The sequence below is a fragment of the Girardinichthys multiradiatus genome, chromosome 6 (assembly GCF_021462225.1).
Source record: "Girardinichthys multiradiatus isolate DD_20200921_A chromosome 6, DD_fGirMul_XY1, whole genome shotgun sequence".
In the NCBI taxonomy this organism is placed as follows: domain Eukaryota; kingdom Metazoa; phylum Chordata; class Actinopteri; order Cyprinodontiformes; family Goodeidae; genus Girardinichthys; species Girardinichthys multiradiatus.
In genome coordinates, this window is record NC_061799.1 from 8,180,940 (window position 1) to 8,253,028 (window position 72,089).

At 39.2% G+C, this 72,089-nt stretch overlaps 1 protein-coding gene across 3 annotated transcripts; it reads left to right on the forward strand.

Annotated features, from left to right (window-relative positions):
• Positions 1-12,167: 12,167 nt before the first annotated feature.
• Positions 12,168-58,351, forward strand: LOC124870665 (BMP/retinoic acid-inducible neural-specific protein 3-like). 3 transcript variants are annotated; one of them, XM_047369487.1, is made up of 8 exons: positions 12,168-12,575; positions 12,768-13,073; positions 26,719-26,921; positions 32,021-32,229; positions 40,493-40,598; positions 46,483-46,719; positions 53,675-53,897; positions 56,583-58,351. In XM_047369487.1, the coding sequence occupies exons 2-8, from the start codon at positions 12,838-12,840 to the stop codon at positions 57,706-57,708; spliced, it is 2,340 nt and encodes a 779-aa protein (XP_047225443.1). In that variant the 5' UTR covers positions 12,168-12,575; positions 12,768-12,837; the 3' UTR covers positions 57,709-58,351. The 3 variants fall into 3 exon arrangements, with proteins under 3 accessions (XP_047225443.1, XP_047225444.1, XP_047225442.1); XM_047369488.1 differs by having other exon boundaries at positions 12,168-12,515; XM_047369486.1 differs by having other exon boundaries at positions 12,168-13,073.
• The last annotated feature ends 13,738 nt before the right edge of the window (positions 58,352-72,089 follow it).

A 72,089-nucleotide genomic window follows, 5' to 3' on the forward strand; every position in this document is an offset into this window, starting at 1 on the left:
TAGATTATTTAGTAGCAGACATAACTTTTTATTTCCTGCATCTTGCTATTGGTTGGTTACCTTTTCTTTATGCAGATGTGTCCTGCTGTGACAGGCTTTCAGTATTCTAGGTCAGCCCTCCAATGCTCAAGCATGACTCAAGAATGAAAGGCCATGTATGGGGAGGAAGCAAAAATAGCTGCTGGGCCACAGAAGCCAAGGCTTTGACAAAGCCTTGGACATGTATGTTTCCTGACCTGAATAACCAAAAGAGCTGAGGCGTGCTCCTCCAGGTAGACCTACGAGATGTCACACATTTGCACCAGTTTTAATCACGATGTTACAGAGTGTTTTAACGCTTCAGGAGATCTGATGAAAGCTTTTAATAAATTCATATTAATAAAAACATCTTTGCTGATATAACGTTGAGATGAGCGCTAACGTGCCCCTGCTCACTCACCTCTTTCCTGCAAAACTGTGAGTGACGGGGGCTATTTGCTGTTCCATTTCCAAACATTCTTCCTGTGAAGCTGCTTCAATTACTTACAGTACAAAGCCCAACACCCCCCAGTCGCCGTCTTCACTCCAGAGTTAAATGGAATTAGTAAAGCCGAGCCCTCATAGTCATCAGCTCCATTTTGTTTGCACTTTCACATTCACCACCTGCCAAGCTACACTTCCATTCCATTTTGGAGAGACTTTGAAAGAACAATGAGCACACAGCGTGCCTATGATCTGCCTTACATGGTGCCCATCAAGTACAATTCATTCCTTCACAATAAGAGGTTTACAAGAAGTAATTACTTAGTTCATCTCTTTTTTGACAACTGGGAGACTCCAGCATGTTATCTATTAAAACAGAAAGAAGTGTGCAGAACTCTTTGGAACGTGCCAAGCACTTGACAAAAATTAATCATTTTTTAAGCTCTTTTGGCAGAGATGGTGCCAAAGAACACACATACAGAGGCACAGTCCTTCCATATCCGAAATCCTCCATGACATTTAAGGTACATTAGAACCCCATTTCTCCGTACTTCCTGTGGGAGGAATTTACAATGTTATTTCTTACTTGTGATTACACTGGCACTTTAAGCATCCTCTGCCTTGAACCCCATGCACGCTTTCACATTTTGTCAGTTTAGAACTGCTAAACTTAATCTATTCCTATTTCCAAAATGGAAAATGGAAGGAAGGAACTGATGGTTCTGAAAAATTTTACAAGCAAAAATTTGAAGAGTGGGGCGTGCATTTTTTTTCAGTGCAACCACTCACCTTCAGAAGTCACTTAACCTGTTGTGCTCAATGGGTTTTAGAAGCAATTTCCACCTGAAATTACATAACTGAAATAAATTATGTATAGGTCCACAGTTACAAAGTCTAAATGCAAACCTTTAGAAATTGTATAAAACTAAGAAATAAAACAGCATTTTTCCAGTGGAACCACTACTGCAACTATTACTATGTCTGATTTATTTGTGGTTAAACAAAAAGCCTCGGCAAAAAAAAAAAAATCAAAATCAAAATCAAAATGAATAATGCACAATACCATGAAAATCCTTTTGAAATCCTAGGAGAAGTCTTAGATTATATTCATCAACATATTGACTATAATTGCAGCAAATTTGGACTGAGTCAGTTAAAGCACATTTGTTTCACAAACGTTTTAGTGGGGAATGTGCCAGGCAGAGCTGTCCAGAAGTGTTTGTCACCTCTAGTCAAGTAAATATAAAATAAAGTGCTGATTTTCATCATAGGACTCCTCATCATAATTAATATATATGTATATATATATAGTTCCATTTTTATCTTCTGTGCCATCAGAAATCACAGATTTTCTAGAAATAACACACTATGAGCTAATGGAGCAGAGTGCAAGCTAGCTGCAGAGGCCTGTAAAATTATGCAGCCCGAGCGCATCAGATACGTGCACAAATTACATAATTGAAGAAGGTGCTAGAAAAATGAGCTATGCCTTGTTAAAAAGGCGAGATTTTCTAGTTTCTATTGATACAGGCTGTTATATCATCTTGCTAATACATATTGATGTATTAGAATGGCTCAGTTAACCTCTTAAGCCCAATGGGGTTTTGTGAAGTTTGAGCTCAAAATAACATGCGCAAATTCTTACCTCTGCCTTCCTCTCTCCCTGTTGGATGGAGTAAGGGGGAGTCAGGTTTAGCCTAAACCGGCTCAGTTGTGGTTGAGGTCCAAACACGCCCTCCATTTCTGCTACCTGTATGAACCCTTCTCTTTTCCAATGGTTATAATCAGTCTGACAGAGAGAGGTGCCCCCAATCCTTGTGGTTTTTAGTATAACAATGGCCACCAGTGGGCTTTAGATGGACAAACTTTATCAGTGTATTATTTTACTTAGTACCCCTACACATAGCCCATTCTAAAATGGCCAAAGTCTAACACTCAGTAGTTTAATCTAACCTCCCCAACAACCCTATACCATTCCAAACCCTTTGTGAAGTGCCTTGAGACAACATGTGTTGTGAATTGGCACCATATAAATAAACTGAATTGAAATCTAACTGAATTTTTCTTGAGAATTGATATACTCTATCTAAACAGTCATTACGTTAATAATTATGTTTTTCAAATGGGAGTGATAATTATGGCCTTCCTTTGCTTTTGGTTGAGTAAAACCTGGGTGGAAAACCTGGGACAAAATTTATTTTTTGGAATCTGTGAGCTCTCAGCTTAGAGCAGACATGGTGGTTGGGTGTAGAAGCCGCGTGGTGAACAACTCAGACCAAGTTATGCGGTTTCGTCATTTTGTGAAGATTGTTTTCTGATTCAACTGTCATTAGTTTTATTTGTTTTGGGCGTTTGTAGAACTGGTTTATATCAACTTTTAGCCAAGATTCTACTATTTCTGTGGATACCACATACAGTATGTTTATGTTTAATTAATGACACTGCACTAAAGAAAGTACAAGAAAACAAGAGTTAGATTCTGCCCCCAGTCCAGGGGGTTGGGCTTAAAAGTCTAGAACCAAATCTTATTGAAAATATCTGGTGTAGCTTACAAATTCACATTCAGAGACACTCACCATCCAATATGACTGAGCTTAAGTTATTTTTGAAAGGAGAATGGGAAACATTTTCGGGCTCAACATGTGCAAACCTGGTAGAGACATGCCCTAAAGGACCTGCACCTGTAGTTGGAAAAATAACATTCTATAAAGTTTGACTCATAGAGACTTAATGCAGACCACATATTTGAATCTTCTCAAAGCCACGTATAATGCTCTATTTTGTGTTAGTCTATCTCAAAGAACTCCTATAAAATGCGTTGAAGTTGTCAAGGGTAACATGTAAAAAAGTTCACTGGGTATAAAACTTTTACAAAACACTTTAACCAGTCTAAACAGACTTGTTTTTAGACATACAACCACCACAGCCATGTCAGCCGTCCTTTAAATTATCTTCCTTAACTCTTTCTGCGCTACTCCTGCCCTTTCAGGAAGCTGTAAAGTTTGGGCTGTAAATGATCAAAAATTGCCTACATTCATCTTAAAGCTCAGCATGAGGCTGACAGAGGGAGGGGGGGATCAGTCAAACAAGAGATAACAGGGAATTCATGTAGAGGGAAAATCCAAAGAGAAAAATGAAGATTGCTGGTTGAGGCTGAGGGGAAGTTGAGTAGTGGAGCAGGGGAAAGCGGTGGGGCAGGAACTTTTCAATTACAGCACACCCAGACAACAAAGACCTAGATTTCAAGATGATATAACAGCCTGTAGCCCCAAGGGAAAAACTCATTTAGCCTGTTCTCCTATTCCTTTTCCACACAAATTACTGGTTGGAATATTTAATGCATTTCTTTTGTTACTCTAGCAAACGCTGGCTCCTATCATGATACATGTCCCAAATGTCAAGATCAGCTACCTGGGGAAGCAAATCCTCCTCCTGGCAGATAACAAGAAAACTGCCTCCTGCTTTCAATTTCAAAGAGCTTGAGTTTACCGAGACAATCCTGACGACTATCAACAGAACTAATGGAATCAAATGCCGTTTAGGCTTTGAAGATGTGGCTAGCTCATTACTGGATTGACAAATTATCGTAATTTGAACTTTAAAATAAAAGGAAAATAAAAAACATTGACATCCTGTGGGGACTAAATGACAATAACGTAAATGAGAATCAATAGAAACAGGTTATTGATCTCACTCCTTGCTTGATAAAAGAGTCTCTGGGCAGCCTATTTAACACAGCAAGGTCTTTGTCAGTCAGGGGCTCTGTGTGACTGACAAACAGATTGAAAAAAATAAACCAAGGTGTTTATGCAACAAACATTAGGTTTTGATGGAGGAGACAAGAACAACTTTTAGTTCTATTATTATTTAGTTGTTTTTTTAACAGACCCCATAAATTATGTCCCTGTCAACACATGACTTTAGTGCTGATGAGTTCGATTTAACTAGCCACACCCGGCCTGATTACTTACTGACCTGTAGAATCAAGACATCACTTAAAAGGAACCTGTCTGACAACACGAAGTACGCTAAAACATATCAAAAAGCAACAAATCATGTCCCAATTTAAAACAATTAAAGAACAGATGAGAAACAATACCACAGACATTCATCAGTCTGTCAACGGTAACAAAGCCAATGAAATCTATAGTGTCTGTACTTTGAAATAGACCTTTTCTGTCATCAGACACACAAAGTTGTGAAAAAATACCTGACATGTTCCGATGACAGAACTGAAAACTATAGTAACAAAGCAATTTCTAAGGTTTTGGGACTGCAGTGAGCTGTTTTCCACAAATGGAGAAAGCAGTTAAGAACCTTCTCAGTACTCCAAGAGCGCATTGATGACAACATCTAAAGCACTGGAGGCCTTACATGCCTCAGTTAAGGTCAGTGTGCACAATTCAACAATAAGAAAGATAGACTGGACAAAAATGTTATTCATGGAAAAGTTCCGAGACCAAAACCACTGCTGACCAAAAACCCATAAACAACACATAAAGATCTGTCACAAATTTGCCCCAAAAATCATCTAAATGATGCCCAAAACTGCACCCCAGCCTTATTACAGTCAAACTTGTACAATCAAGAAAGCATTTAAATATTACCTGCCTGACGTAGGTAGGCTAAAATATCTCAAAGTCATTAACAACTAACAATCTGGAAAGGGTTACAAAGCCATTAGACATCCTAGACTCAATCTCAGATTAGGTGGTCTTGAATAAAACACAATTTGTACTGACTATGTAAAATATAAAGTTTAGTTGAGGTGTGAGGCTATTTTTACAGCAGGGGTCTTTTGTTTGAGATCACTGCAGTTAGAGGAGTTAGTTGTTAGCCCTCTACTTAATGGAAACATACAAAATGTGCACACTGATATTGTGATATTGATTCATTTGCAATATGTTGGGCTGCAGTTCTAGTAAAATTTTTTTGAAGATCTATTTTATTTAAAAATCTATATTCTCTTTTTGCATAATTTTGTGATAGCTTAACTACTTTTCACTGGTTAAACACCAAATTGCATGAATAAGTCTACTACTGGTACCTATTCCTCCTCTTCTCGTCCAGCTCCAGCTTTGCGTGGTGTTTCACTAATGCACCGTCATCCAGCGGCTTCAAATGAGCACAGGTTCACATTTTATTAAAGGCTGAAAAGCTTCAAGATCTAAGAAGAGACCATTTAAAATGTTTCCTTTTTCAATTTCCTCACCTCGGGGAGATTACAGACATCCTCATCCCAAGGCTCTATGTGGTTTTCCCCCCAAGAGGGAACTAACAAGTGGAAAGATAAAAAGGGAAGGAAGTTACTCATAGATGGTGCGTTCAGCAGATTGGATTGCTAAAGTGATTGAAGTTGGGATTTAGGTTAGGCTTACAAGCAATCAGCATATCATGTACTACATGAGGAGTCCACTCACTGGCCATCTCTTCCTCCTTTTTAGGGGAAGTCTATCTCTCTGTGGTTGACATGAAGGGCATGGCAAGGTAGGGGGTTTAGACAGTGAGAGCCAGCCAATATCCACAAATTGAGAAAACACCACCACAACACAAGTACTGTAAGTACTGTAGTCCTAACTTGCTTCAGCTAAGCTCAGTGTCCCTCCTGTTACATTTAGCTTAAAACTAACACATCATTTCAGAAATATAACAGAAAAAAAGACAGTAAAACATGGTGGTGGTAGTGTGCTGGTTTGTGGTTGCTAGGATTCTTCAGGACATGGATGTCTTCTTGTAACAGATGGAACCATGAATTATTTACTCTACCAGAAAGGCCTGAAGGAAATGTCCAACCATCAGTTTGTAAAATTAAGCTCAAGTGCACTTAGATTTGTTATGATTATGGATTGTTTGTCTGCACCATCTCTGTCTGCATGCTGATTATCTCTGTGCTGCAAATATTAGGAGGATTTCTTTCACCTGTTCCTTCCCAGCCAGCTCCCTAATTACACCTCACCTGCTCCACCTGTGCACCTGGCTTTATAAGCAGCACGCTGACAGACAAACAGCGCCAGATTATCGAAAGCCTTTGTATGTGTAATTGTCCAGCATTCCTTCCTTGTCTGTGTCAGAGTCTGCAGTTCTGCCTCTCCTGCTTACCTTCTTCCACCACCAGGTGCTGCTGAGGTCTGCGTTTCTGGGTGTGACAGGTGTTCCTCATCCTGATGATTATCGGGAGGAGTATAAGGGGACGGATCGCCAGCACTTCTTTGCCTGAGTGTTTTGCTTACAGCGGTACCATCACCTGGCCAAATCTTGTGTTTTTGAATCTTGTGCTCTTAGACTAGAGAGAATCTAACTTACCGTTTGTCTCGCTCCTTCCAGGCTCCAAGTTCAGTCCTCGTCTCAGTCTGATAATTGATCGCTCCCTGCTTCAGAAGAACCCGGATCAAGCTCCAGCTGGCAGTCCGTTTCTCCGGTACTCCTTCCTTGCATGCACGCACCCTGTCCACCCTCCAACGACCCGCCTGCTTGGACCACAGAAGCTCCTGGTGGATCCCCAGAAGAGGCCTCCCTGGATCTCCAGACTCATTAGCCATCTCCCTGGCGGATCTAGCCTCCCCAGCACACCGTAAGCCCTCAGAAACAGAGACTGTTAGCTGTCACTCACCTGGTTGTTACCTGTTATCTTCGCAGTCCTCTGGTACCCGTCTGAAGGCTCGTCCTGTTTATTATTGTTCCTGATTTCTAGCAATAAACTTCCTAACTGTCTTCACTGTTCTGAGTGTTCTTCCGCATGTGGGTTAAGTCGGCCATTAAAAGATGACAGTCTGCCTGCCTGATCCCGATCTCGTTTTTGCCCCCCGGATTTCTCTTCTCCGCCTTCCCCACGTCGAATATCTCACTGGATTCTAAATTCTGGACATCGACCTTGCTTCTGCTTCCTGATTACCACTCTCTGCCTAACCATTGGATCCTTCTGCCTGAATCTGACTTCCGTTCATGATCTCACTTCTGTGCTCTGACCAATGATTCAAGCCTCTCCCTCAGATCCTGTCCCCCGATTCTGCCTTCCCGGTTCTGACCCAGTTTCTGTCCCCTGACCACCGCATTCTGGACATTCACTGGGTTTGCGAACCTGAAAGCCCGTGTGACGTAGTTCTGCTGTCACCTGATGATCACACTGAGCCGATATTCACTTTCCTGAGTCTCCCACGGATTTTGAAAAGAGGTTCCTGAGCCTGCTGCTGGTGGTTTCCTGTCCAACGTCATCCAGAGATTTCAATAAATCTTTTGAACCTTATTTGTTGTGTCCGGCTGAAATTTCGGGTCCTCTGTCTACCTATTATGCAGAACAATTATTTAAAGTGGCCAAGTCAAAGTCCAGATTTACATTATGAAGGCTGTGGGAAAAACTATAAACAGGCTGTTTATGCCTGAAAACCTTCCCCGTGGCTATTGGCTGTTTTTACTTTACTAAAACAATTCTGTAAAAAAAAGTGGGGCAAAGTTCCTCCACTGTTGTATATAAGAGTCATTGCCAGTTACCATAAATGCTTGATGGCAGTCGTTACCACCAAGGGAGGCGAGTTGTTTAGATGAACAATTACTTTTTCACTATACGATAAGGTTGGTTTGGATATGTTTTTTTTTTTTTTTTTTCCTTATAAATGACTGTTTAAAAACAGAAGTTTGTATTCCCTCATGTTATCTTTGTCTGATATGTACATTTCTTAACATCTGAAATGTTTAAGTGTGACAAAAACTAAAAACGGCACAAATCTTTAAGGGGGGAAATACTTTTTTCACAGCACTGTACATTCATGTTTTCCCATGAAACATATTTAAGGGGTTATAACTACTTTCTAAAGTCACTTAGCTTTCTGTGGGTGAAAGATTACCTCAAGTAGATGTGATGTTGCCGCAAGGAGGGCTGGTGCACAGAAAATCCAAATCATCTATCGCTGCACCTGCGCTATCTGAGAGATATGCCATAAATAATGAGAATTCTCTCGAATATGTTTTCAGGGTTGGAAATGCATTATTTACCAGTTAGAGGTCACAGATTTCTTTTGCATAATTTTGAGTTTAATAGCCCTTTTAGTTGGAAGAAAATGGCATTTTCGTGCAAATGATCACACTTTGGGGAGCGCAAGCTGAGTGCACTCCTGAACCTGAAACACATAAACCAAGAAATCTGTTCCCTGATAATGGCCTGCAGTTTTTCATACCGGTGAATACAGAACTGTACATTTCACAAAGAGAAGCTCAACCAGTTTAGTCATGCAAGCTGCACGCTATGAAGCTGTGGCACATAGAGGAAAAAAAACCCTAGAATCTATTAAAAATAGTGTGTTCTACCTGTACTCTGTAGGTAGAATTTCCCATGATCTGAAACATCCAGAAAATGTTCTGAAATCGGACTACTGGAAGTGCTTCACAAACCCCAGCCTCAGATTCAATATGGCTGTGTTAACTATAAAACACAGCAATAGATGCAGAAAAAGCTTTTAGGTTATTTCTCTTCTTTGGTACCAGTTTTCTAACAGTTTTCATCTCATTAAGTGAGTCCCTTTCTCTTTCCTCCTCTCTCTCCACACTGGGTTCGTCAAACCTTGGCCAGGCTAATTACTTCAAGTAACATTTTTTAGGAATTCAAATGGGTGCTGATCCTCTTCATCATCTTGTACTTTTACAGTTTTGGTCACTTCCTAAACACCTCTTTTAGCTACAAAACCAAGTCTCTTGACATTATTTATTGTCTTTGGAGATGTTTGTTCCCGCTAACAATTCTGGATCATTTTCTTTAATGTACTCATAGTTTACTGTAACAGATGTGTTTCTGAGACTCTAATAAATATCAGCAGAAAATATATAATGTTTATTTTGTTATACGTGTGATTTAAAATCTTTTGGAAATACTTTGAGCATTTTTGGTATTATTTATCTCAATAATTCATCAAAATACCTAACTAACAAAAGCAATAAACTGATATGCAGAGTGCTGTCCCTCTTTAGAGTGAGACTCAAACTTTTCCTCAATTTCTTACTCTGCCCAAATAAATCTCACTCCAAATAATGAAAGCGCTAACACTCAATGCAAACACACAGTCAAAATGGTACTTGAACAATTCTCTCTAAGATCTTAACTCCTCTCCAGATGCATGCAGTCATTGGTGGTACCGCATCAGTGGTACACAGTGATCCAGTTGGCTACTATGCTCTGGATGATGCAGCTTTAGGTCCTCTCTACCTCTGATCATTAAGGTGCAGTGTTGTGTTTTACATGTTCTGTTGAAAATTAGCTTCACTGATTTCCCTACCTTTATATTAGGGGATGCGTTGCCCCACCAACTGCATCCCTTGCCCACCCTGGAAAGTCAAGTTAAGTCAGGTTTGCTCTCGAGGACTGGAGTTGGACACTCCTGGACTAGATCGACGTTTCTGGTAAACAGCAGAATGCAGGTTAATTAACATCCCACCTGTTTAACCAGCTTTTGGGTGTGGAACTATACCCAGGTGCAGATGAGAGCATTGGATGAGCATAATAGCTTATTAACAAATAATGAGACCTCACAGGGTGGCACCAGGAAAACAGAACGAGGAACACAGGAGTAATAAAAAGCATTAAGACAGGGAGTGAAACAGGAGAATCCAGAGGGGAGCAATTGCAACAGGTGAGCTTAAATTCTGAGGAATGAATCAAGAAATGACAGAATGCAGGTGTGAGTAATCTGAAGGATAAGAGGAACCGCTGAGACCAATGAAGTGAAAGGGAGCTGAGGGAGAAGAGAAAGCAGCAGATGGGGAGGAATACAAAATCAACATACAATGAACTAGGAAACTTATTTACAATAAATGAACTCAAATGACAGCAACAAGAGAACATAAACAACAGAGGTAAAACAGAAAAGAAATAAGGAAACTTGAGGATTATGACACAGTTTTTCTAAGGGCAGATTGGCACAAAGCAATTTTCTGCCCAGTATGTTTACTTCTTCCAAATTTAGTGCGTGTTTATTCCATATTTTGCTTTAGTCTTTCTCCATTGTGTACAGCTGTTGGAATATTCTTTAAAAAAATAGAAATAGTGTCTTAGCTGACTTTAAATGTATCTCACTTTGCCACTGAAGTAAAATGTAATATCCTTTTTGAATACATGAAACAGCTCATTCTCATTGTGAGCATAGTTACATGCACACCTATGCATCAAAATCAAAATAAATAAATGTCTTTGACAACATTATTATAAATGTAAGGATGAATATATAAGTGTTTGTGGTCGGTGTCCATCTATCTACAGGTTGGGAGGAAATGGCAAAAGGTGAACTGATCCAAAACCATGTCATGTCATTTTCTACCGCTTATTCCATAGTGGGTCGCGGGGGAGCTGGTGCCTATCTCCAGCAGTCTATGGGCGAGAGATGGGGTACACCCTGGACAGGTTGCCAGTCCATCACAGGGCAACACACAAACAACCACACACACATTCATACACCTAAGGGCAATTTAGAGAGACCAATTAACCTAACAGGCATGTTTTTGGACTGTGGGAGGAAGCCGGAGTACCCGGTGAGAACCCACGCATGCACGGGGATAACATGCAAACTCCATGCAGAAAGACCCCAGGCCAGGAATTGAACCCAGGACCTTCTTGCTGCAAGGCAACAGTGCTACCAACTGCGCCACCGTGCAGCCCTGATCCAAAACCATTTAATCACTATTAGGTCCACAAACAGAATAGACTGGTATATAAGATCTAGTCAGAATGGATCAGAGGGAATTCCAGCTGATTTTCCACATTGCAACTTGGAAAATTGCAAATTTTCAAATACAAATGGACGTTGTGATCATTTCTTACACAAACTGGACTAAATTCTTTTTATTGTGATGATAAATATTCAGAATAAATGGAGGTAAGGATTAGGGATGGGCATGAGCAAAAAAGAAAAAAAAAAAACGATTGCTTACATTCCCTAGACCAGCAAGCATCCAGGAATACTTTACTTTTCCCACAGAACACAGATCTCAAAGGTTCAAATGTGTAGTTATGTTTATTAAGGACGAGCTTAGCTTTAACTTGCTTTGAAGGTTCATGAAGTGTAGAGAACTCTAAATTCTTAAATGTTTAAATTTATTTAGGATTTAAAAGAACTGACAGGTGGTTGATTGACGAATCAGGTATTTCTGCAGGCAATGGGTTTCATGGAATATTATGTCGGTGTCAGAGCAGAGGGGACTAAATGCAAACACATGTCACACTTCCAATTTTTTGGTAAAGAAAATTAAATGTGTGTATCTTTTTTTCTGTATCTTTTAATAGAGTTTATTTTTGTGAATTTTTATGAACATAGCTAATAAAAACCCAAAATTCAAGTTCTAAGAAAATATGACTATTACATAAAACCAATAAAAAATGACTTTTAATACAGAAATGTAGGCCTACGGAGGAGTATGTCCATGTGCAGTTACAGTAAGTATATGCACTCAGTAAATTGGATTAATTGCTGACTCAATGCAGTGTGCAGCATATGACATGGCTCCTGAATCTACATGCAGGTTTCACTTTTAGGACTGAATTGCTTAAATAAATTAACCTTTCAATGATATTCTAATTTCTTGAGATGCACCTCAATAAAAAAGGGGGACCTAAATCAAAGTCTATGGCCCCATACAGTCTTGGGCTGGCTCTGGTCACAATCATATCATCATCACGTTCTTCGCCAAAACTTGAGTGATCTTTCTCAGTGTTTGTGTTGCCCTCATCACGATGCGCTGGCTCGCCCTCTTGCTGTCTCACTAGAAAGAAAAAAAAAAAAAAACCCTACGGAAGAAAAGCTCTCTTTGTTGAAGCGAGAGATCGTTCACTCACCAGCTCACACTGGAAAGGGGAGCAGTCGGAGTTGAAGCCCACAGTCTCCCCGGCGCATATATTCTTCTTTCTCAGGCCTTTGAGCGGAGGGATTCCGGACCGGATGGTGACATCTGCCCTTCGGGGTCCACCTTCGGAGATGTCTCTGAGCGCAGCCCCAGCATGAACTCCGCTGCGCCTCAACTTCTCACCGGGGAGCGAGGGAATGCGCGGACACCGGAGGGTCCTCTGTCGAATTAAAGTGAGCGAAGAATGAGAAAACTAGTTGGAGTTTGCGCTTTAAAGACAATATTATCTGCAGGTGATTTCATTGGTTTAATCTGATCATTGAATCTGGACGTCTGTGCACCCGGATCACAGGTTCTCAAGAGCGCATATTTTTATTTTTGAAGCTAAAATCATTATTCTTATTACAAAAAAAATCTCCGTTTTTATTTGTCACTTTTTGTCTGGATTTTTATTTCGGACTGCTGACAATCTACATCTGCGCCAGGCGCGACTTTTCACCCCCATCATCCGTCCTCCCTCCAGTCCGGAGAGAATGAGGTGTCGCTGGGCGAAGCATGAGCCGTCAGAGGATCGGTCATAAGCGGCTGTCTCTGCTATGGAAGGGGCTGGTGGTTCTCAGCCTGTGGCTATGCTGCGGCTGGACCTCCGAGGCGGTCGGGCAGGGCGAAGGCGTCCCCGGTTCCCTGGAGTGGCTGCTGTCGGATAAAGGACCCTTCCACCGGTCGCTGGAGTTCCAGGAGGCTCTGGAGAGATACCAGCAGGGCTTCAGCACCCGGTATAAGATCTATAGGTAAGAGCCCTCTGTCTTAGGATGATGGACGTGGATCTCTTTGTGTGTCTTTGTGGTAATCACTAGGAGTTTTAGGATTTGGGTTGGCATTTTGCTAAAATATGCCACATAATCAGTGGGCCAGGGGCACGTACAGCAAGTTTTTAAAAGGGCGACCAGATGGGGGGCCACTTTAATTTTGAGGAGGTACCAAACCAAAATCAACAACGGTATCTCTGGAGTGGGAGTGGAGTGGGGATGGGGGAGTGAGGAGCTTTCCATATGGGTACACAAAATAATAAATTAGAATTATTAAATAAATCTAAGTGAATAAATATTGCCACTCATTGAAATTTGTTCCCTTTTTTCCTTAATTCATATTTAGGATATAAATGTGTGTGCCAGATTTTAAAGTTACAGCCAGATATAGGGGGCCATTTGAATCTTGGGGAGCCAGGGGGGGTGCACGAAAGTACATGATTCTCAACAACATCTAAACTAAAAGCCAATACTGGATTTCAAACGTACCTGTAATTGAAATGTGTTCTCTCTGTTCATAAATGTATAATTTAAGGCATATTGTTCATATTGCATGATTGATTATCTACCTAGGGAAAGCCAGCTAGCAAATTGAGTTTTTTTTTTTTTTCAGTTTAGTGTTTGCAGTAAAGCTTTGCATTCCCTCACAGCTATTGACAACTGCATCAAATTAGTGGAAAGCAGATGAGCAAACCTGAAGAACAACCGAAGTGATTCAAAGTGTGCCCTGGGCTTCCATCATTAAGCATTCTGAGTGCAAACAGTCCTGCAATCCTCACTCATTCCTTGGATTTGGGCTCAGGATATTTCAGGCCATTCGGTGGCTCTGTGAGTGACCTCTGCGGCAGGAGAGCAGGAGTTAATCCCCTTACAGTGCACGGAGCTGTGCCTTTCTTCTGCGACTTCCTGCAGCTGCATTAGCAGAAGCTTCTGCCACCTTTGTCTAAGTATTCCTCACAATAATTCCTATGTATTCCTGCTCTGATGCAGCTGTTAGGAGGCAGTTGAAGCATCCATTTCATATCCTCCATCTGTCAGCATTTGGGCTGCACACAGGCAAATAAGCTGGTCTGAATGCTCTTATAGTCTTGTGGGGTTTGGTTGAAGAATAGAATGCTTCTTTTCTGCTGTGACCACTGTCAAGGGTTTAACCAAGTGGAACAAATACTTAGCGGGCATCTCCAGGCAAATAAATCAATTTCTCCATTTTTCTATCTCAGGAATCTTTTAGACTGTGTTGCTAATCTTTTATTGAGACCTGCATTGTTTTTATATTGTTTTTTGTTTTTCCCAGTGAGTTTGCCACATCAGCTTTCTTAGGAGTCCCTTGACTTTTTGCCTCTTCTCTAAAATTACCGAATAATCGGAGATAATTATGAAGATGCTGACAGCTAGAGCAGTCAGAGGCAACCAGCATCGGTAATGGCCTGCTGCCACCTATCTTCCTAAGGGTTTTTTATACACCACGCTCAGTCCTGCTTCCTTTAAGATTTCTGCTTACATTTTTCACCCAACGGCCACTTGGAGGATTATGGATTAAGCATTTTAAGCCTGACAGTAACATAAAATACAACTTCTACAAAACTCTGCATTCAGAACATCCATCCATGCATGATCTATTTGCAAAAGATCCCCACATTTGTCCTGCAGATGCAAAAAAAAAAAAAAAAAAAAAACAAAAAAAATACTTCCATGCCTCCATGAAAAAGATGGGAAGAAATCCTTAAAATTAAGTAATCTTTTGGTGTTGTAACATTTTCTAATGCAGAAAATGTTCAAAAAATTCAACCTTTAATTTTAGCACATTTAATAAAAAAAAAAGATTCCACTTTAAGAAATAATTATTTTTGACAAGATTGCAGGTGGCGTAATAACAAGCAGGGTCACCAAGCTTCCTTAACAACCAATAGATGCTCTCGTCTAGCCAACTGGCTTTCTCTCTTACTAATCATGAACATAAACGGGTGGAGGTTACTAAACTCTACTGGGTTTCTTACTGGGACTTTATGCTTTGGTGAGAGAAGACTAGGATTAATCTTTTCAAAAACAAACACATCAGGTTGGTTAAAGGATTACTATATTGAAAAGTGTCCTATGTCCATTGTTAAGTATGGCTGAGCATCTGATATGCTGTGGGCTTGTTTCATTTTCCAAAGGCTGTGGGAGCCATGGCACATAGAAGAACTGAAATAAGTTAATTTTATGTAGACTGTAACACCTAAAAGAGGAACGGCGTGCTGCAGGTTCCGTGATGGAAGTAGTAGTTTTGAATCCAGCTACAAATGAAGGAACTCCAAATATGCATTTATGCATCTAACCATATATCCCTAGTCTTTACCTCATTTTTTATTAAACTTCAAAAAGTGCATCAAGATAAAGTTAGTTAGTTGATGCATTTACAGACTGTAAGTGATGGGAGTTCTTAGATTTTATGCATTTATGTATTTTCAGTGTTAAGAGAAAGCTCATTAAGGGAAAATCGACCATTCTCTGGCTGTTTCATTTTTTTCATATCTACCCAAAACAACACTGAAAGGGTTTAACAAAAACAAAATCGACCTGTAACTAATTGCTGTCCTATTGGAAAAAGAGGTTAGTGACAGCAGGGGTACCGATAAGTGTTCAAGCTGTGTTTTTGTGAAGAGCAATTATTTCTTAATGTTGGATTCTTCCCACTGAATAATTGTACTCAAATTAGAAGTTAGATTTATCCAAAACAATTCAACGACAGATTACGCAACTGTAGTAAAAAAGTATTTTGAGGCATTAAATCTGTTCCTGTCTGAATGTGATTATTTATTTTCTTAAACCTTATCCTATAAAAAAAGAAAGAAAAGGAGACAGTCCCAGTAGCAGTAATGCTTTAAATAACATGGAATATTTTTTCTACATCCTACTAAATACCCCAAGGGATTCGAATGCAGTTTTACCCCTCTGACCACTGTAATAGGCTTAACACCACAGTGAATATAACATTGCTGTCATTCATGTGGGAGCATGTGATTAGGCTGTCAGTTTGACCCTACAACAGCACCTTTTATAAAAATGTTCCCCCTATTCCAAAAAGTTTTCTGTTTCATTGGCGATTGCTTTTTGTGCACACCCTGAGGCTTCCAGTTCACCCATAGCTCCACCTCCTGTCACCTCTGCTGTTCGCCACATGCTGAGGGAATAGCTGCAGGCTAAACCACCATCTGTCCAGCGGAGATGGAGGCTTATCCTGTCCTATTGTTATGATGATAGCTTGTAATGACACACTCCACACCGTCCCAGCTCACCAATTATTTCTCGTTCTTCTTGTGGCGCTGATATAATGGCCTCCCGGGAGGAGAGCGAAGTATATGTGGAAGAGCAGGCAGCGCTTTGGGAAAGGTACACTAACCGATCGAGCAAGGGTTAACGAGTATTTAGAGTTCAACAAGAAGTTTGTCTTAAGGCCACGAGATAAAAAAAAGATGATGTGAGACTCTGAGATTTTGGTTTTATGGTTTTCTGATGCTGTGAGCTTTGCATTGCAATAAGCTTTGTTTTTACCATGTTTTCAAAGCTAAAGTTCTGAACAGCAAATCATACACAAATGTTTCCCCACAAGGCTGCTAGTGGGTTTTTTTTAGGGCGAGCGGCCATTTCTAAGACATAGAGGCACAGACAAATCTGTCGGCAGCCCTGATAAATGTGTAAAAAAGCCTAATTTCATACTAAATAAAAATCCAGCGTTTAATTTGAGTATATTTCTTCAGCATTAGAAAATCCTACTTTAAGAACTACAGGGGTTGGACAATGAAACTGAAACACCTGGGTTTAGACCACAATAATTTATTAGTATGGTGTAGGGCCTCCGTTTGTGGCCAATACAGCGTCAATTCGTCTTGGGAATGACATATACAAGTCCTGCACAGTGGTCAGAGGGATTTTAAACCATTCTTCTTGCAGGATAGTGACCAGGTCACTACGGGATACTGGTGGAGGAAAACGTTTCCTGACTCGCTCCTCCAAAACACCCCAAAGTGGCTCAATAATATTTAGATCTGGTGACTGTGCAGGCCATGGGAGATGTTCAACTTCACTTTCATGTTCATCAAACCAATCTTTCACCAGTCTTGCTGTGTGTATTGGTGCATTGTCATCCTGATACATGGCACCGCCTTCAGGATACAATGTTTGAACCATTGGATGCACATGGTCCTCAAGAATGGTTCGGTAGTCCTTGGCAGTGACGCGCCCATCTAGCACAAGTATTGGGTCAAGGGAATGCCATGATATGGCAGCCCAAACCATCACTGATCCACCTCCATGCTTCACTCTGGGCATGCAACAGTCTGGGTGGTACGCTTCTTTGGGGCTTCTCCACACCATGACTCTCCTGGATGTGGGGAAAACAGTAAAGGTGGACTCATCAGAGAACAATACATGTTTCACATTGTCCATATCCCAAGATCTGCGCTCCTTGCACCATTGAAACTGACGTTTGGCATTGGCATGAGTGACCAAAGGTTTGGCTATAGCAGCCCGGCCGTGTATATTGACCCTGTGGAGCTCCCGGCGGACAGTTCTGGTAGAAACAGGAGAGTTGAGGTGCACATTTAATTCTGCCGTGATTTGGGCAGCCGTGGTTTTATGTTTTTTGGATACAATCCGAGTTAGCACCCGAACATCCCTTTCAGACAGCTTCCTCTTGCGTCCACAGTTAATCCTGTTGGATGTGGTTGGTCCTTCTAGGTGGTATGCTGACATTACCCTGGATACCGTGGCTCTTGATACATCACAAAGACTTGCTGTCTTGGTCACAGATGCGCCAGCAAGACGTGCACCAACAATTTGTCCTCTTTTGAACTCTTGTATGTCACCCATAATGTTGTGTGCATTTCAATATTTTGAGTAAAACTGTGCTCTTACTGAAGACTGAAGACTGGCTACCAGGCTGGTCCAATTTAGCCATGAAACCTCCCACACTAAAATGACAGGTGTTTCGGTTTCATTGTCCAACCCCTGTAATTGATTTTAACACAATCCCAGGTGGCACAATTACTGGTAACAAAATCTTTCAAGTAAATGCAACTGAAAGAAGTTTTTATACCTTGTGCGTTAATCAGAGATTCTGGGAACTTCTAGTTAGTAATCCTTAAAGTTCTGTCATTTAAATGGTAGTTCTGCTGTAAATATCCTGAACAATGTCGTTTTGCCGATAGCACTCACAGCATTTCACAGGTTCAGAAGAAAGTTGATTTTATTACTGGTAAACCATTTCTTTGTTGATTTGGTCCGATCATTATTCTGTTGATAGACCCAGTGACGACCCATTTTCAGTTTTCTAATAAACTTTTATTTTAACTCTCCTAGTATTCCAAAGTCTTAAGGATGAGATGCACTTTAACTAGGTTCACAGTTCCTTTGGAAAAGAAATAGGCCCACAGCATTACAAATCGTCCACCATATCTAACAGTGGGCATGAGGGCTTTTAGCTTATTTTAATCGTTTGGTTTTTACCAAAACCACCTTCAGAGTTTGTTTGCTGAAGAGCTCCGTCATAACCCCCTTTCAGATCATCCTATCAATCCACGACCCAAATGTTTTCTGTACACCAGCTGTAAGGTTCCGTCGTGGGAGTGGGGGCTTGAAGTGGACCCACCAATATTAAACCTCTGATCCATTTTGGGAGGTAGTCACGACCATGTGATCACACATCCAGAGGGCTGCAGCGCGTCTTTTCAAATAACATCTATTGGGGCCCTCACCTCATTAAATTCATCACTCTGAACTGTGCTGAGACAGGAAAGATTACTGGACTATGGCCTTGAATAGTTTAATCAGAAACTTCTGAATGGAACAGTTTTGAAAAGTATCACTGGGCGCTGCCGCCTTGGAGCATCGGCTGCCGGGCATATTCTTTGACGAATGACTGATGCTGCTTTTGTGCATTACTCTTGGACATAGTGTTATGATGCCAGGCAAAAACAACAGCAGGACAGGAGTCTGTGTGTGCAGACAGAGCAGAGACATTGGATGATACTCCAGGGATCTGTATTATCTGAAAAAAAAAAACGTTGGTCAGCAGAATCTGACGCCGGTAACATATTGTGGCAGTGCACAGCATTCTTTATTGTATTTATAACACTAAATGTGTTTGTACAACCTTCATAAGGAGCCCAGCCTGATACAGGTTAACTCACCAATTCCTTACACTTAGCACTCAGGTGAATGCTATGAGTTGTAGTCCATGCTGCATCGACTTATATCATGTTATTGGTAAATTCATCAGTAATGTGGGGTTAATGGTTAGGTGTTTTTTTTCGAGTAGTAAAATGAAAGGAGTTTAAAAGTCATCTGTCCAAAGCACTCAGTTCCAGTTAAAGACGCAGTATAGTATAACAAGCTCTGCTTTTATGTTTGTGACGGTAGGGCAGAAAAGCCTTTTTCCTGGCATCAGTCCCAGAATGCCGCTTGGCTTGTAGATGTAATGGCTGATATGGAGACTCTGTGACACGCAAGATGCCACTCTTTGCTGCAGTTCTTTAAGAGTAAGATTTGGAGATTTGCCTTACATCCCGTACAGTCCTGCTCATTGTGGATGGTTACATGATATATATGGCACTTGTCTAGCCTTGTGCCAATTGGCTAAAAGTCATAGATTAGGGCAAAGAAAATTTTTAGTACACCCTGGACAGGTCGCCAGTCCATCGCAGGGCAACACACATACAACCATGCACACACTCATTCATACACCTAAGGGCAATTTAGATTGACCAATTAACCTAACAGGCATGTCTTTGGACTGTGGGAGGAAGCCGGAGTACCCGGTGAGAACCCACGCATGCATGGGGAGAACATGCAAACTCCATGCAGAAAGACCCCAGCAAGAAAATTTTTACTCAAGTAAAAATAAAAAGGAGGTTCTTAGTACTATAGTTTAAGTTGAGTATGGTCTCTTCTGTTCAGTGCATGGAAGATAGGAGGGGATATTAATCTCTGTCATGTGTTGCACTTTATCATGTTTGGGTAGTAATGTTTCTTGCATTTAGTGTTGTCTTTAGTTTCTTATTAGAAACTTCCTATTTTATTTTGGATAGTCTAGTCCTTTCTGTTGTTTATTCACTTCATTACCTGTCTTTTTACTGTTACTGAGTTCCCCAGTCTCCTGATGGTTTTGAGTCTTTCTTATATCTATTGCTGTTTGTTTGTGTACTGTTTATTAGTTTCTGGTCTGTTTATTTCCTGTTCTGCAATTTATTCTCTTTGATTCCCTCTGTCTCTGTTTTCTGATTGGACTCTCAGCTGGTTCTTGTTCCACAGATTAATTTTCTCTGAGTATATATTCCCATTTGGTGTTTTAGTCACTGCTGGTTCATCTGCTCAATCCTGCTCTTGTCTGCCCCGTGCAATTCTGTCCTCAATTGTCTGATCTCCATGTTCCTGGTTTGTTTTTGGATTTATTTATTTTCACAATGTTCTGTTCAGCTTATAGATTTTTGAATTTTGTAAGCTGCTTTTTGTATTATTAAACGTCTTCATTTTTATGCCTTCCTTTTGCCTGCATTTGGGTGCTCCACAAACATCACCTCTTTGGTGACATTCTCAAAGTAACTGTTAAAGCTCAGAATAAACAAAAAGAATACTTTACTAGTAAAACTGCAATAAAAGAATAAAACTGGTTAACCCGCGGTCTTTAAAACATTTAGAGAATTTAGTTTATCTTCTGAAGGCCAGCCATCCCATTGTCCTCAGCTTGTCCAACATTGAAACATGTCAAACTAACTACATGGCAGGTGCAACAAAAACTCTTTTCATTTGGCTGCTTCTTTATAGTTTAATTGTTTCTTTTTTTTTTTTACACCAAAATTGTGCAGTTATCTCACAAAGACATATGGCAACATAAACATGACTTTTAACATATTAAAAATGGAAGGTATTAATGTACTGCAGCCTCTGTCCTATTTTTGTTAAAAGCGTAGCTTTTCTTTTAATGGATTTGAATGAGGTATTTATGCCTAATGAAAGTATTTTTTGCAATATGGTGGTTTTAGTAATCCTTTTTGTTAGAGTAGCAGAGTTCCATTGTTTGGTATAAGTACGGCAACAAACTTATTTTAGTCTTAATTTGTCTCACTCTGTTGAGTTTTTGCACCATTGTAGTTCTGTTATTTCTGCACACTGTGGGATGATTGCTGTCGACAGTGGGTTGTACACTAAGGCAGGATGGCTCACTCTGATGCAAATATTTAGAAACTGGCTCAGCTGGTGCTCAATGTCCCATGCTGATTATTTTATATTTACTTTGGCTAATACGGTTGTAATTTTGCCATTTTCTTTGGGCATGAAACATCTGTGCACTAGTAGGTTGAAGTGAGCTGGCTGAAATAGCAGTTTCTTTTTCCTTCAGGGACTCCATAGTCTGATGGTGGAGATTTTCCCATTTCCTCTACATATCTGTGGCGTTTTTCTCAAGCTCTACTAATTAGCAGCCTGTTTTACACATGCCCTTTCCTTAGGGCTATATCAGCCAGCCAGTACATTGACCCTTCTTTAGTAGGCACATAAGTGAACCTCATTAACAATCACAAACCAGTGAACAGCTGATTGGACACTCAAAATTCCAATATTTTTTCAATTAATAAACTTACCATACATAAGCTCTAATTTGTACTACTAACAACAACACTGTTCGGTGCTGGTACTTTGACTGAGGGAAGAAGATTGAAACTTAGTTATTTTTAGTATTAGTGAAGTCAAAGAAAACAACGTTTTAAAGGGGATATATCATGCAAAATCCAATTTTTTAGCCTTTAAATACATTTTGTTGTGTATTTGGAGTCTGTAGGAGTGCAGAAAAGTTTAATCTAGTTTCTCCAGGTGCTGCAGAAATATCTTTATATTCTATTTTGGTTATATTAGTCCGTTCAGTATTCTCTATCATCACAGTATTTACTGCTGAACTGTTAAATAAGGTCATGGACCTCCAGCTGATCAATTTTGTGTATCCACCATATTTATATCTTGCTGCAATTTTATAGTCCAAGCTCAATATTATATTATCTTTAATATCTTGTTTCTGCGGCCCTAGATAATTGTTATCAAACAACAAAAATGGCGGAATGAGTTAAAGTGGAGTGCTCTTTGACCTTAAGGGTGGCAGGTGTGAAAGGGCCGAACAGCATTTAAAGAGCTAAAACAAATTGCTCTCAGGCGCACCTCAGAACGGGTAGCTCCACGGAACGGCCTGTGGAGCTACAATAACAAGGAGTTCAGACCAAAGCATTGCAGTTCCACTTTATATAGACCACAAGTAAATTATTTAAGTGTGAAAAGGAAGAATTTGTGAGCATGATATATCCCCTTTAAATAACCACTTAAAACATACTGTATTTCCTGCGACATCCTGTGAAATGTCGCAATTCCTTAGAGCTGCAAAGAGAGCGAGCAAGACTTTCAGCAAAAGACAGTAAGGCTGAACGATGCATAGCAAAGCTGTTTTGTTGTATTGTTTTGAGGTTTCAACCTCAGGAATACAGAACATGTTTAATTTAAAAATGTTGGAGCCTTAAGGTAAATTTTGGGTCTACGATCCCCAGGATATTCACACTGCTGCTGTCTGACCGTGCTAATCAATAAGATGCTAATGTAAGGGATTATGATTATTGATTATAAATATTAATCAAAAATTACAATTCAATCAGTCAGTCATTTTTTCTACCGCTTCTTCCATAGTGGGTCACGGGGAAGCTGGTGCCTATCTCCAGCAGTCTATGGGCAGGAGGCGGGGTACACCCTGGAGAGGTCACCTGTCCATAGCAGCAAAAATTACAATAAAAAAATCACAATTCAGAGATTAAATTCTATCCAAAAATCATTTCTTACAAATAAAGATAAAAGATACACTCTGGTGGTGTGACTATTGGGCTCACCACATTTAATAATTACAATTACTTAATTATCATTAATAATTGATAATTATTAACTAAAACCATGCCAAATGTCACCAAATGGTGTGGAACACTAACCTTATCTTGACAGATAATCACTCTTACACAAAATAAACTAAAAACACTGTCTCTTTATCTATGTGAAAATTTATTTAACCAATTGTCCCTCTTGCAACCGACTAATCATGTTCAAAACATTTCACCTGATTAATCATGCAAAAGGGGGTACATTAATAACCAAAATTAAGGATGCATATTGAGGGTAGATGGAGATCAAACCTGCAGTTTATAGACTAAGTGGGAATGGATCAAATCTTCAGATTGACTTGGAATGTATTAAAAATAAACAATCAGTGGGACGCAATGAGTTTCCACATAGGCAGCGCCTTCGGGAGCGGCTTAGCTCTTTATCAGCACAGTAAGCACTTCAGAGTCCAACTGTATTAAACAGATCAGATGGTTCCTCAGAACCTCAATAAACATTGCATGCAACATACAACTTAAAACGCATTGAGTTAAATAAATAAACAAAATGTTAACTCCAAAATAATTTTGCCACTATTTTATTAAATTAGAAAACCCTGTTTTACAGTCACTGCTCTCTCACTTATGGTGTGATGCCTTATTATAAATGATTGACATGGCAGAAGGCTTAGAGAGGGTGTGAGGTGTCTGACTATGTTCAGAGTCCTGTTCCTGCAGCAAATCAAAAACAGGTGTTGGAGAGAAGGTACAGACACTCAAATGACCCTCATAGCTCCCCTCACTATCCTCTGCAGGGCAATCTTGTTACCTTATTGCAGCTACAGTGCCAGACTGAGATGTAGTGCATCACCACATAACTTTCATCACCACAGCTTTGTAAGAAAAAGGATGCTATTAATATTGTTAGTGTAATTTATTATGTAATATTCATATGTTCCCATTTAAACACATTTCATTTTAATGGTCAAACACTGCTATCAAATAAATGGAACATTTCTATTTATCATTAATAAAATGATGTTTTATGTTTCAGATCGTTTTTAATATCAGAAAAAATAAGCAGAGTAAATACAAAATGACAATTTCTTTTAATCATAGAAAAAAGCTCTCAAAAGTAGGGCTGGATGATATCAGGAAGACATGCTATAGGCAATAATGTTAGTAAATGTCATGATAATAATATTCAATTCAATTCAATTCAAAAATACTTTATTCATTCCAAAGGGAAATTAAATGTTGTTATAGCTCATTATGAAGGTTTCTTCAAAGAGCCGTTGTAGATGCTGATGGCTGTGGGCAGGAAGGATCTCCTGTAGCGTCTGTCTTACAGCAGATCTGAAGAAGCCTCTGACTGAAGACACTCTGTTGTTGTAGGACAGTCTCATGAAGAGGATGCTCAGGGTTCTCCATAATGTTCTTCATTTATTTATATGAAGTCCTTCTTTGCACAATAATCTCCAGAATTCCAGAGGAGTTCATATGACCTGTGATAAGTAACCAGATAGTTAACAGTGTTAATGTCTTCCTACTTTGTTTTCATTGCAAACATACAACATGTAATTTCTTAATGATTTTACTACCCTACCACCGCTTTACCTTCTAAAACATTTATATGTTGCATTAAACACCAGCGTCATCAATTATATAACTATCATAGAGAGCCTGAATACATGGGACCTAAATAATTAGCCAATATATATGCTGTCCAGTCATTGCGATAATTATACTTCATACAGTATTACAATAACGATAAATATGCAAACAATTGTCAAACTATTTCAAACCAACCTGGCTCTGTGTCAAAAAGTAATTGCCCCACAAAAATAATAGCTGGTTTTGCAACCCACAACAACTGCTATCAAGCACTTGCAATAACTGGCAACAATTCTTTTACATTGCTGTGAATGAAATTTGACCCACTATTCTTTGCAGAAAGGATTTATGGCATGAATGGACTATTTATGTTCCTGCCACAGCTTCTTAGTTGGATTCAAGACTTTGAGTAGACCACTCCAAAACATTCAATTTACTACTACAAAACATAAATCTGCCCAGTAATGTTCAGGAACTTTCAGTAAGGTTTTAAATGCAGGCAGAAGCGGTTGCCTTGGGACTGATTCTTAATTGCAAGCCAGGACACGGCTTCCAGGAGTTGTGTGATAAACCCAAGTCAAAATACTCTATGATAGAGTACTTGTATTGAATTTAATTAAGCCATAATAAAAATGTATTTCTGTTAATCAGATGATTTTTCCATGTGTGCTCTGAGATTTCTTTTTAAACCTAAACAAAGTTAGTGCATCTAAGCTGGCACATAGATGCACCACGATCATGTGGAACAAAATGAACTTGATCACAAAGAGTACTTTTATGCAATTATGTAAGTAATTTGATTTGGTATTTTAATGATCTGCTGTTACTAATATAATTAGTAACAGCAGATAATCAATAATAAAATTAATAATAAAAGCAGGTGTTTATTATTGCTTTTAGGTAATGTGGAGAACTAATTTTGTTGTTATATTATTATTATGGATTATCCCAGCTCATTCTTCTCTTGGTTTACTTTTCTTTCAGAAGTTATGTTCCCATTGATGGTTGTTCTGTAGAACAAAAAGAAACACGTTTTAAAAATGATTTACAAATCTTGAAATTCTAAATTTCAGTTACAGTGAATAAATGACATATTTGGTCAAATGACTTGCTTAAGACTTGAAATTAAAAGTTTAGGACTTGGACTCGACTTGAGACCTACATGTCTTGACTTTTGACTCGATTTGGGACTCTCATGTCTTTACTTGGGACTTGACTCAAGACTTGCGTGAAAAGAGTTTACTCATTTGTGACTTGGTCCAGCCTCTGCCAACACCACCATGTTTAAGCAGTTCTTTGGTCTCATTGGTCCACCCTGTATAATTTCCAAAATCTTGGAGATTATCAAGGGTTTTTATTTTTTATTTAACCAAGGTTAAACAAGACTCTTGTCTTTCTGCAGTGGTTTTCACTTTCAAACCCCCATGAATAAAATTTTTGCCCGGTCTCTTTTTTATTGTTGAATCTTGAACACTGACCTTACCACATTTACTCTGGGTATCATTCTTGGCTATTAAAATTAGTTTGAGGATCTGAAAGGTTCAAAACAAATAAAGCTGGAATCTGTATGGGCACATATTCTTTTCTGCTGCACATGGATTTATGTTTGAAGTTATTTTTTTAAATCTCAGAGTTCTTTCTGGACAAACCCAGCTTACAGTAAATAGTACAGCAGCTTCCTTTTAGTTCATTTTTCTTTCCAGTTCAGCAGTATTCGATGGAGTTTAGCTGTCAGCTCGGCTTGCACCTCTGTGTGCCTGTGTGTTTTCATCTTTGCTAGAATTTCAGCAGAGTTTGCTCTGCCTATATGAGCGACTTCAGTAGTTTCCAGCAGGCGTAACTGCAAATGGTGGCAGCAGCTGCAAAATAAGGCAGAATCCAGTCTGGGTTTTTTGTATGTTCGAAATCTGTATTTTTACTCAGTAACTCGTGTGAATAAAAATGTAACCAAATATAATATTAGAAGCTGACTTCAGGTTTTGATTTATAAAATAGTTTGAAAACCAAGAATTTGTTTAATCCCAATTAAATACCGTTAGGTCTGTGGAGTTTTTGTTGTAAAATGTGAAACAACACAATGCTATATTAAAGTGCATCCTAATACATTATACCTTAATACTGTGTGTTTCCAGGGAGTTTGGTCGATGGAAGGTCAACAGCCTGGCGGTGGAGAAGCGGGACAGTTTTGGTGACAGTGGTGGTCTGGCTTTGCCCCTTGATCCAGACTTGATGCACACCATCCGCCAGCTGGGGAGGCGGCCGACCCTTCAGATGATTACAGAGAGTCTAATCAAGAAATATGGCACCCACCTCCTTCTCTCTGCCACCCTGGGAGGTACCGAGAGCAGTCTGGCTTCAAAGCAGTCCTGATTCTTGTGCCTTCTAATGTGATTTTGTTCTGTTTCTCCAGCATATGTGGCACTGATTTTACCGTGTGCTGCCTGCCAAGCAGCAAATCACATAATGCGTTTTTTTTCTCAGAAGAATGTTGTTTGGCTCAAAAGACATCCAAATGCTTGGTTTAGCATACAACAAATACATTGGAGGAAACAGTGAAAAGGCATAAATTAGTTTTTTAATCTGCACTCAGAACAGCATGGTTTCAAGAAACAGAAATTCATCACATTTTTGCAAGATTATCTTTTTACAAATTATTCAAAGTGTTATTCTTAGTATTATATACAATAGTAATATAATCATAATAATCATCATAATAATAATAATGTATGGAAATATCACCATATTTTTGAAAGTCAATATTCAATAAATCCTAATAGTATAAAATGCCTTCTATTTGTATTGTATGTATGTATTGTTTGTATCAGGTACAATAAAAAGTGCCTACAATCATAACAGTTGGAAAAACACGTACAGTACCGACCAAAAGTTTGGACACACCTTCTCATTCAAAGAGTTTTCTTTATTTTCATGACTGAATATTGTAGCTTCACACTGAAGGAATCAAAACTATGAATTAACATATGTGGAATTATATACTGAACAAAAAAGTGTGAAACAACTGAAAATTTGTCTTATATTCTAGGTTCTTGAAAGTATCCACCTTTTGCTTTGATTACTGCTCCGCACACTCTTGGCATTCTGTTGATGAGCTTCAAGAGGTAGTCACCTGAAATGGTTTTCACTTCACAGGTGTCCCCTGTCAGGTTTAATAAGTGGGACTTCGAGCCTTATAACAGGTCAATGCCACACAGAGTTCTAGCAGCAGACACATCTCTAGAACAACTGTTAAGAGACTGTGTGAATCAGGCCTTCATGGTAAAATAGCTGCTAGGAAACCACTGCCGAGGACAGGCAACAAGCAGAAAAGACTTGTTTGGGCTAAAGAACACAAGGAATGGACATTAGACCGGTAGAAATCTGTGCTTTGGTCTGATGAGTCCACGTTTGAGATCTTTGGTTCCAATCACCGTGTCATTGTGCAGCGCAGAAGAAGTGAACGGATGGACTCTACATGCCTGGTTCCCACCGTGAAGCATGGAGGAGGAGGTGTGATGGTGTGGGGGTGCTTTGCTGGTGACACTGTTGGGGATTTATTCAAAATTGAAGGCATACTGAACCAGCATGGCTACCACAACATCTTGCAGCGGCATGCTATTCCATCCGGTTTGCGTTTAGTTGGACCATCATTTAGTTTTCAACAGGACAATGACCCCAAACACACCTCCAGGCTGTGTAAGGGCTATTTGACCAAGAAGGAGAGTGATGGGGTGCTGCGCCAGATGACCTGGCCTCCACAGTCACCGGACCTGAACCCAATCGAGATGGTTTGGGATGAGCTGGACCGCAGAGTGAAGGCAAAAGGGCCAACAAGTGCGAAGCATCTCTGGGAACTCCTTCAAGACTGTTGGAAAACAATTTCAGGTGACTACCTCTTGAAGCTCATCAACAGAATGCCAAGAGTGTGCGGAGCAGTAATCAAAGCAAAAGGTGGCTACTTTGAAGAACCTAGAATATAAGACATATTTTCAGTTGTTTCACACTTTTTTGTTCAGTATATAATTCCACACGTGCTAATTCATAGTTTTGATGCCTTCAGTGTGAAGCTACAATATTCATAGTCATGAAAATAAAGACAACTCTTTGAATAAGAAGGTGTGTCCAAACATTTGGTCTGTACTGTATGTAGACATGATACAGATAGATACAGGTGTCACAGTATGTTTTTCCCAATAACTGTTATTTGACGATATTTTCTTGTGACCCTTGAGTCACAATAAAAAAAACTTTACATTTTTTAGTGGTTAGAATACTGCCCAAGGTCATCTGAGGTCACAAAGGCTAAAATGTTAGAAGCCCTCTCAGTTAATACTTTGCAGAATCAACACAATCCTGAATCCTGGGGAGAAGATACGTGTCATGGTTGTTATTGCCGAATTAACCCACATGCAGAGACACTCAGAAACAGAGAACAGTTTGGTTGATGTTTATTGTAACTCAGACAGACACTAGATGGTGATCAGCGAATCTGAACCCCATCACTGCATGAGACAAAGCAAAGCGGGTTAGAAACTGAACCTTAGAGCGAGGCCTAGATGGTCTAAGTCGCTTACTGGTAGGGCCGAGAGATCCGGCAGGGAGAGGGACACAGAGTCAGGAGGAGGGTGAGACAGCCTGCTACGTCCCACAGCAGCCACAGATGGAAGCCTCGGATGGATAGTGCTGGAGGGGTGGACAGGGTTCGCTCTAGCCGGAGAGGGACACCAGAGAATCACAGATTGCCAGCCGGGTTCAGTCCAAGTCCAGGGAGGAGTCCACACAACGAAACAGTGATTTAGGTTTAAGTTTTGATCAGCCAGAAGTCAGCACCTGGAGCAGGCAAAACAGGAGGAAGTTAGTGCAGTACTAATTCAGAAAAAAATCGCTCTTTCAAAAACTTGCAAAAAGGTTTCAGAGCTGGCCAGAAAGATATACCACGGAGGGCAAAGCACTCATGCAACGAAGTGCTGGCAATCCATCCTCTTTATGCTCCCCAGCTGATGAACCTATGAGCCACATCTGTCACCCCTTGGCCTTTTCCAACTTGCGGGACCTAGTGGTGATAGAGGGTTAATAGCAGGTAGAGGATGCCTCCAGATCCTGATAATACGAGTCAGAAACTGTAACTTGCGAAAATCAGTTATGAATCATGGTGATCCATCGAGCTTGGTTTCTAACAAGTACAGTGAGCTCCAGGAGCTCAGACTAGGTTTAGTGAAACCGTGTTTCACTAACTACTTCAGTTTTTTTCCTTGTAATAGTCAGTTACTGTTATGTATATTTTGTCATCAAAACAGCAAATAACAATATTGTCTTGAATCAAAGACTTCCTGCTCATATCATTTTTCAAAGTAAGCATTAGACTTCAATTTAGAAGTTAAGATTGAAAATATTTACAAATTTTAGTAGAATCCTGACCTTACATATCATGTTCTCAAGTATTAGTTATTTCTTTGCTATTCTGTGTATGCATAGTCACCTGAAAAAGAGAGCAAGGGGAGCATCTGCTACCCAATCCAGGCGCCCCCCCTAGTCCCACCCTCCCTAACCTCAGAGTAGGTTCAGTCCAACTCAACCTGTACTATGTTCCACAGTCTGACATGGAAATAAAAGTTGCTTTATCTGATGGTGAGCCATCCAATGTAACAGCCAAGTGGAGGAAACATAAATATCACATTGGGGGGTCCTCAGACCTCCCATTGTGCTGCAGATACATGCGCAGTTGTCATGCAGTTTGTATCTGTTGCTCCTCCTTTGAATTGGCTTATTACATCAGCATATACTGTATCTGAGACATCATAAGCTGGCAAAAAAAGAGAGAATTCAAAGATCGAACTCAGGATTCTTTTTTTTTTTTTCTTCCTAGCCACCAAGGAATCAGAATTGAGTGCCAGGAATGTAATAATAGTTAAAAGCAACAACCTGTTTTTGACTGAACTATGTGTTGAAACTTTTACATTTGGGGAGAATCTAGACATCAAACATAGAATCTTATTCTTTTTTGTATTTATGTTTTTTTCTGTGGTCTGTTGGGACAGGTTAGTTATATTTTTCCCCAAATTGCTCCCCCATTTTGTTAAATATTCAGGCACCCATGTGTGTATTTATTTGAAATTAATACTAAACCAACAGTTTAGTGGATTTAAAAACAGACTTTAAAGGAAAATCAAACACAGTTTTGTCGAAGCAAAAAAAGGCAACAATAGGTCCACTCCCACAGAAATAAAAGAAACATGTTATAAATAATTTTTAGGGCATGTTTCGTTTACTCACTGAACCGGAGTTGTTGTTACGGCAAACTTCAACAGAAACTAAAAAGCTGTTTTTCTGGAGATGGCTCAGCCAGTAGTGTAATCACCAATCAGGAGACTGTAGTATACACGGCAGCTGCAGACTCACTAATAGTAACAAAATTATTCAGAAGCTGTTAATTTGTAATGCACTGACAACTTCGGTCCCACTGTGTGTTCTCATGGAAACCATAAAGTTAAATTCATGCTTTGGATCCTTCATACTAAATCCGTTTCTACCAATCTTGCCTCTAATTTTGATCATTATTTTTAAACAGAAAATCTTCATAGGTTTGTCACTTATGCCACTCACAACACCTTTTGAATGCTATTTTTCAATGTGCATGCATTATCGTTGCACATAGTCTTTGTAGTCGTGAAATATAATCTGCAGGATCTTGATTATCTAGAACATCTGATCAAGCAGATGCTGAATATGTACATGTGGGTTTGGGAAAATTTGCCTTTTTTTTGGTACTGAAAATTATAAAAGGTTGAGAGGACTCCCAATAGACTGAAAACATTGTGTTACACAAATTCATGTTAACACAGCTAAATCTAAATCTATAACCAGAAATAACATTTGGTCTTTAGAGATCATCCCAAATAAAAAAATCGATGGATTTGTTTGACCGATATTGCATTACAGATATGGGTATGTTTGCCGAAAAGCCATTCAAGAAAGCTAGAAAGACTCACCCAGTGGGCAGTGAGTGTGTTGGACCTTAACACTTGTTCTGAGGGGTGAGACTAACTGAAGAGTATGGAATTCCTTTAGTAAGTTTTGTTCTGGAGACCGACTGAGAAATGTATTCTTATTCTACAACTTCTTTGTCTCGAAGAGAATCAGTCCTGATCTGAGATCTGTATTGTTTTTATTTTTATTTTATTTTATGTCCATTATGATTAAGATAATCAGGATCATTAGGGTAACTTCATTAGTGATCTCAAATAACCTCTATTTATTCATGAGGAGTCTAATAGATGCAGAGACCTTGTTTGTGTCTTTTCCTCCAATCATCCAAGCCATCAGTTTCCCCACAACACTTAATCACCACTGCGCTTTTCTATCTGAAAAGATACTAATGAAAGGTGATTAGTGCCGCTCCGTCTGAGCTAATGAACCACTCTGTCTGACTGTCACCAGGGGAGGAGTCTCTGACAATATTTGTGGACAAAAGGAAGCTCAGCCTGGAGTCGTCGTCCACGGGGGCTGAAGGCAGCAGCAGGAACTTAAACACGACTGGGGCAGTGACTCTGGAAGCCCTTCACCAGCTGGCTGCCTCCTACTTCACAGACAGAGAGAGCACCCTGCGCAGGCTCCACCACCTCCAGATAGCATCCACTGCTATACGGGTATGTGAAAAGATGAAAGAACAGCAGCGGCCCGCTGGGAAATGAGACCACCACATACTCATTGCCTAAAGGCAGCTGCTTTGCTCTCCTGTCTTGTGGTTTGTTAGCCTCCAGCATTCACACTAGGGAATGGGCAGATATAAAATGTTGATGCTGAGCAGACTTGTCTTTTTTTTGGGGGGGGGGGCATATTCAGCGTAAATGAATGAATTGTTCAAGTGGTGAAAAATGACTTCAGAACTGATCAATAAATACACACAAACATGCTAGTTGAACCTGGCCCAGTATGAGCCAATTTATCCACCCTATATTACGGGGTTACCTTGACCCTGTGGTCCTTTTGATAACCAAAAAACATCATGTTAACTATGGATGCTGACATTATTGTTGGCCCCCCTGCTAAAGATGTGTGGCCTTAAAATAAATCCATCTTCTGTTGCAGCCCCATGCTTTCACTGAGAAATTAAGAAAAATGTTTCCTCAAATCTTTATTTTGAGTACATTTGTTCAGTGGGGAAAAAATTCCACATTAAGAAATAGTTTTTAATTTAATCCCTGGTCGCACAATTATTAGGAGCTCTCATAATCCCTTTAAAGTAAACATAAATGAAGCATTTTTTAAACTTATACTTTCCTGTTTATCAGATTGATTGTACTTTTAAAAAATTTACTTCTAGTTAGTCATCCATGACCTTCTGTTTCCCTGGGTTGTAAATATGATGTGACACTGAGGCCCAGTTTTTTGTTAGCCCCTGGCTGCTAGGCTGGAGAGCGACCCATCTTTATTTTTCCACCATGCACAATGAGCACAGAGGCAAAACAATCTCCAAAGCTTTCTGTTAGATAACTGCAGAAAACAGTGGCATCTAGGGGTCTCCATGACAATCATTAGATGCTACCTATGGTTGAGCACCAAATTATTCATTGCCCTGGCAGATTTGGGTTTAAAGTAATCTTTGAATTTTACAAACATGCTTCTTCTGACTTGAACTAAAATTATAGTTTTGGATTGGCTCAGCCAGAGTCCTGACTTGAATCTGAAGGAGCTAAGGATTAGGGTGATGGCAATCCTAGGGTAATGATCCTTTCATGTGGTCAAATCAACAAAAATGGTTCACCAAAGACAAAAAAATGGCTATCTATTGGCTTGCAGGCTAAGCAGAAGAGAAGATTTTGGGGGAACCAGGACTCTGGGTGATGTATTGAGATTGTTCAAAGAGGAATGGCCAAAGATTTCATTCTCTGTATGCTCCAACCTTTTGAAATGCTAATAGGAGAAGATCAGGTGATCTCCTGTTGGCAGACTGGGGTTATACCACTACTCGTTTTGCTACAAGCAATATTTTCTTACAACAGGATCTTTTTCCCCATTAAATAAATTAAGTCAAATTAAAGGTTGGATTTCCCAAAAAAAATCACTCAGATTATGCAGCCAAAAAAAAAGATAAATAACTTTTAAAGCTTTTAGCACATCTTTATCAGTGGTGTCAACAAAATCTTAATGTTTGTACTGCACCAAATCGGATGTTTCCATTGCTATTGCATGAAATATTTTGGTATTTGCTAACGTTGCTTTTGAAATGTATTTTGCAGACTTCTGTCCTAAAATATGTTTATCAAATCAGAGCGTGTTTGATGGCACATTGGCTTATTTTGTACAAATTCATAACAGTGATTTGTCAGAAAACAAATATGTAAACCTGAGATTAAATTCAATTCAATTCAATTCAGTTCAAATTCAAAAATACTTTATTCATCCAAAAGGGAAATTAAATGTTGTTGTAGCTCATATTATACAAGTTTCCTCAAAGAGCCGTTGTAGATGCTGATGGCCGTGGGCAGGAAGGATCTCTTGTAGCCGTCTGTCTTACAACAGATCTGTAGAAGCCTCTGACTGAAGACACTCTGTTGTTGTACAACAGTCTCCTAAAGAGGATGCTCATGGTTCTCCATAATGTTCTTTGTTTCATGAAGAATAATTCTTTGCACAATGATCTCCAGGAGTTTCAGAGGATTCCCAGAACAGAGCCAGTCTTCTTTATTAGCTTGTTGACCTTTTTCAAGTACCTGGCTCTGATGCTGCTACCCCAGCAGATGATGGCAGAAGAGATCACACTCTCCACAACAGACTTATAGACGATATGCAGCATCTTGCTGCAAACACCAAAGGTCCTAAGCTTCCTCAAGAAGTACAGTCTGCCCTGTTCCTTCTTGTAGACGGCTTCACAGTTGCATCTCCACTCTAGTCTGTTGTCCAGGTGAACACTGAGGTATTTGTACTCCTCCACATGTAGAAGCAGAAGGCTTCATGGCTGAGGTGGAAGATAAAACATTTGAGGTGTGACAAGAAAGCTGTGGGTCAAAGGAGGAGGGATGTCTGTTTGGCTGTGGGCAGGAGAGGAGGATGCTGAGCTTGTTTTTGAACTGAGCCTATTGAAGAATGTGTTTAGTTTATTGGCTCTGTCCAGACATCCATCGATCTGATCTTCCTTCTGCTTGAAAGCTGTGATCGTCTTTATCCCTGATCACACATCTCTGATATTGTTTTGCTGGAGCTTGGTCTCCAGTTTCTTCTTGTGCACTTCCTTGCTGTCTCTTATGTTGACTTTAAGTTGCTTCTGTAAACTCCTCAATAATTATCTGTCTCTGTCTCTGAAGGCTCTTTTTTTCTTGTTAACCAGGTCCTTCAGGTCACTGGTGATCTAAGGTTTGTTATTCGGGGAGCATCTCATCATTCTGGGTGGGATGGTGTTATCCACACAAAAGTTCACATAGTCGGTTACACACTCAGTCATGGCATTGATGTCCTCTCCATGTGGGTGGCAGTGGGAGTCCTTGACATTTGCATAAAACAAATCCAACGTTTTGTTTTCTTTGGTAGAGCAGCTGAGAAACTGTTGAAACGTTTGAAGTTTGAAGGCATTGGGGTGCAACAACTGAGCTGATAGCATCACATGCAGTGTGGGCAACAGCTAAAGGTGGAACATAAACTGTTGCCAAAATAACAGTGATGCACTCTCTGGGTAAACAATGTGGACTAAAAGTTACTTCTAACGGTTCAATATCTGCACTACAAAGACGACATTTCACAGTAACATGTCCTGGATGACACCATCTGTTGTTCACAAGTACTGCCAGTCTACCTCCTTTGCTTTTGCTGCTCCTCTTTAAATCTCTGTCTGCTCGTATGGTCAGAAAGCCTGACAGAGACACGCTGGAGTCAGGGATATGAGCCATGTCTCAGTGAAACACATAATACTGCATTGTTGATACTCTGGCAGGGTCCTTTGTAGGGCTTCGAGTTCATCCAACCTGTTTCTCAACGATGTCACATTGCCCATAATAATCGATGGAAGAGATGGTTTGGACTTCTTCCTTCTCCCTCTTCTCTTTGCTCCTGCTCTGCATCCACGGCGCCTGATTTGGGGTTGTAATTGAAGTATTATTTGAGCTTTTGTGATGTTAATCAGCTGCTCTTGATTGTAAAAAACAACCCTGTTGCCATGGTGATGCATCATAATAAATGTCCAAAAATAAAAAAGTATCAGCAAAAATCCTTTTAGCTGTACAGCATCTGATACCGGAGAGGATTATCAACCAAAAAAAATCTATTTTATCCACCACAAGAGGAATTTCAGTTCTTAAAAAGAATATATCAGAATGAAAATTAACAGCGCTACACCAACCTGCTGCCACCTTGAGAGGCGCAATTCTAATTGATATTACAGCAACTGATATAAATACTTCAGTGTGTCTGCTGTTTATATTTTCATTCCGAATAAAAAAAAAACAACTTAAAGACTCCTTGTTTTGGTGTTGGACGTATAAAAACAAACACCTGTTTGGTCAAAATAATGATACATAGAAAATGATCTCCCTTTATGAGCTCTGTTTTCCAAAATTCTGCACATTACAACATGTTTTAATGAAAAAGACTCCACCTCCATCTGGCATAAACTCAACAATGGAGACAATTAAAAAATAAGGAGTTTCATTTCAGTAATCAGATGAAGAACTTTGGTTGGGATTTATTTGTGATAAATCTGTTCCCGCTCTCCTGCAGTGTCTTACTTTGACGCCATTAAGGGAAAATAATAATTATCTCCCAAAACGTTACGTACAGCCCTCACATTAAAACTGGTGGAATTAATTTGCTCGTGTAAAACACCAGAACAAGTTTTTAATCCTATTAACTGGGGCGAAGATTAGTCCTGCTGCTAATTGTCTTCTAGAGTCTTTATTTCTGCGCTATAATAATCACCTCCAGGATACAACCCTTAGGATATTATATGAAATCACCTTGGTTATCCCAGTTTAGATTTTTAGAGTGAGCTCCTGGATTTACAGATTTAACACTATCTGGACTATTAAGCTAGAAGGGCAAATACGGAGGACAATAGTTTGGTTTTCAGGAGAGATAAACAACATACTTTGATTCAAACTTAATGAGTGCAAAAATAATCTTATCAGTTCCATCCATGTGTTCTGGAGGTTTTGGTAAAAAAAAAATCACTTGTTTAGATAGAAAGGGTGTCAGTGGATCGCAACGTTGGGTTGAAATATACCAAGGCATGCATAGCTTACAAAGATTCCAGAGCCTGTTTGTAGTACCTGAGCTCAATCGAATTAATTATTACTTTAAAATATGCCATTTGCTGTAAGAACAACCCACTCGGTACAGTAATGAAGCCATAGCTGTACACAAATAAATACATTTTACATTTAAGATGAAAAATCTTTGTCTGTAAATATGCTGTATCCAGAACTCCTCAAATGGCATAGTTTTAGCTTCACCTGGTTCAAATTCTGTAAAAAAATCTCCTATTAAGCACCTTTTACTATCCAATTATTAATCAATAAATCTAAAAAATAGTCGCCAGATTAATCAATTATCAAAATAGTCATTAGTTGCAGCCCTAGTGGAAACTGTCGCTAGGAAGCAGTATAATTCCAGTGAATATCAAAATCGGGATGCATCTAGGTTAAACAGTGCATTGCAGATTCAGCAGTTTGTGGAACCACCTTTCACTTCGATTACAGCTGCATGTCTTTCAGGGTATCTCTCTCCCAGCTAATCAAATGCATACGGACATTTTTTCCCATTTTTCTTCGTCAAAGGTTCAAGCACATTCAGAATGGGTTGAAAGAGTCTGAAAATCAGTTTTCAGGTCTTGCCACAGATTCTCAATTGGATTTAGGTCTGTACTTTGAATGAGCCATAAAACACATAAAAATAGCTGCATCTAAATACGTCCATTGTAGCTCTGGCTGTATGTTTAGGATCAACAACAGCTTTCATCTTGCCACTCTTCTAGAAAGGCCAGATTTGTTAAGTAAAGGACTAGTGGTTGCGTTTTCAACAGATTCTCCCACCTGAGCTGCAAGTCTCTCCTGCTTCTCCAAAGTTACAGTGGGGCTCTTAGCTGCTTTTATCAATGCTCTCCTTGACTGCCCCATCAGTTTGAGCGGGTGTCCACGTCTTGATCAGTTCCGTACTCAGTCCATTGTGGAATAATGGATTGATGTTCAAATCTCAGGATATTGTTTTAACACCATCAAAAATTAAAACAATGTATCATTTTCCACTGACTTCACAATTATTCAGATTACAATTACTTTGTGTTAGTCTATCATATAAAGGTATAGTGTTGAAATGTGACACAATGAAAATGCAAAAGTTTAAGGAATGGACAAAGTAGCGTATTGGTGTTTGTGTTGGAGTCTTATGCTGTAAAATTTCTTTTTTTCTGGAATTGTTGAAAAATAATAAGAGGAAAATATATTAGACAATAAGTAGCATGTTCAAAATGAACTTTATGTCTTTTTCAAAGAGTGCAAAGCAAAACCAATTCTCAGATGATTTTTTATTTACAAGTTGAACAAATAACTGAAAGGTAAAATACTTTTATGGATATTTATATAGTAATGTTATATTTTAGGTATTTGAAACAAAAAACAATCAATTATTTACAGCACATCACTTTAATTGAGTCAGATTTTTTAAAAATAGGGTTCTGTTAACAGGTTAGAATGGATAAAAATCTTACCTGCAGTAGATATTTACCCATCATAACCTGATAAAAGGGTTTCACCTGCAGAAGATACAGTGGCTTTCAAAAGTCTCCCGACTGCTACCTTTGTACAGTCAGATCCCGTTGATCCTTATAATCCTTATATTATAAAAACAGCCCCAGCTAAACCAAACAGCAAAGGCCAGGTAAGGACAGCTGAACTTTATTCCAGGCTCTTCGGAATCACGATAGTTGTTGCCAGGTTTTATTTTGGAAGAGGGAATGCTGAAGTTGAATGGAAAGGTGATATAACATGGTGTTAGTTTAAGTTGTACACGCTTACAAAATTCAATTCAATTCAGTTTTATTTGTATTGCGCTCAAGTGCCTTGAGACAGCACGTTGTCTCAAGGCACTTCACAAAGGATTTTGAATGGTGCGGAGTTGTAGGGGAGGTTAGAATAAACTACTGAGTGTTAGAGTTTAGCCATTTTAGAATGTGTAGGGGTACAAAGTAAAATAATAAACTGATTAAGTTTGTCTGTCTAGAGCCCACTGGTGGCCATTGTTATATTAAAAACCACAAGGATTAGGGATACCTCTCTCTGTCAGACTGATTATAACCATTGGAAAAGAAAAGGGGTCGGACAGGGAGCAGGCTTTCTAAATATGGGTTTTACTTGAATTTTACTTGAATTGTACATGACATACAACAATATAGGTGGAAAAAGATTTGAAATCATTCATCTTGGTTTAAATTTAACTTGGATCACGAAATCTGGTGGCGTTGTGTGCATTTTCAAAAGCCACTGTTAATTCACTTAGATAATTTTTTCGCTTAGCTGATGAAAGAAATTTTAAGTGGATCCCTAAGAGATCCAGTTTATTATACACAAATTAATTATTAACATGTTCAACTAAATGCAATAGACTACAATGCAGAGTTTTATTTTCTAATTTAACATAAGATAGAAATATCAAATAGTCTAAAAGGAAATAAAGTACAAAAATTCAGTTCCTTTACTTGTGTTCATCTAGAGTAAAGTTTTTATTTATGACACTTTTGAAACTTAACTGGAGAACAAGTTAGACTCTCAAATCCTTTAATACCAGCTCAGGGACTTTCTACCCGTAGCTTATTTAATCAGTTAGATTAAGAGCAAATGCTTATTTACAGAATTGGCCAGACAGTTGCATCTCCTGTCCCTGAAGGCGGGTACAAGACTGTCAGATCTATTTTTCCTTTTTTTTTCCTGTTTGATGCAGTTCACGCTCCTGCAAATCTCACAGAAAGATAAAGAATTGATTGATTCTTACCAGAATCTCCTAAATCAAATCTTTGAGCTGCAGTAGCTAACATCCAGCTGTATAGTGCATTGATAAACATACGATACAAGCTTTCTGGAGACATTGTCTGCTCTGTGGCAAACTGTAATCAGGAGAGTGAGGAGGTACAATGGAGCGGCAGTTGTGTATCCTCTCGTATAAAACACCAATCATCCATTTTATCATCTGAAGTGGCTATTAGGGTGCGTGCATTAATCAGCCCGAGGGGCAAACGTAGATGGTAAAAGTGAGTGGCCACTGATGAAGACAAGTGCCCCCGCCTAAAATGAGAACGTGTTAGCCTGGTTATGCATCATCTTGATGGATTAAAGATACCATTCCATTCCTTTCCAGCCAGCCTGATTTCCATTCATTTGCCACTTTGCAGCAGCTCTGGAGTTTAGGCAGATTGAAGATCAGTGAGAATGAGAATGAGAGCATTGAGATGAACGCTATATTTTATGAGAGATGTAGAGCAGCACCTGCAATACATGGGCCTCCATTAAAAATCACACATCAAGATTCAGAAAGAAGTAAGAAAGATTCTGAGCAAAAGAAATATGCTAATACAGACTGAGGAATGTTCCTGAATTTCTAACTTTAATGTCAAGACTAATTCAAGTTAGAGGCAGCTGCTTCACACTTGCGAATTAGTGGGATGTTGACATTTTTTCTACCCAAAAAATATCCTGTCTGTGGACATAACTCTTTATAATTAAAGACCTTTATACTATTACTTTGAGAGTGTTATTGCATTCCACATCCTTTTGCGGCAGAATATTCTTTTAATGTGCTAATATATTATTTTGACCTGCTTTAAAAGAATACAACGTTTAGCAAGTCTAAACACAAGGCTGTGGTAGATTTAAAGTGAAAAGAAAAATTATACTGATCTGATCTTTCTGGGTTCTCTCAATGTCGTTTCAGGTGACCGAAACTAGAACTGGCCCTCTTGGGTGCAGCAACTATGACAATCTGGACACGGTCAGCTCTGTTCTGGTTCACAGTCCTGAAAACAAGGTTCAGCTACAAGGTAAATGTAAAGCAGAAAAAAATTGAATGAGTAGTTTGTACACAGCTGACGCCACCGAGAACATATTTGCAGGTATTGGCTGTCCTAAAAGTCACTAGCAGTTAGTAGAAATACGCATAATTGGCCATGGTAATGTCATTGTAATAGACACTGTAGGCGACAGGTATAACACTGTGGAAATTTTTATAAGTAATAAAAACACCCTACATAAGTTTAGAACGTTTTTCTTTAGTTTTTTTAAGTGTAGGTTTGTGGTAAAACATTTTTGATATTAGTTTTAATATTTTGTGAATAATGCGTATCTAAAACAACAAAATGAGAAACAAACATCAGGACACATGTATGGCAGCAACCACTCCTCGTTGAGTAGAGTATGAACAAAAGTCTCCAACACCATCAGAAAATGTGACTAGACTGGTCGCTAAGTTAGCAGCAGTGTGAGATCAAGTTGGGGAAGTTCTTGAGAACTTTATTTTCATATGTATATGTACAGTGCTGCGGAAACGTTTTAGGCAGGTGTGAGAAAATGCTGTAAAAAAAGAATGCTTTAAGAAATATAAATGATTGTTTATTTTTAGCAATTCACAAAATGCTAAGTCAGCGAACCCAAACGTACAGACAAAGTCATCAAGAAATATCTTCAGCGTAAAGAAGAACAAGAAGTGCTTGTGGGGGCCAAACCATCACTTCTAGTGATGGTTTGACCCCCACAGAGCCTTGATCTCAGCATCATAGAGTGTGTCTGGGATTACATGAAGAGACAGAAGGATGTGAGAACGCCTCCATCCACAGACCATCTGTGGTTAATTCTCCAAGATGTCTGGAACAACCTACCAGCCGAGTTCCTTCAAAAACTGTGTGCAAGTGTACCTAGAAGAACTGATGCTTTTGAAGACAAAGGGTGGTCACACCAAATATTGATTTGATTTAGATTTCTCCTTTGTTCATTCACTGCATTTTGTTGATTGATGAAGATAAATGATTAACACTTCCAATTTTGAAAGCATTCTTTGTTTAAAGCATTTTTTCACACCTGCTTAAAACGTTTGCACAGTACTGTATATGAATAAACATGCATATTTTGTACATTTTTTAAACTATCCTACTCAGTTGCACATTTTTTTTTTCTGAATATGCTATTTTCAATAATTCTACAGTATTTCTCTATTATGCTGCCCTTACTGTAGTCTCTTATTTTCTGCTTTTATGTTTTTACTTTTGTGTGAATCTGCCTGCTTCACTTTGTTGCTGGTACACCTGAATTTCCCCACTATAGAACAATACAGAATATTTCTATTCTATTCTATTCTACGATCTTTCTTGTCAAACTGAAGTCGGTCTCACAAAGCGCCATTCTGATGCTGTTAGCATGTGATTTTGTCTGACAAAAGAAATCAAAGTTATTATTATGAGCTTCAGATTTAAAGCTGACTGATTTAAGCATGACACTCTGTAGACATGTTTAAGTACTACTTCTTAATTACTTTGACATAAGCAGGAAGTAGTACTTCAATTGTTGCCTTGCTGTGTTTATGCAGTTTGCTAATAAAGAGGTAATTAGGCTGGCTGTCTACACATAGTCACATAAGCATCAATTAATCAGATTGTTACAGCTTTTGAAATTTTTGCTTTAAATGTCATTGTTTTTCAGTTAAATTGTACATGACATGTCACGTTGCCACATGTCCCACACCCTGTGCACACCCTCAAGGTAACACTTGGCTACAATACCTTCTGATTTAGTTTCAGACATTAGTTTTATTTGGTAGATACCTACCATCCACTATATAAAATTTTATTAACCTTAAATAAAGAAAGCTGTTGTAGGTTTGTTCATTTGTATCCATAGTTTGCAGAGAAACTACCAGCTGGTTAGCATTACATTACAAAGCTGTTAAAATGACAAGACAAACAGTGTTCAGGGAGGCCAAGAGTAACTCTTAAGCCCTGGTTTAAATCTTCCTAAAGGTTGCAGGAGAATGTTTTCTGGTCTGATAAAACTAAACTTTGACCCACAATACCAAAAGGCAAGTTTGACACAAAAAACTACACCAATACCAAAAGAAGACCATATGCACAGTGAAACATGATTGTGGCAGAATTATGATCTGGGGGAATCAATCTAGATCAACTAAAGAATAACTTCATTAGGCAAAATTCCATTTTAGCTCTAGACTCTGGCTAGTCCATGAGATTGCTGTAATGGTAAAAAGCCCACCACACTCAGCATGAAGTGTCAGAGTTATACCATTCTTTTGCAGCGCAAATGCGCATTTTAGCACAACACTTACTGGTTTATGTGTTGGAAAAATAAGTGTAATTGTTTGCATGCCTCCTACTACCCGCGGTGGGAACAACTCGTGCTGTGTCAAGCAATTTTGTTCATCATGAAAGGTGCAGAGGGAATAATCCTGAGCTCTGCAAAGAAGACTAAAGAGGCTTATTTTCCAAAATGTCAAAGCTCTTGCTTAAAGGACACCTCTGACGTTATTTTTTCTTTTCTTATTGACCTAAACCTTGATCGTATCAGCCTGTAAGACCTATACCTCGAAACTACCGGCATAAATGTTTCATCTTATTGCCATCTTTATCATCTTGCTTGAAATATAACGTATAGGGATGTTGTAGAAGAGCTGACTCAAAGTGCATAGTGTCTATTTGTGTAGGACCACGTGTAACATTGGATTAATACACATTTAGTAACCTTCTGAATAACAGCATAAGAATGTGTATCATATTCAAGAATCAGGGTTACAGTTTTTTGTATAGTTGTGTATTATGCCCCCTGAAACTAAACTTCAGGGGGAAAATATCTGTTTTTGGCATTTGTTTTTTAAAGTGCTTCGTAATCATTATGCTACTCTGTAGTTTAACATATTTTATACACAACTATACAGAACGTCCCAAAAATTAGAAGTCATCGAAAAGTTAATTCTTTTCTATAACTCAATTTAAAAAGTAAAAATTATGTAATATAGGTTCATTACACTCACATTGACATATTTCAGGGGTTTATTTCAGTTACCTTTCATGATTATGGCTTACAGCTAATGACAACCTACAGGGCAGTTTCTCAGAAAATGTGAATTTTACACAAGACTAATAAAAAAGATTTGCAATACAGAAATGTAAGCTTGCAGAAAGTATGCACATATACTGCACAGTGTATGCACTAAATACTTGGTCCATGTGGCTTTTGGGTGAATTACTGCATGAATTACTGCATGAAGGCAGAGAGAATGCAAGACTGAGAACACCCACCCATTACTAGCTTGTCAAGGTGCATCTCAATAAATCAAAGCATCAACTTATATATATATACATTCATTAGACACAGAGTGATATATTTCAAGCATTTATTAATGTTAATTTTGATCATTATGGTCTATAGCTAATGTAAACTATTCATCCAGTTTCTTAGGAAAGTATGATATGAAACCAATTAAGAAGCCCACAAAAATGTGGAGCTACTGAAAGATTAATCCATGCACTGAACAGTAAATTCACTTAATACTTGCTCTGGGCTTCTTTTGCATGAATTACTGTATCAATGTGGCATAGCATGGAGGTAATTAGTCCGTGGCTCAGCTGAGGTGTTCCGGATTGTTTCAATAGTGATCTTCAGGTTCTCTGCATCCTTGGATCTGGTTTGCCTTTCTTTTCCTCTTGATAATACTCCATAGGTTTTCTATGGGGTTCAGGTGTTGTGGTTATTATTATGAATATATAATTTAACATTTCATATTAATATTTTATTCATTAATAATTTGGTCTGTTAAGTGCTGTCCGGTGAATACCAGCCTAATAATGCGCTGCTATTAGGACAACTATGAAAGGGGTGAGCCAAGCTCTGGCATTATTGAACAGCATAAACTCTGCACACACATGGAACAAATTCACACAATTTCTTAAAATACAAGAATTTATTAACATAAATAAGTCAACTTAAAGTCAAACATATTTCAATCATCAAACTCTTTACTATACTAGAACAATCCAAGTAAACTACCAAGCAAAATGAAAGAATACAAAAGACCAGGGGCTATATACAATATGAACAAGTGACTCAAAGATGGTTAAAACCATGACCAATAAAGTGATGCAACATTACCATTCAGTGTTATTTATGTTTGAGAACCAAGGATTATCTTGAAGAATCTGAAAATGAAGTTGAGTTAGTCTTGGAACTAACTTAGACAATAATTGCTATACCTTCAAACAACCATTCACAATCCAAGATCAGATAAAACATTATTTTGCCTTTAAAATCAAACATGTACCTTTTAGAATACCATCAATAAAAGGATCAAAATGCATAAGAGTCGACGGCGGGTTATGGCCAATCTGTGTTAAAAACACAAGACAGAACACATCATTAACTGAACAACTAGTCTTCTAGCACTGAGTTTTCTCAATACAAACAAAAACCAAACACCATGGAATAGACATTTTTTAGATTATTTCATTCTAAACTAATTTTCTCTGCCCAAACACAACCTCTTACGTGAACCGTTCTGAAGACATGGTTTCCTAGCCAACGAGTTGAGGGAAGCGGAGCTGTCCCTGTAATCAACATGTACAAGGGACTACCATTGCAGATCTCAGTAACTGAGAGCGGGAGGTCGGCTGTTTAGCCGGCCGGCCGAACTATACGACAAAGGCGCATTGCGACAACTTCAGTGGGGGGTTGGACATGCAAGCCGGAAAGGGTTACGATGCTGCGATCCCGGAGCCTCGTTCTCCAGGCCGTGGGGGAAAATCCGCTTCGATTAGGGCCGCTTGTAGAGGCCTCAGAAGAAAAGTCAAGCCATGTTTGTCTTATTACTACACCCTTTTTATGAATGAATACTTGGTACTCGAACAGCAATTCATTACTTAACTTTGTTGCATATAATCGGCATAATCATAGTCACTTTTGAATCCAAGGATTCTTCAAAGTAAAAGCCTTACTCGCCTGCAAGTTTCAAGGCCTTCAGTTGACATGTGCTGTGGTTCCTCCATTAGCTGCTGTCCACAGCCGAAATGAGAGTCCATCTATAAGAAGCGTCATGTAAACAAATGATGGTCAAACAGTAATACTTCCGCTACCTGCAGCTATTAGCTAAACATGCCGGATTAGCATAGTGCGCTGCCAGTGATACGTCATTCTGCATTTCCCCTGCCTTTACCTCAGCGTAACGTCTGTTGCCTAGCAACCATGTTAGCGTGAAACACCGAGTTGTGAAGCCGAACAAATGGAGCCTGAAGATTAATACTACTGTCTCCACTGTAAATAACTACATGGTTTTTATTTACCCTTTTACATATTGCTGATGGCTTATAATTTTACATGTTCTTGTTTTATGATTTTGATGATTATTTAGCCATTTAATATGTTCAAAATATTTGTTGTGTTTTTAGATATAAAAATCCAGCACTGTAGATAAAATACTTTGAAGACAAATACCATTTTTTAAATTTATTTGTAAAGCTTTTAACAACTTAAATACTAACATATTAACTTCAGGAACAAAGTTTAAATCAGTTTATTTGTAGAGCATACTACTAATAATAAGAACTATTATTATTATTATAATAATTATAATAAATAAACCAACCATTATGCTGGAAAACTGTTAAGTCAGCCGTCTTCCCCATGATTGTGTTAGCCATAATAATAATATACAATTTTTTTTATTAAAATGCTTTTTAAAATTAGCTGTATGAAATATTCTAATTGTCTGAAAAACAAAAATTTAATTAATCACCTTCTGCATAATGACGCTTTATATGATTTTTACTTTTTGTCTCACTGAAATACATTGACTCTTCATTGAAATTCTATTTTAATGAGATAAACCTATGTAAACACTTCTTCACTTCCTCTGTCTTTGGCCCTCCATAGGGTTGCAGGTAATCCTTCCAGGCTACCTACAAAGCCGTTTCATTCAGGCGGCCCTCAACTATATTGGCTGCAAATCAGAGGGCCAGTTTGTTTGCCGGAACAACGACTGCTGGTGTGAGTGCAGTGTGGACTTTCCTCACTGCAACTGTCCTCGCTCTGACCTGGACACTCTGGAAGACAGCCTGCTGCACATCCGAGATGCACTGAGGCTGGTCAACAAGGAGTTTGAGGAATCTGGTGAGTAACAAGTTAAGTTTGACTCTTCCAAATGGAACCTGGAAATGTCAGCTTTAATAGCTTTTAGTGGGGAAAAAAACATACAGGTGGAACATTGGCTTTTAAAACATTCTTTTTTACTAGGGTTTAAAGTGAAGGTAGTCATTTCTCTGACAAACAAACAAATTAATTCATACCTAAAAAAAATATGTGCTAAAAAGGTCTTTTGTGCGTCTTTTTTCCTTAAATAGACTCTTGTGTGAATAATTGATGGCTTGCTCGGCAGACTCTGAATTCAGAGAACAAATAGCTTTTAGTGATTGGTTTGATGCTTTTATAAGGTGCTTGGTTAGTTCTTAAAAAGCCAATTTGTTTAGACCAAATGTCTCTAAGAACTCCAAAGAGAAGAACAAATTAGTCTAAAATATACATTCTCTTACTTCATAAAATGGGTAAAAAAAATCTTGGAAAACCACTGCAGTCTAAGTTATTCTAAGACATACAAAGAAATATGACTTGCTGAACTGTGAAATATGTGAGCAACATCACATTATATTTGTATTTCTTCTGTTTTCTGGCTCGTGAAACTAGATGTGAGAACACCAGGATTTTTTTTTGTAATCATTTTTACATTATGAAGACTTTGACAAGTATAAATCATTTGTTTACTATATAACTAAAAAGATTACCTTTGCATTTGCTCCTAACAAAAAGCAGCAGGAGAAGACAAAAAAACGATCTGATTGAAACATAATGGGAGAGACAGTAGATAAAAATGGTAGAATGTGGAAATTGCGTTGAGGCTGGGACATCAGCCAGAATGCCTTCAGCGTATTACACAGTCTTGAGAAAAAAAAAAAACAATTATGAAGCAGCAAAAAGAGCATGCTTTTTTGGAGTAATTTTTTTTTCTTAAAGAAATATTCATTAAGCGAGACAGTGAATCAGAAATTCATCACAATTCAATTTTTTGGAAAGCTATGTTCAATTTCGCTAGTCACACCCAGGCCTGAATATTGCCAGATGCTAAATTTAAGAAATCACCTTAATAGTACCTGTCTGACTACATCAAGTATGGTGAAATGTCTCAAAAAGCAGCACATCCTGCCCTGATCTAAAGAAATTCAAGAGCAGTTGACAAAGTCAGTCACATCTGTTAGTCTGGATAGGAATAAAGTAAGTAACTTACTTATTTGTTTTTACTTATACTTATACTGCTCTATATTTACTCTCACTCACTTAAAACTGTGCACATATATTTATATTATATTGTAGATATGTTTATACTGTTTAATTTGTATTGTATTGCACCGACTATGCCAAAACAAATTCCTTGTATGTCCAAAAACGTACAGGTCCTTCTCAAAATATTAGCATATTGTGATAAAGTTCATTATTTTCCATAATGTCATGATGAAAATTTAACATTCATATATTTTAGATTCATTGCACACTAACTGAAATATTTCAGGTCTTTTATTGTCTTAATACGGATGATTTTGGCATACAGCTCATGAAAACCCAAAATTCCTATCTCACAAAATTAGCATATTTCATCCGACTAATAAAAGAAAAGTGTTTTTAATACAAAAAACGTCAACCTTCAAATAATCATGTACAGTTATGCATTCAATACTTGGTCGGGAATCCTTTGGCAGAAATGACTGCTTCAATGCGGCGTGGCATGGAGGCAATCAGCCTGTAGCACTGCTGAGGTCTTATGGAGGCCCAGGATGCTTCGATAGCGGCCTTTAGCTCATCCAGAGTGTTGGGTCTTGAGTCTCTCAACGTTCTCTTCACAATATCCCACAGATTCTCTATGGGTTTCAGGTCAGGTGAGTTGGCAGGCCAATTGAGCACAGTGATACCATGGTCAGTAAACCATTTACCAGTAGTTTTGGCACTGTGAGCAGTTGCCAGGTCGTGCTAAAAAATGAAATCTTCATCTCCATAAAGCTTTTCAGCAAATGGAAGCATGAAGTGCTCCAAAATCTCCTGATAGCTAGCTGCATTGACCCTGCCCTTGATAAAACACAGTGGATCAACACCAGCAGCTGACACGGCACCCCAGACCATCACTGACTGTGGGTACTTGACACTGGACTTCTGGCATTTTGGCATTTCCTTCTCCCCAGTCTTCCTCCAGACTCTGGCACCTTGATTACCGAATGACATCCAGAATTTGCTCTCATCCGAAAAAAGTACTTTGGACCACTGAGCAACAGTCCAGTGCTGCTTCTCAGTAGCCCAGGTCAGGCACTTCTGCTGCTGTTTTTGGTTCAAAAGTGACTTGACCTTGTGGAATGCGGCACCTGTAGCCCATTTCCTGCACACGCCTGTGCACGGTGGCTCTGGATGTTTCTACTCCAGACTCAGTCCACTGCTTCCGCAGGTCCCCCAAGGTCTGGAATCGGCCCTTCTCCACAATCTTCCTCAGGGTCCGGTCACCTCTTCTCGTTGTGCAGCGTTTTCTGCCACACTTTTTCCTTCCCACAGACTTCCCACTGAGGTGCCTTGATACAGCACTCTGGGAACAGCCTATTCGTTCAGAAATTTCTTTCTGTGTCTTACCCTCTTGCTTGAGGGTGTCAATAGTGGCCTTCTGGTCAGCAGTCAGGTCGGCAGTCTTACCCATGATTGGGGTTTTGAGTGATGAACCAGGCTGGGAGTTTTAAAGGCCTCAGGAATCTTTTGCAGGTGTTTAGAGTTAACTCGTTGATTCAGATGATTAGGTTCATAGCTCGTTTAGAGACCCTTTTAATGATATGCTAATTTTGTGAGATAGGAATTTTGGGTTTTCATGAGCTGTATGCCAAAATCATCCGTATTAAGACAATAAAAGACCTGAAATATTTCAGTTAGTGTGCAATGAATCTAAAATATAGGAATGTTAAATTTTCATCATGACATTATGGAAAATAATTAACTTTATCACAATATGCTAATATTTTGGGAAGGACCTGTACTTTGCAATAAAGCTTTTCTGATTCTGATTCTGATTCTTAGTTTCTAATCTCCAGTGAACCACAGCGAGAGCCATTAACCATACATGGACAAAAAACATGAAACAATGATGTACCAAAATATATTTCAAGTAAAACTCATGACTTATTCAGGAGGTCACAAAATAACTCAGACAAAGAAAACAATAATAAAACAATTTTGCAAAGAATAGGTGGGCCAATATTCCTCCTCAGTGATAAAATAAAAACAAGATAAATTAAATGGCAGTTGTTACTTACAGCAGTGGCACAATCAGTTATAAGTTTTAGGAGGCAATTACTTTTTTCACATGGTAAAGGTATTTTTTCCCTTAATAAAGGAAATAATGAGAACAACACTTTTTTGATGATCTGAAATATTTGACCAGTGACAAAAAAGCAAAAACATTAAAAAAAGATTTAAGGTTACAATTGCAGGCACTGGATCTGAGTCCCACAGCTGAGGTCTTCTCACTTCATCACCTACATTTGCTTTGCAGTTTTCTGTTCAATTATTGAATTATTGATGGTAATGCGGTTTGTTGGTTCATTTCTTATTAGAATCATAGATTCCAGTGATACATAAAGTTATAGCTTTATTGTCTGCAACTATAAAAAGCTGATAATAAAAATTGCATGTTTTATGATATTGTGTTCCCTAGAAAGTGTTGTCTCTTTAGACAAACTTACATTTAATTTGACACTTTTTTCTAAAGTGTGAGTTAAGTTGTGGTCATCAGTTTAAACAGTAAAGCAATGCAGGTTTCTTTTTTACTGCTAGATAATTTCAAATTAATTATCTAGCAAACATCAGCAATTAACCGGTAGTGTTTTAGGCATCATATGAAAAGTCTGGAATGCATGTGTTTTCAGCCCTCTTAATCTGATACACGTAAATAAAATCCAGTGCGGCTATTTGCTGTCATAAGTCACCTAATTAGTATATAGTATATTTAGTATATAGGGTGTTCTTAAATTACTTTGAAATTTGCTATTCAAGATTCTTTAAAAAAGTTTAAAAGTAAGCTCCTTCTTGATAAATGTAACTTTAATTTTGAAGTTTTGAAAATATGTATTTTGTGTGAGAAGTAAACTGCTTTTGGGTGCACCGTACTTACCTTGGGCCCTAAGCAGCAACTCGGTGTGCTCATGACTTTTGCTGGCTTTTCCACCGAAAGTTATTCAACATCCGCCTGCAAACTTGGATTAATTGGTAAAATGTATAAACTAGCAGCTGTTAGCAATAAATAAATGAAACAAAAACATTTTAAATTGCTCTTTGCAACCAATATTACAAATTGTTCCCCCTAATTAACTTTTAATGAGTACTGCAGTCTTAAAATAATTCAAATCCTTCATGAAAAGCATCTTTAATACTTAGTAGAGCTGCTGCAAACATGATTGATAGCCAGACAGAATTTTTGCCTACTCCTTATAGGCAAACGCCTCCAGTTCATTAAAGTTCTTGAGTTTACATGCTGCAACCGCCTTCCTTAAATCCTACCAGATATTTTAAACAGAGTTGGGTGACTATGGTGGCCACTCAAGGAGCTCCTTTAAAACCAGGCCTTGGTGGACTGAGATAGACCTAGGATTTGTTTCCTGTTTGGAGGTCCAATGATGCCCCAGCTTCAGCTTCCTCACAGAAATCATGGAATTGTCTTTCAGGATTTTCACATGAAATGGGTTTCAAGGGCCAGAGAAAGCAAAGACCATCACTAAGCCACCAAGATGCTTACATGAAGCGTAAGCTTCCTTCTTCCGCCTCCAGACATACAGCTGATCAATAGGCCTCAAAAATGCCATTTTTGTTTCATTACTCCACAGAATGAAATCCTAAAACCTCTTCTACTTATTTATATACAGTACTTGCAATCAAATTAGAGCTGTCTTTTCTTGTGCTTTTGGGTCAGTTCAGGCAAGGAGTCGTTCAGCATTCGGTATGTGCTGTATAGCGTGTGTCACAATTAATTAAGGTGTTTGGGTGTTATATCTCAAACACATCTCATGTAACAAGTGAAGGCCTTGATTGATTGCATCAGGTGATTGCATCAGGTGAGGCCTGATTTTTCAAATGTGTGAAAATAACTTTCAACTGCAGTGGCCACTAAAAGTAGGATTTAGTGCTAAATTTGAATAAAATCCAAAAATATCCAATCTCTGTTAAATTTGCAGTATGTGGTGAATGATTCTTTGTGCAGCTGCAAATGCACCCCATTTACATTTTTGGCCATGTTAACACCATAGAGAGAGTTTAAATGGAGAATGACTGGGACCTAAATCCAGAATTTTAGGTGACAGCCAGAAAGAACCGAAGGTCTTTATTTACTCACAGAGCAAAACAGTACTGCAACAGCACTGTACATCAGACAAACCATCGGGATCCAAAAAAAGTACAACAGATTTATTCTGGGTTTGCAGGACTAAAGCTGGGGGTCAGACAAACCCCTTCAACGGAGAACATTGGGTAAACAACGCTTTGCAGAACAAATACTGAGAGAACTGCTGAAAAATGAGCAGCTGGTGTTAAAACTTGGGATCCATGACAACTGCATGTGATGGTAGCTGAACGGAGGAAAGTATACCAAAGGAAACAGGAAGTAAAAATAAATAACTGAAATAATAACTGAACCCACTGACATAGAAAGGTTTAACAAGCAGAAAATCTTTTGAAAGATGAATTTATGATGCAAATGAGTTTCTTTTGAAATATTTGAATGATTAATTTTTTTCACCTTTGGAATATATTTGTGCTCAGGCAACAGCATGATGAAAGGATAAATGCTTTAGAACTTCTAAAACTCTCTACCCCTGCCATTAAACAAAAGACCAATAACTCATTAAATGGTTATGATGATCACTGCATTGAGCTAAGTATATTTACCACTACTATAAGCTCAAATTGTTACAAGATGATAGTTTGCAAGCTTTGGTGTAAGGAAATTAATCCTAAATGAACAAAGAAAATACAGAGACCAGGAGTGAGTGTGCTCTGCTCTCCTGTCAAGTCTTGCACAGCATCTTGTTAACTTGGAGCTTTTTCACATTTTATGTTACAACCAGGAACTTCACTGTATTTTTATTTGGGTTCTCTGTGATAGGCTGATACAAAGTGGTGCATTATTGGAAAGTAGAAGTAAATGCATCTTTTCTGTTTCTGACTTCAGAGGTTTGTTAGAGAAAATAAGTGAATGAACAGCATTATGAAGACCAAGGAGCACAGCAGACAGGTCAGGGAGAAAATTGTGGAGAAATTTATTTCTGCAAAGCTGGAGGGGACACGCCACGAAAGAGCGAAAGGTTCTTCAAAGTAGGACTTAATAAAAATACGCACCACACCCTTTAGAGTTTTATTGGTAAAAAAATGTTTTAACACAATTTATGAGGGGCTGCACGGTGGCGCAGTTGGTAGCACTGTTGCCTTGCAGGAAGAAGGTCCTGGGTTCGTCTCCCGGCCGGGGGTCTTTCTACAGACTGCATGTTCTCCCTGTGCATGCGTGGGTTCTCTCCGGGTACTCTGGCTTCCTCCCACAGTCCAAAGACATGCCTGTTAGGTTAATTGGTCACTCTAAATTGCCCTTAGGTGTGTGAATGAGTGTGTGCATGGTTGTTTGTGTGTTGCCCTGCGATGGACTGGCGACCCGCCTCTAGCCCATAGACTACTGGCGTTAGGTACCAGCTTCCCTGCGATCCAATATGGAAGAACCGGTGTAGAAAATTACTGACAAGGTTATAAGGTTGTAAAGTAACAAATGGGTGTGAATACTTTTGTAAGTCACTGTAAACAAATATTTTTCTTGATTTCTGACCCGATCAGCAAAGAACATTTGAACATATCAACATAATATCCTCTCACTTTGCTGCCATTATTAAGCCTGTTTAGCTGGTTGATTGTCTTCTGCAAACAATGAAGGATAGTGGTTTTTGGATATTGTTCATTCTTGGGCTTATAGCCGCAGGTAGAGTTTATTTATTCATTTTCTTCTTTATACCAGAGGCGTTCCGAGGCTTCACTGAGAAGCTGCCAGTCCACTACGCTGTGAACACATCTGTCGTGGAGGACTTATGGAGGATGGATGCTGGCCTGCTGCAGCGCTACAGGCAGCTGGAGACCAGCAGCAAACAGCTCCTCACCAGAGCTCACCGCACGACTAACAAGCTCTTCAGCCTCAGCAAGAGGTGCCGAAAGCCACCGAGGATTATCCTGCCAAGGCCGAGGTAAGACGCTGGACGGGAACATGAGGGAGGAAAATGCATGTTAACCCAAGCTGTTCCCCTGAATCTATAATTATGAGAATGATTTATGCACGAGGTGCAGAGAGAAAGCAGCAGAGCAAGACGGTGGTTATTAGAAGGCACTTGAGGAAAAGTAGCCGGCGAGAGAGGTGAAAAGTGCTGACGGGAGCAAAGCTGCTTCCCCAGCCAGTATAAGATAAAGGGGTTCATGTCTGGCAAAACACCACAGGTTTCTAACCAACTGCAGTTTCGCACAGAATTACTTTAAATAAGACATCTTAAAATTTCTGGTCAAATGTTTCATTTATTTTGTGAAAACATGTCAAAGTGTTTGAGCTGCTACAGGGCTAAATAAGTTAATCTGATCTGTTCAGTCATTTCAGCCACACACCAACCTGGATTCTCTCTTTCTCTCAGATTGATGGCTCTCTTATGAACGCTCAATACTGAAAGCTATTTCTGGCAGAAAAATTGGCTAAATAATATACAACCTATCAGTGTGCTTCTCCTTTAGTCTTTCTTCCTCCTCACTCCACACTCTGACAGCACCTCTGTATCAAGATTCTTGTATTTGTAAAGATTTAAATGGTTTGGGTTATTTTTGTTAGCTACAATTTGCATTTGCTTTTTTGTTGAAATTACCGTTTTGGCTGTTGTAATTGTTTTGTACCCCTTTATCTCCCCTTTTCGACGAGATGTGATTTTTTTAATTACTCCAGTGGCACCTGAATGTGTTTTGTTCCCTTTTTAGTCATGTTTGTGGCTGTGCTACCAAAAGGTATTTACTCACCACAGCAGATGATTGAATTCAAGTGTTCCAACCACCTCCATGGCCACTGGTGTATAAAATCCAACACATTGCCATGCAGAATGCTTCTATAAACATTTATGAAAGAATTAGTCGCTTTCGGGAGTTCAGTGGATTCCAGTGTGGTACCATGATAGGAATACCATCTGTGCAATAAGTCACAATTTCCTCAATACTAAATATTCCACAGTCATCTGTTGGTGGAATTATAACAAAGTGGAACTGATTGGGAATGACAGCAACTCACAAAGGGGAATGCCAGCCAAAATCACAGAGCAGGATCAGCGTAAGTTGAAGTGCAGAGTGCACAGAGGTCATCAACATTCTTCAGAATCGACAACTACAACCTGCAAACTTTAAGTGGCATTCCTTGACCCAGCTGCATCCAAGCCTTACATGACCTTCCTTCCTTCTTTCATTCTTACTTTCCTTCAATACTTCAGTTTTAAAGAAACCAAATACAAGTTGCCAAATATGAATTGAGTTTTTATGGCAAAGATTTTTTTGTATGGCAGCTTGTAAAGTAAAAAAGACCAAGCCTGATAGCAGTAGGTATGAAATCTAATGGACTTATACTCTACCCAGGGATTTAATAGCAAGCCCAGTCCACCAGTAATTGGCCACAGTGGACCGGTTGTGACAAAAATTGTAATTCAAAGCACAGAAATCCACAGCATTTGGGTCCATGCTGTAATTTAGGCTGTAGGTTCGACCAGGAATGCTACTTTGGTAGCAAATACTTTATATCAGCAAGCCATGCAGTGGTTTTGTTAAACAACTGAATGGAAAGCAGCTGAAAGTCAAACTTTTCTTTACACAATCTGCCTGTGTTTTAACTCATAATTTATTTACTTGTATTACAGTAGTGTGACTGACAACATTTTATCTAACTCAAACTGTTCATCTATTGTTAGTTTTCTCCAAATTCCAGCTAATCTACTAGTTGGAAGGGAGGTCAAATTAATAACATAAAAATTGTCATTGGTTTGACTCAGACACTGAAAAAATTAAACTTGTGTAGCTAATTATTGGGTGTAAACATGCATTAAACATACACATTTGGAGATAACGATCATATCTATTTGATAACGTGATCCATGGACATCAGCAGATGTTTTGTACAGACAGAGGACACAAAAACCATAGTAAAACCCTCCATTTTTTTTCTGAGAAACTTCATGCTCACAAACAACACTCGCGTTTGCCTCAATGGTCTGGCTGCTGACTCGGCTAGAGCTCACTGTTGTTGCTGTGGCTTGATCTGTGTTGTGTCCTTGTCCCTCAGCCTTTGGCTGTTCTTGCTTTTAAAGCTAAAACTCTTAATAGCTTCATAATTCCAGGACAGGATGTTGTTTCCAACAGAGAGATTGTTTTTCAGGAGTTAAGAGATATCTACCCTCTTCACCAGTTAACTTTAAAAAATCCCATTGAATTGTTTCCTGTTTAGAGGTACTGGAAAAGTAAAAGTGTTCCCTTCATCTTTTCCTGTGCTGTTAATAGGTGGCCACACATCCATTTGACATATTCCGGAAACAGTTTTTTTCTGTTCACAATAGTCCGTAAACAATCCACATGTAATTGTGTTTTTCTGTTCTAGAGAGGGTCATAAAAGTGTGTTATAAACCCACCTGCCTTTAAAAACAATCGAAGGATGACTTTAATGTATCTATCTTTAATATTATGTAGAGTTTTTAAATGTATTGCTCTCAAGCACTAAAGCAATATACTTCTCCATTAATGTAGAGCTAAATCCCACTTCATACATAAAATGCAAAGAAAAAAAAATTATTATCTTTATAGAGCCAGTGCATCATCTCCAAACCTGATACATATTAAGACACTTGTCATCTCTTCCTCAGATCCCTGCACTTCTGGTTGAACTACGCTCTGTCTATGTTGTACTGCAGCGAGAACAAGCAGGTTGGTGTTTACAGTGAGAAGAGCCGCAGCTGCTCCTGCCCCTATGACCACCCGCCGTGCCAGGGCCTGGTCCCCTGCTCTGTGGGGGACGGTTCCCGCTGTGCCTCCTGTTCTGCAGAGAACCGGACTCGATGCTCCGGCTGCAACCCGGGATTCACCCTGACCCAAGGTGCCTGCCGCCCTGCAGTGCCCGACCCTACTGACCCTTACCTCGGCATGGAAAGTGACAGAGATTTGCAGGATCTGGAGCTCCGGTTCCTGATCCAGCGGCGTGACCCACACCTCGCTCTGCATGGCGTGTTTGTGAGCAACGATGTGCGTATAAACACCTGGTTTGATCCCTCTTGGAGGAAGAGAATGCTGCTCACACTCAAAAGTAACCGAGTCAAATCCAGCCGTGTTCACATGCTCCTTGGCCTCACCTTGCAGTTCTGCCTTACCAGAAACAGCACCCTGGAGCCGACACTGTCACTGTTTGTCAATCCTTTTGGGGGCAGTCATTCTGAAAGCTGGACAATGCCTATAGGTCAACATGGATACCCTGAGTGGGAGCAGTCCAAGCTGGATATCCCTCTGGACTGCTACAACTGGACGCTGACGCTGGGAAACAGGTGGAAGAGCTTTTTTGAGACTGTTCATTTTTATCTGAGGAGTTACAGCAGGGATTCTGCAGCAGGAAACAAGAACACAAGTCTGTACAATGATCCCCCAGAGGACTCAGAGCCGTCAAACAACATCGGCTACATGAAAGTGAACAGCATGCAGCTGTTTGGGTACAGTGTGCACTTTGACCCTGAAGCCATCCAGGACCTGATCCTGCAGATAGACTACCCGTACACTCAGGGATCACAGGACTCTGCCCTGCTGCAGCTGGTGGAGCTGCGCTACAGAGTAAACCGCCTCTCTCCTCCGGGGGGGCCACATATGGATCTGTTCGCCTGTCTGCTCCGTCACAGACTCAAACTGTCCAGCTCTGACGTGATGAGGATACTCACTGCCCTGCAAGCTTTCAGTGCCAAACATCCAAACTACACAGAGTACGAGGCTAATAAACTGTGCAGCTAATGGCCCGCCGCTTGATGATTTCTACTCTTTTCTTGCCACAGACAGACTTGTATCCATGGCCAGCTGGATGATATTGTGTCATGTGTGTGGTATGTCGTTTACGGCTGTGCTGTACATACACAATGTGCAATTAAATTTGATGTTTTTTTTATATTTTCATTGCAGATTTATGGATCTCCATTGCAAAAAGATCATCTTCATATACAATGCCTTTCAAACTTATTGTTTGCGAAGGCATTGAAATTCTACACATTTTGACACGTTACCAAAACATAATTCAATATTTTTTACGTTTTATTGGAAAGTCACAACCTTTTTATATTTTTTACTAACAAGAAAAATAACTTAATCCGAATACAAATACATTTATTTGTATTCGATCCCTTTACTTACAGTAGGTACAGCTTTTAGAAGTCAATTAATTAAATATAGTCCACCTATGTGTAATGTAATTTGTTTTAAATGCCACTGTTCTGTAAAAATCTTAGATATTCTTCAGAGAACATAAGTGGAAAAAACGTAATTATAAAAAGCAAGGAAGCAGGGTTGCTTGTTATGAAACAAATTGTAATCACGATTATTTACGATTATTAATTAGTTTGGTAAACAATGCTCATTTTTCACAGTAAATTGCCTTGAAATATGAATTTTTCCATCATACCTTATTATTGATTCTTCTCTCAAAAGGTATTCATTCACATTCGGTTATACAAAACATAAACACATAAAATCTGCAGTTTAAAAAAGTACAATAAAAAATTATTTAAAAAATGTGAAAATATACAAATTTAAAAACTAAATTACAAAAATAAAAGATTACAAATATTATATAAAAAATAATAATATTGTCATGACTAAATAAGTTATTTCCAACTCACAACTTTGCTTAAATGTTATAGCAGCTACTCACAGCAATGTGTAAAACAATCATGTGTTTTTGACTATTGGTTTTGTTCTTTCTCTATGGTTTAGATAAAAGTACATTCCTGTGCCAGAAGGACCCACTTAAAGTTCAGACCTAGATCAAATTGAGAATCCTTGGCAAGACTTTTATTCACAAATTAGCATATGAATTATGCCAGTTTATTTTCTCCTGTTGTCTTTGCTCTCATAAATTATTTTATAATGTCTTCATATTTATTAAGTTAAGTTTCCAATACAGCTTTTCTCTTTCTCAAATTTGAAAGCTTTTATCCACAGAAAAGAGTTTGATAGAAAAGCGCTTTATTTATACTGTTTGTAACCATTATTGCACATTCAAAAATCCACAGCAACCATTCTTTTGCAGCTATTAAACCAGAATGTGTTCAGTTCGCCTGTATGTAGTTTTCTACATAAGCAAGTTAACAGACTCACTTGGCCAAACACACACTCAGACACTGAGCGTGCACCTTGACAGACAATGCTGCAGTTATTTTCTCTGTGAAAAATCCAAAGTTTACCCCTAAAAAACACTGAATAAATCTTTTGTTCTCACCCAAATGGAACGCAGTTAAATGACGTCAAGACAGGCGAAGTTCTTTCCACATTCCCCACTTAAACCTGCAGTAGGGAGTTCTGAGCAAACTGTGGACTGAAAATTTGAACAAGCACACCTTACAAATCCCTCCCCCTTGCTCTCTGCTGTGCTACAGCCCTCCCTCCACAGCGGAGCCTCCTGTGAACACGCAGGCTCCTCTGTGGACGATAAACACCTATGGTACATTCACTGGTAGGAACGAAACATCAACGATATGCTATAGATTGACTATGGCCGGCCAATACTTTGACTACAAACTTGGTCCTCAAATCATTCATATTGCACCATTAGCACAGCTGCAGCACACCAGCGTTCTTTAGGTTGAACGCTCTGTTGGGGAGAGATGTGAGCAGTCCATACACAAGCGTGATTGACACTGCGGAGACATTTCTTTTGGCTCTGATCGATCGTTTCTAACCGGGAACGGTGTTTTTCTGCAAATGGCAGTAGGACCACTGGGAGGCGCTAGACGAGCTTGAATTGTTTTTTATATTTTACTGTCAGGACACAGTGACAATTTTAACACATATGTAAAAAATCTATTTTTACAAAAGGTACCTACTGCAGCTTTAAAAAACAACATTGTTCAGTTCCAAATTCTCAGAAACGTGAGCTCCACTCATGAACTGTTCTTGCACAATACTGCCCAACAGACCTGCAGCTTTAATTGCAGTTGAAGGTGGTACTACCACATGTTGACACCACTCTGGCTCCAAATGCATGCCAGACTTTTCAGAATTTTGCTGTAACAAATTTTACAGACCACGAAAGCCTATCCTTTTATTTCACAATTCACATTTACATCCTACGTTGTATCGGTCTATCATACAAAATCCCAAGAAAGCGCATTGATATTTTAATTTTTAACATGACAATGTGAAAAACTTCAAGGGCTGTGAATACTTTTGCAAGACTCTAAGCCTTTCAGTAGTTTAAACAAACTCTTCTCTGCCTAATTTTAAAGCATCTGAAATGTGTTTTTGCACAGAACAAGAAAAACTCATTGTGTTCAGATTTCTTTCCCCCACCATTCCTATCCTTCCCACTTGAGAGTCTGAGTGGTATGTGCTGTGTTGTTTTTGCCCATCTGGACCCTCAGAACACAAGGTCCCCATTCTCCATTCAGGGAGCAGCATCGCCACTGATTACTAAGTATATAGTAAGAGAAGGAGGGTTGGGAGTAGCCTTCTTCGGTTCCTCCGCCGTCCCTGTACGCCATTCACAGTTACTGTGATGGATGAATGGGGCAGCTGCAGAGACATGCCCGGCATTCAACAACAGCAAAGCGAGATATCAGGCACACGGATCGCGCTCTCACCAAGCACCACAACCATTTGGGCCCTTACTCTCTCTCTCTCTCCAGAGTGGTTCTGGCCAGAAGGGAAATCAACTTTAATCCCCCAAGGGTTGTCAACATTGGAGCCATGGGGTAGCGCCGTGGTGCTGCTTTGATTAGGCAGGCATCTCGGTGAGCTCGCAGCAAAAATGTGGCTTCATCAACATTCACCACACAGGCTTCTCCTAAGATTGAAGACAGACACAATTTTCTCTGATGCCGTCATTCCGAATGAATAGGAACGTGGCTGCTGATGCGGTTTTGATTGTGAGATGAGCCGGTCCAAACCTCACGTACATTACTGTATGATGCACCCTGCTGGAATGGTAATCTTAAATCGGCTTATGTGGCAGATGATCGATTGGCAGGGCTTAAAACTGTGCTCAAGGCACTGACTTCATTACAAGTTTTAGCACCACTTCCAACAGGCTGCTTTAAAGCTTCGGCATTGATTTTGCAGTGTTACTGGCTGGTATTCAGACACAGCTCTGTCTCGAGGCTGTGAGTCTTTTATTGAGTTATCAAACATAACACGAGTATTGGCTAATTTAGTCCTCTCTCTGAATAATCACCTTTTATAGTTGTGTTTTTACAACTTGACTTTTTCCTTTTTTTCTCATGTTCTCATTTTAAAAAGTTAAAACAGAAGGTTTGTAAAGCTACAGCTGCAATATTTAAGCAGTTAAAATCTTTAATCGAAGGTCTGCGCTGTGTTCAGAAGGACAGCAGGAAAAAGTGTTAGGAGAAAAATCTGGACTGAATCCCAGGAAAGGGTTAAGTCCTTGGGTTTAATAGGGAGCATCTGCTGTGCTTTTAAACCTTTTAAACAAGCAAATATTCTGCATCTGGGCATGAAAATGTGGTGCAGCATTGTTGGAAGTGCTCCAGAATAGCTCTGGTGTGTTAGGGAATAAGAAACAGTGGTAGAGAGGCTTCCATTTGGAACGCAAATACTGGTTTAAGGATACTCGCTTCATCCTGTTAATCAGTCTGTAAAACGTTCAACTTGTTATTGCTTAGAGCTGATTCACAGGCAACCCATTTTAACTAATTTGTTTTCAGGGTTAGGGCACAGAATATTGTAAGAGAAGGTGTGTTAATCTCACTAATGAACCATTCTAAACAGTTAGTCAGTCCATCATCTTCTGTACCACTTCTTCCATAGTGGGTCGCGGGGAAGCTGGTGCCTATCTCCAGCAGTCTATGGGCGGGGTACACCCTGGACAGGTCGCCAGTCCATCGCAGGGCCCATTCCAAACAGGATAACTAAAACAATTCTATTTTCCCGACTGTGAAAATTGATTGAAATACTACTGTTAGAGAATGTTCAGTAAGCTGTTTGACTTTGTAGTAAACGGTAACAAATCACATATGTCAAAAAAAAACTTCACTGGGATGACAGCTTCATTCATTTATGCTCCCCTTTGGTGCCACAAATGTTAAAGTGGAACTAAACCCTAAATCAACTTTTTTGCAGATAAACTATAAATTGGGTCTTAGTGCTTTCTTTATACTATTGTACTACTTTTTACATTTACCTGTAAACTTGAATAATTCTGCAATAAAACTGTCTTAGTGCTCCCGTCTTTGGATTGAATGGTGGCTACTGCAGTTTAATTTTCCTATTGGTTCAAATGGTACAGCTTGGTACATGTCTACGTCACAGCCCCACGTTTGGGTATGAAACCATCTTGCTCAGACACACGCTCCCGTAGCAAGTCAGGAGGTGGAATTGTAAGCATTGATCATGGTGTTTTATGCTTTACTTAAGATAATATAAATCTAGTTGTAAATGTAAACTAAAGGTGTGTTAGTGCTTTGAACGATAGCTCATCTTAGCAATGATGCTACCAACATCACCTTACCACTCAGAAACTGGACCCGTTCTGTCCTCCACTGCCTTGGCCATCGCTGAGTCAGCGCTTTGAGCTAGTGGTTCAAACCGATAAGGCTCAGGTCTGCTAGCTCCACAAAGCCTCCCTCAATGTCCGGTGACAAGGGGAGTAAAAAAATCCTGCACCTCAAAAGACAGATCTGTGGTGAAACTACTAGCATCGGTCTGCTCACTCTCATCCTCCTGACCACATGCCCAGTTAACCACCTCCGCTCCACCCTACACTTCACCATGCCCCTCCGTGTCTGTTGGCAATGCACACTTTGGTCACATTTTCCAATGTTTGTCTGGGGGCAGAGTTATACGTTTACATCGGGTTTAGTTCCACTTTAAATCCAAAATTTTCTTTTACAGTTTTTGTAAATGAGCTAATGACCTTTTACCCCAATAAGGTGAATTATTTTGAACTAATTTGAAAGGAAAATGTTTACTACTATTGGTAGACCTAAAGGGATAGTTTGAGATTTTATGTGTGGTTGTTTTAAAAGGTTAAATGCAGATTGTGTTTAACCTTTTTAGGTAGATTCAGGATTCATCAATTAATTCCATCCATCTATTTTCTATACCTGCTTCTTCAGGTCACCAGTCCATTGCAGGGCAACACAGACACACACAGGACAAGGTAAGGTAAGGTTATTTATATAGCGCTTTTCAGCAACGAGACACTCAAAGCGCTGTACATGCAATTACAATACAATCACAAAGCAAATAAACACAGATACAGAAAAACAAATCAAATGATAAAATCAAACAACAGAGGTAATTAAAAAATAAATAAAGAGAATAGAATGATAGATAAGAAAATGAAAGGAAAATTGGACTGAAAACTCAACTAATCATGCCTAAATGGCACAGTCAAAGGCCACTCTAAACAGATAAGTTTTTAATCTTGATTTAAAGCAACTTAGGGTTTCGGCGCTTTTACAGTTTTCTGGCAGTTTATTCCAAATTAGTGGAGCATAAAAACTAAAAGCTGCTTCTCCATGTTTAGTTCTGGTTCTGGGTATGCAGAGTAGATTTGAGCCAGAAGACCTGAGAGGTCTGGGTGGTTGATACACTGACAACAAGTCTGTAATGTTTTTAGGTGCTAAGCCATTCAGTGATTTATAGACTAACATAAGTATTTTAAAGTCTATTCTCTGAGCTACAGGGAGCCAGTGTAGGGACTTTAGAACCGGGGTGATGTGCTCCACTTTCTTAGTTCTAGTGAGGATGCGGGCAGCAGCATTCTGGATCAACTGCAGCTGTCTGATCCACTTTTTAGGCAGACCTGTGAAGACACCGTTGCAGTAATCAATTCTACTAAAGATGAACGCATTAATTAGTTTTTCAAGGTCCTGCTGAGACATTAGTCCTTTAATCTTGGAGATGTTCTTTAGGTGATAGAAGGCTGACCTAGTTACTGTCTTTATGAGTCTCTGAAGGTTCAGGTCTGAGTCCATCACTACACCCAGGTTTTGAGCCTGACTGGTGGTTTCTAGCTGTATTAACTGAAGCTGTGTGCTAACTTTTAAACGTTCTTCCTTTGGTCCAAAGACAAACAACCAAGTACACACCCATTCATAACAATTTAGAGAGATCATTTAACCTAACAGTCATGTTTTTGGACTGTGGCCGCAAAAACAGAAATCCTTCATCTTTTACTATAATTGTACACAAATTCAGGCAGTAAGGAATTAGGAATAACAACCTCTACGTGTCTTAGTTAACACACGTTAGACATTGTGCTGAAGTGTGCTGTCCAATGTGTGGGAATGGTGAGAATTGGTGGAAATGTTGTATAGTGGGAATCCCATGTGTTATAATCCTGCAGCCAGCTTGCAGACCATGTACTTCAAACCTTGAACAGCGAAGATGACTTACCGAAGTTGGCTGTTGCAGGTTTGTTATCTCCATTGGCTCAGATATTAACTGCTGTGGTTTGACTTTTATCCCCCTACCTGCTTTGGTCCTTTCAGGAATCACACAGAAATGGTCAGAGCGCATCCATGTCCCAGCCTGAGTTGTTTTGTAAAGTAAACTAGTGACTGCTGTTTCTCTTTCATTGGTACATTTTCTGTTTACCAGAAATATTCCCTTGAATCCTTTGATGCCTTCCTTGCTCTACCTAGATGTTTAACTTTTTCAACCTTCACACTTTGTTTAAACTTGCTCTACATTTAATATTCAGCCGATCAGGATCAACCAAAAATCTTTTGCAAAACTCTGTATTGATTTATCTTCTTGAAGGAGTTTTATAATCCTTTGCATGGTTTTACTTGACAGCTGTCCTGTTGGGGCCATATTTCCCATCCATCAGATAGCTGCAACAGCTATTTATGGTCCACAAGTTTTACACACCTATTTGCAATATTAGACTTGTTCAGGGTTCTGTAATAATAATTAATCTAAGAAGAAGAAGCATAAGTGTTACAGACCACACAAATAATTACATGAGCTAAAAACAACTGCAGTCTGAGCCAAGAGAGAAGTGATCAAAGGCAAATGTGTAGAAGTCTCCTGGGTGCTGAGGTTGAAAAACAGAAGAGCGAGTATGAATGAGAGCACAGAGCAATGGGGAGATGTCTTCTGAATAAGTAGCCTGCAGTTATTTAGAGTAATTGAAAAACAAATGGCAGTGTTTGCATGCCCCTGATTTGCTGTTACAGACAGCCTTTGAGCAGTTAGAACAGACTGAAACCAATGATGAGGACCAACATTTCAGACTCGAACTCAAGTTGCATCTAAATTGCAAAAACAAAGATTTCAGACTCAACTCACCTTGTGGTCTGAGACTCGAGTTATATCTTACAGTAGGCTGTCATGCAATTACGAATGAAAGCAAGCCAGTATATAAGCCACAGCCGCAGCTGACTGGTGATGGGCTGCATGCCCATATTTTGTGTAAAATGATGTGCTTGATTGAATAGCTAGTGATGTTCACGCACTGACATTCTCTCAGAACTACCTCTGTCAATATAAAAAGGCACTTCCTGTTTATCAAAATAAAAGCCAGTCAGTCAACATTTTCTCTCATTTACTAACTGCGATGTGCCTCACTCATATGATAATTCAGAACTTACCTTGCAATACGTTTACTGTTTAGACTTGACAGTTAAAGCTTTAAATGTAGATTTTGAAAATGATGTCCAAAGATTCTCAGAGTGAAGTGAAAAAAAGGCTCCAAATCCAATACAGTGCAGTAGATGGTGAAGAAGTGGCCAATATAAACACAGGTATTAACAGGTAATAGCAAAGTCATAACAAAAACAAAACAGTTATTTTTGTTAAATTCATTCAGAAATTCCACATGAAAAGGGTTTATTCTCTTTCTGGTATTTTTAAATATATTCAAGCAGCTCATAACAGTTTTTTGCATGATAATGCAGTGTTTTTGGTCATCTAAATGGCAAGCAATTGATGAGAAAATGGTTGTTTCAGTCATTAGGGCCTTGGACTTGTCTCTAATGACTCAGTCCAGTCAATGAACATTATTGACTGAACTGAAGTTAACCATGTCTGCTCTCTGTACTTCTGCCTTCCATCACGTTGTGTGAACACTCGGTCAGGATGGCATAAATAACCACAACATATCTAGAAGGTCAATATCCGAGGCCTACTGCGGGAAGACGAATAATTTTATTAGAAAAATTTATGTTTTCAACTTGGTAACTGAGGACAACAGTGCATTGAAAGGTAACAGGATAAACAAGCAGTTTACTGTACAGTTCCCCTTGGATTAGATTACAGCCATTTCCCTGCTTCAAACTTTTTTTATTCCTTTAGGCAGTGATAGGTGAGACTGAAGTTTAAAGGAATTGGATTTTCTTTAACCACTGAAAGCTTAACCTCTAATCTTTTGAATAAACCTTTTAAAAGGTTCAAAATAAATCTTTAAGGATTTTGTGTACCAAAAAGGGGAGAAACAGCAATGTCTACCAGGTGAAGCTTTAAAGGAAACAATTTTTTTAAATAATTATTTGTGCTTTCTGAAAATAGAGGACAAAATAAAAAAATTAAAAGTCTTCATACCCTTTGACGTTTTTCACATTTTGTTGTTTTGCAACTTTAAGCTTTAATGTGAAAAGTGTGGTGTTCATCTGTATTCAGCCCCCTTCATTCTGATCCCCCTAAATAAAATGCAGCCCTTCATACATCACATATGAAGACATATACATATGGGTCTACCTGTGTGTGATTTAATGTCAGATTAAATCCAGATGTTTTACAAAGGTTGGAAAAACAGCACCATGAAGACCAAGGACCACATTAGACAGGTCAGGGAGAAGGTTTTGAAGACGTATGAAGCTGTTTGAATATAAAACCATTTCTTCTTATGGAGCCCTGAAGCAAGAAGAGCATTGATCAGAGAGACAGCCAATAGGTCCATGGTAGCTATGGAGAAGCTGCAGAGATCCACAGCTCAGGTAGGAGAACCTGTCTACAGGTCAAAATGAATTTCACAAATCTGTCCTTTATCAGGAAAGGCTCTCAGAATTTGACTCAAATGAACACAGACAGGAAAAGCAGCACAGTAAGTCAAACAATTTAATTAAAAGAGAAACTGCAGAAGCAGGCATGCAACAGAGTCAGAAACATAGAGAGGCTTGGCATGCCAAAGGATGTGTTGGCAAGGAGTAGACCGAACAGCAGAGTCTATGGCACAGGTGAAAACACAGAAACTAATTGGTATGTAACCGGTGCACTGGATGAAGCTGATTATGGTGGCAGTGGCTGAGAGTAGAAACAAAACATGGCTGAGACTAAACAGATATACATGGAAACAATAAAATCAAATGTCAAATCTTACAGAAGAAACAGAACTAAAATGGACCATAAACAGAATAAGCTAGAATGCAAGTGCACATAAAGGAATGAACTAAAGCACCTCCTGGAAACATAAGCAATCATGATCAGAGGTAAGACCCAAAAACACAACTCGTACACCTTCTAATCATGACACCTTTATGGACGACTGGCAAGAGGACAGCTATTGCTGAAAGAAAGCCACAGACAAAGTTACAATGGAATGGTTTAGATCAAAGCTTTCATTATACTTTTATTATATATTTGACAGGGACAGTAATCCTTAACAAACAAGTAAAGTAAGTGTGCCACAGTTAACCAAAGGATATTTGTGATCTGTTGTCTCTGGACAGGTGTTAAAAAGTCACTCTGATAAAACAAAATCAACAATGTGCATATAGCAGATAATGTACAAGATAATGAATATAAAACCCATCATTTAACAATTTACAGTTGCTGAGTGTTTTAGAATGGTCCTGTCAAAACCTAAATCAAATTAAGAGTAAGGCATGAAAACTGATGGTCACAGTGCATGCCACACTTTGAAAACCATGTATGTTTTTCCTTACATTTTACAGTTATGCCCTACTTCGTGATGGTCTATAACATAAAATCTCAATAAAATAAACAGTAGTTTGTGAGACTTTTTAAGACTCTGTAAATGTGTAATGTTCAAATAACTGGGACTCTACATGGAGGAAAGTGAAGCTCATTTAACTCTTTGGGTTAATGTGAACTAAAGCAAGCTGAATTTGCCTGTAGGTGTTAGAAAAATAAAATAAGTCTGTGTGCTCATGCACATGTTCAGAAAACTGATTTCCAGTTCAAGGAAACCAGGTGCAGCCCCACCAATTTGGACAGAACCTGTGTTCTAGCAGTTTGGTTTCATTCAGAATTGAATGGAATCGTGTGGGTTATCCTGGGGTCAGTTTTTTTTTGGATCAAACTCTCCATTAAGACTTGTTACCATATAAGCTCTCCCAACCTTTAGAAAATTAATAATTTTAATGTAACATTTCAATACACATGTATTCAAATATCAATCAATGGTATCAATGCAAAGATAGAAAAAAACACAAAGATTGCCAAAGATAAATCATTAAAATGTCAGGACAAAGGCTGTAAAGCCAATAAGGAGTTTTTTCATTGATTATTGAGATGAGTAAAAATAATTTCCTTCAGCCATTTTTTCGTAAAACGTCAATAAAAATTGGTTTTTCGTTCAAAATCGATGCTCTTTTTGCATTGTATTATTCATTGTGAAATGCCTGTCTCATTACCTGCCACAAACAAACCTCTTGGTTGAATGAAAAACATTTCAAATATAAATCTGCTAGGTGTTTGAATCACTTCGGGCTTAACTGTTTATAAAGATATATAATCATCTCAGTCATACTAAGTCATTCAAATTCAGAAACATATATTTTGCCTTAGTTTGAACACAGTGAAGTGAAATTCAGTTTATGATGCCATTTTGTAAGAAGTAGAGCAGCAAGCCAATCATTTCTTCTTGGTAAGTATTTGTTGACAGTGGAGAAATCAAGAGATCCACATGATAAGCAATTATTTATTAAACTGAATTGCTTTAAAACACTACTAAGTGTTGCACTGCCTTGTCAAAAAAGATATTTTCCATCTACTCACACTATGCTTTTAAAACAGAAATCATCAGGATGTAGCAATTTAACAGCATCTTGCTTCAGCTGCAGCAAAACAGCTGGTTCCATAAAAGAGCCAAACAGAGCTGAATGAAGCTGCTGCTATTTATTTTCTGAAAAACATAACAGCAGTCCCAGAATTACAACCAGCCGCATATGGGCATTCATCTCTGACAGTGAATCTATGAATAAATATTGTCACGACCCGACTCACATTGATTTCACCCAAAGAAACATTTTAACTGATCTACTTCAAATAAAAGAATGATGACTCTATTAATTAATTTCTTTTTGAGACACGGGTTTAGCTCAGGTGTGTCTTCATTGCCAACATTGATCACAGCCGCTAATATTTTTGACATCACACATTCAAACTTTTAGTGCCAACTTGCACCAATATACAGGTCCTTCTCAAAATATTAGCATATTGTGATAAAGTTCATTATTTTCCATAATGTCATGATGAAAATTTAACATTCATATATTTTAGATTCATTGCACACTAACTGAAATATTTCAGGTCTTTTATTGTCTTAATACGGATGATTTTGGCATACAGCTCATGAAAACCCAAAATTCCTATCTCACAAAATTAGCATATTTCATCCGACCAATAAAAGAAAAGTGTTTTTAATACAAAAAACGTCAACCTTCAAATAATCATGTACAGTTATGCACTCAATACTTGGTCGGGAATCCTTTTGCAGAAATGACTGCTTCAATGCGGCGTGGCATGGAGGCAATCAGCCTGTGGCACTGCTGAGGTCTTATGGAGGCCCAGGATGCTTCGATAGCGGCCTTTAGCTCATCCAGAGTGTTGGGTCTTGAGTCTCTCAACGTTCTCTTCACAATATCCCACAGATTCTCTATGGGGTTCAGGTCAGGAGAGTTGGCAGGCCAATTGAGCACAGTGATACCATGGTCAGTAAACCATTTACCAGTGGTTTTGGCACTGTGAGCAGGTGCCAGGTCGTGCTGAAAAATGAAATCTTCATCTCCATAAAGCTTTTCAGCAGATGGAAGCATGAAGTGCTCCAAAATCTCCTGATAGCTAGCTGCATTGACCCTGCCCTTGATAAAACACAGTGGACCAACACCAGCAGCTGACACGGCACCCCAGACCATCACTGACTGTGGGTACTTGACACTGGACGTCTGGCATTTTGGCATTTCCTTCTCCCCAGTCTTCCTCCAGACTCTGGCACCTTGATTTCCGAATGACATGCAGAATTTGCTTTCTTCTGAAAAAGTACTTTGGACCACTGAGCAACAGTCCAGTGCTGCTTCTCTGTAGCCCAGGTCAGGCACTTCTGCCGTTGTTTCTGGTTCCAAAGTGGCTTGACCTGGGGAATGCGGCACCTGTAGCCCATTTCCCGCACACGCCTGTGCACGGTGGCTCTGGATGTTTCTACTCCAGACTCAGTCCACTGCTTCCGCAGGTCCCCCAAGGTCTGGAATCGGCCCTTCTCCACAATCTTCCTCAGGGTCCGGTCACCTCTTCTCGTTGTGCAGCGTTTTCTGCCACACTTTTTCCTTCCCACAGACTTCCCACTGAGGTGCCTTGATACAGCACTCTGGGAACAGCCTATTCGTTCAGACATTTCTTTCTGTGTCTTACCCTCTTGCTTGAGGGTGTCAATAGTGGCCTTTTGGACTGCAGTCAGGTCGGCAGTCTTACCCATGATTGGGGTTTTGAGTGATGAACCAGGCTGGGAGTTTTAAAGGCCTCAGGAATCTTTTGCAGGTGTTTAGAGTTAACTCGTTGATTCAGATGATTAGGTTCATAGCTCGTTTAGACACCCTTTTAATGATATGCTAATTTTGTGAGATAGGAATTTTGGGTTTTCATGAGCTGTATGCCAAAATCATCCGTATTAAGACAATAAAAGACCTGAAATATTTCAGTTAGTGTGCAATGAATCTAAAATATATGAATGTTAAATTTTTATCATGACATTATGGAAAATAATGAACTTTATCATAATATGCTAATATTTTGAGAAGGACCTGTATAGCCAAACCTTAGGTCACTCATGCCAAACGTCGGTTTCAATGGTGCAAGGAGCGTAAATCTTGGGATGTGGACAATGTGAAACATGTATTGTTCTCTGATGAGTCCACCTTTACTGTTTTCCGACATCCAGGAGAATTACGGTGTGGAGAAGCTCCAAAGAAGTGTACCACCCAGACTGTTGCATGGTCAGAGTGAAGCATGGGGGTGGATCAGTGATGGTTTGGGCTGCCATATCATGGCATTCACTTGGCCCAATACTTGTGCTAGATGGGCGCGTTACTGCCAAGGACTACCGAACCATTCTTGAGGACCATGTGCATCCAATGCTTCAAACATTGTATCCTGAAGGCAGTGCCGTGTATCAGGATGACAATGCACCAATACACACAGCAAGACTGGTTAAAGATTGGTTTGATGAACATGAAAGTGAAGTTGAACATCTCCCATGGCCTGCACAGTCACCAGATCTAAATATTATTGAGCCACTTTGGGGTGTTTTGGAGGAGCGAGTCAGGAAACGTTTTCCTCCACCAGTATCACGTAGTGACCTGGCCACTATCCTGCAAGAAGAATGGCTTAAAATCCCTCTGACCACTGTGCAGGACTTGTATATGTCATTCCCAAGACGAATTGACGCTGTATTGGCCGCAAAAGGAGGCCCTACACCATACTAATAAATTATTGTGGTCTAAAACCAGGTGTTTCAGTTTCATTGTCCAACCCCTGTATATACATCATAAGAAAAGCTGTGAACGCCCTGCTTATCAAACGAGGGTGCAAAACCCAAAGAGCCGTACGTTACATCCAAATTCTCTTTAGACAGCTGGTGCATGAAGTTATAGGTATATAGGGGTCACTTATCACGTTGGTTTGGATGACTTTTTTTTTCTCTAAACACAGAAATCATTATTTGAAAATCTTTTTTTTTTTTGTATTTACAGTGAGAGGTGTTCCAGGCATGTCCCACCGGGAGGAGGCCCAGGGGATGGCCCAAGACACGCTTGAGGGACTATGTCTCTCGGCTGGCCTGGGAACGTCTGGGACGTCTGGGCGTTTCTGTATTTTTCCACTAGATTTTTGCCCTGTGTCTCTCTCTGTCTTCTCCTGCTCATTTACTCTTCTCCTTCATCACTCTCTCTTCATTTGTCCCAGCTGTTCCTTATCTCCTCCTGATT

What these genes read in the sequence shown, in the direction of transcription:
- LOC124870665 (XM_047369486.1), top strand. Translation starts at nt 12,838, where the DNA reads ATGAGCCGTCAGAGGATCGGTCATAAGCGGCTGTCTCTGCTATGGAAG. An exon ending in AAACAAGGTTCAGCTACAAG is followed by an intron (nt 40,599 to 46,482) that starts GTAAATGTAAAG and finishes GGCCCTCCATAG; the next exon opens with GGTTGCAGGTAATCCTTCCA. An exon ending in CAAGGAGTTTGAGGAATCTG is followed by an intron (nt 46,720 to 53,674) that starts GTGAGTAACAAG and finishes TCTTTATACCAG; the next exon opens with AGGCGTTCCGAGGCTTCACT.